At 46.6% G+C, this 66,274-nt stretch overlaps 1 protein-coding gene and 2 pseudogenes across 1 annotated transcript; 1 reads left to right on the top strand and 2 right to left on the bottom strand.

Moving 5' to 3' along the window:
* Nucleotides 1-5,814: 5,814 nt before the first annotated feature.
* On the top strand, nucleotides 5,815-27,911 carry LOC140688587 (endothelial lipase-like). The gene is given in 11 exon segments (XM_072948229.1): nucleotides 5,815-6,427; nucleotides 9,287-9,468; nucleotides 11,109-11,288; nucleotides 12,417-12,528; nucleotides 17,907-18,038; nucleotides 18,041-18,127; nucleotides 20,026-20,268; nucleotides 20,967-21,087; nucleotides 22,001-22,219; nucleotides 24,950-25,054; nucleotides 27,279-27,911. Coding segments are annotated over 11 exon segments (1,500 nt in total). The 5' UTR covers nucleotides 5,815-6,330; the 3' UTR covers nucleotides 27,301-27,911.
* A 2,597-nt stretch (nucleotides 27,912-30,508) lies between these two features.
* Nucleotides 30,509-33,015, bottom strand: LOC140688572 (mediator of RNA polymerase II transcription subunit 25 pseudogene; annotated as a pseudogene).
* Nucleotides 33,016-58,839: 25,824 nt separating this feature from the next.
* LOC140688571 (transcription initiation factor TFIID subunit 9-like) lies at nucleotides 58,840-59,570 on the bottom strand (annotated as a pseudogene).
* Between the last annotated feature and the right edge of the window lie 6,704 nt (nucleotides 59,571-66,274).

Here is a 66,274-nt window from a genome sequence, read left to right as displayed (position 1 = left end):
CTGTGTGTCTTTTCTTTAGCTCATATGTGGCTTCGGCTCACCTGTGGCCCAACACGACCCCTCTGCCATTCTGGGCATCTCTTTGGCTTCCCTTTTAGGCTCCTACTCCATCCTTTAGTATTTCCTAGGTCAGATGCTGAAAGGAGAGAAATTTGGCCAAGTTTGTTCCTAGCTGGGCATAGTTTGGGGTTCTAGGCAACCACAGCTGCCAGTCCACAAAAGGGCTTTGTCTGGCTCAGATCCACCTGTGAAGGTGGGATCAGGGCACCGAGGAAGCCTCTCCTGCCTGCTCTCCCAGGCGTCTTGACAGAAGAGCATCTGTTTCCTCTCCCATTGCCTCTCCTCCTGTTCTCTGCTCACTGTGCCCCCTGTAAGGTTCTATTTCCATAACTGTTGAAACCCTCCATGGCTACTGTCCTCCAAGCCCAAGGCCTTTTTCCATCCTCAACATTTATTTTCTTTGGCTTTACTTCCATCTATTTAGTCTTGAATAGACAATGAATTTGTGGGATTCAAATGCAAAAGTTTCAAAAAAGTTATGTAGAGTTAAAAAAAAAACAAACCCAAATTATCTCCACCCCTTTCTTCAGCCACTCAAATATCCTTCCCAGAGGAAATTAGTGTTTCTAGTTTCTTCTAAATCCTTCCAGAAATGTTCTATGAATATATAAACATTCATATAGTCTCTTTGGTGTTTTTAATTTTTTTTTGAGGGGTAAAGTAATTAGGTTTATTTATTGATTTTAATGGAGGTGCTGGAGATTGAACCCAGAACCTCATGTGTGCTAAGCAGGTGCTCTGCCACTGAGCTCTATACCCTCCGCTCAGTACTCTTAACTAATGCACAGTCTCTATTTCAATTTTACCATTTTAAAAAACTTTATGTTGGACTCATTTTAGTCTTACAGAGAAGCCATAATTTTTCTTAAAGTTTTTATGCTTTCTACTACTTGTGTGCTTCCAACGGGTAAAAGAACACAAAGAAGTAACAAAGGAGTAGTAATGGAAAAACTTGGAACTGGCCGATGATCTTTGACAGCTGGTTTTTCACCTGTATTTGCAATCGTGTTCTCACTGTATGTTTGCAGTGTGTAAACGTAATGAAACTGACATTTTCAAGCAACACACTTCAGCTAAATAAACAGTTTTCTGTGAGATCATAGTTTATGGGAACGAACGAAATATTTTAACATTTAATGGTCTTCAGAAACAAGCATTGTGACCTTCAAGTGCTTTCTAGTCTGAACAAGTCTGAACAAGTCTGAACACTAAGGCGCTCTATGCCATCCATCTGTTTAGAGATGCAAGACACCGTAGGGGTGGTTGTTGATTTTCTTGGGGCGAGAATCAAGCTTTGGGCTTTCTGGACCAGACTCTTTCAACTAGTTATTGCTGAGACCATGGTGGACCTCAGGCCTCTGTTACTATTATGTACTGGAATAAATGTTTTGTGTCTTACTGGAATCACTCCTCCACCCCTAGTACTTAGCTCCTCTCTCGAATAGCGATTTAATTGATTTATATTTGTGTACTTTAATTGTTCATTTTTTAAAAATGTATGCCCATGGTGAAAAATTCAAGCTGTAACGAAAAGCATAAAACAAAGAGTTAAGGTCTTCCTCTGTGCCTTCCAACCAGTCTAGACCACTGGTTCTCTGAGGAGATTGCCATCTCCTGGGGGCATTTTGGAAAAGTCTAGGACTGTTTATGATGGTTCCAATGATTAGAGGGTATTACTGGAATTTCGGGAGGGACCAAGAATGCCTATAATTCTGTAGAAAAAAAATTTAGTTGTATCCAACACAAACTTTTAATCCTGGTGGCTGTTCATATGAGTGAATGATACTATTTACAATGATCTAAATCTGGACTATAGATGCTGTCAGTGCTTGTGTGGGTTGTATACTGTTCAGCCTAGTGGCTGCTATTCACGTGGTAGAAATCATAGATTTCAATATTCATTATGCCATTTTTCTGACAGATGACCGTCAAGTGTCTCATCCTAACATAATTAGCATGGTGTGATAGTTTTGCCCAAAAGTGGAGATAAAGTATCTTGAGGAAGGAAATCTTTTTTCTAATTTGCATAAAGGTGACAGATTGAATTATCTTTTTTTTCAGTAAAAATTTATTGAAAATTAAGAAAGCGAGTTCTTGGATGTAACAAACATTTTGTAACTCAGTTTTAAGTTTTATTTTGAATTGTTTAAAGTCTTTTTTATTGTGGGAAAGTTTTAAAAACTTTTTGTGTGGCCAAGATTATTATTCTTTCATTTTTGCCTCTGTGTTTATATTTTGCTTAAAGAACCTTCCGCCCCCCAAAAAAAACCCTTCCCTATAATACTCGAAAAGTAGAGATTTCTGTATATTTATTATGTAATCACCCTTGTTATTGGATTATCTTATTTCTAATTTTTTCAAACGTCTATTGAAATAATTTGTTTTTCGTCCACCTTTGATGTATGAAAGTGGTGATCATTCAACAAATATTATGAGCCTTCTATATACAGGCTTTATGCTGTACTGTGGGAGAAGAATGGTAAACAGAAATAAATCCAGGTGCTGCTTTTAGAGCTTAAATTCTAACAGGGAGAGGGACATTAATCAAATAGTCAAACAAATAATGTCTAATTAGAGACCGAGGTAAGTTCTATAAAAGAAAGGAACATTCTTAAAGGAAACCTAGGCCAGGGGTCAGGGCAAGTTTCTCTGAAGAAGAGACACAAGCAGGTATCTGAAGTTTGATGAGAGTTAGCATTAACTAGGTGAAAGGGCAAATCATAATACTTTAGAATGTTCAATAGAAATACAATGTTAACTAGTACATAATTAAACCATTATAAAAAGCCATTAAAACCATTCTCCAGCAACCATTATAAAAAGTAAAAAGGTGAAATTAATTTTAGAACTATGTTTTACCAAACTCAGTGTATCCCAAATATTTTCAACATTTAATCAACATAAAAATTATGAATGCAATATTTTTACTATCTTGTTTGTTCGAAGTCTTTGCAATCGGCGTGTATTTGATACTCAGCACATCTCAATTCAGACTTGCCATGTTTCAAGTGGCACTTTGATCCCCCCGAGTTATGTATTGCCCACAAAGTTTGGAAAGGGAGTGCCAAACCTCCATCAAGGGAGCAGCATTCTTCGGCTTACTTGGCTCTTAGTTCTGGCTCATTTATGCAGAAGAGCAACTCATATTAGGTAGCAATCAGTGTATCTGCAGGGCGGAGGGGAGGGTAGAGCTCAAGTGGTAGAGCACATGCTTAGCATACACAAGGTCTAGGTTCAGTCCCCAGTACCTCCTCTAAAAATAAATAAATAAGTAAGCCTAATTACCTCCCCCCAAAATTAAAATAAATAAATAAAGGTTGAAAAAAAAAAAAAGACTATCTGTAGGGCAAAAGAACCATGCTTGGAAGTATACTCAGGAAGACTGCATTGCTCAAGTCTCACTGTAGATTGGTCTGGGGGATGACACCACTGTTGCCCACCAAAACCAGAGCTGGCTGCCACTGCTGTTCCACTGGCAGAGTGGCATGGCTACGTTCTCCAGACTCACTCGCTTTCACCTCAGGGTTTGATTGGCTGAGTTTAAACCAGGAACTCTAGCTGCAAGGGAGGCTGGAAAGATGTGTGTTTACTTTTCAGCTTCTGAAGTGGAAAGTGGACTTCTCTCATGAGAGGGGGACTCATTCCTCTAACATAGAAAGGTGCCTCAGATGATGGGCTACCTAAAAGAATGACCAGAGTCCTTTGCTAGAATAACCTGAGACCCTGAAATTTTGACTGTGACACAAACAGAAGTTTCTGCTGAAGCTCCCCAAGCAGGGACTTCCTCCACACAGGAGGCTCCCCAGATATCCTCGTGGTTCTACTGGAAAGTATAAAGAGTAACAAACAGTTGATGTTATACATTAATGCTCTGATTATAATTTCATTATATCCTGTGGAAGTTCTCACATGATGTTTTAATATAGGGACACAGGAGGGCACTCTAACCAACCAGCAATAAAGAGTAAATGGTTTCATAGCCTAGGCAGTTTAAGAGAAAAAAAAGGATATTAATCTTGTTGAATATATATATATATATTTTTCCAGGTAGTATAACCAACTTTGCAGGAGTACCAAGCTCTCTGTGGGGATCCACTTGTGACAAAGGCCCCCAAAACACACCCTCAACACTGTCCAGTTAAGGTTCTGAAGACTATGATTTGAGCATCTCAGAACAGAGAAGGGGATTTTTGACCCCCAGGTTTCCCACTGCCTCGACCACTGAAGAGATGGAGACATGGTTCCCAAGGGCTCATATTTAGAGGTCAATTGGCTAAATCAAACTGAGGGAAGAGAGAGAGAGAGATCTGGTTGTCAAGACTAGCTTCAGAACTGTAGCCTGTCCCATAACTCAGTTTTCCCATCTGTAAAATGGAGATGATACCCAACTTAGTCTGCATAGTTTACCAATGGAGGAGAGCGGTAGAGGATGGAAGCAACGTTTCTGGCGGTGCTGTTTACCACGCTCGTAAAATGCACTGAGTTTTACACTTAAAAAAATAAAGCGAGCCCGCCTTTTTTTTTTTTTTTTTCCGCGCACAGGAGGGACAAAGCGTGCTCCGCTGGCAGCTGGAGTAACAAAAGTAACAAGGATAGGTCGGAACACGACCAGCTCCTCCAGGCTGGTTTCCCCACACAGATCTTCCAGGCTGGGGCCCCGACACCAAGGAGGTAGGGGCGCGGTGCTGTTCGGGCGATTTTCCTCTCCAGGTACGAGCGGGACCAGTTCCTGGCTCCGGCGGGGTTACTCGCGGTCCAAGGTGCAGTCTTGCACAGCCAGCTCAGGCTAGAACCAGGCGGGATGGCGGGGCGCAGGCCTGCCGGGACGCTTTCTACCTCTCAGATTCCCAAGGGCTGTTGTGGCGCAGCCGCCCCCTAGCTGTCCCGGCCGCCGCCCGGGGAGTGCCCGGGGCTCATTCCCGGCCCCTCGCGCCAGACTTGGACTCCTGGCCAAGGTCGGAGCGCTCGCCTCCACGTCCCGGGGTGCGGCAGGCTGAGCACCCGTGGGAGGAGCAGGGACGCGCGGGTCAATAAAGGGAAGGAGAGGAGGGAAAAAAGAGAAGGGAGAGGAAGAAAATGCTTAATTCCACGGAATAGGTAGTTGTGCACGTTGGCGGAAACTTGGCGCTGATTACGCGTGAGACACCCCCCCAAAGCTTGGCTCACTGTTCCCTTTGGGGAGTGTTGCCTGGCATCCCTCTTGTCCATCCCCCGGTGCCATAGTGCCTACCACGTGGCAGGCGCCACACTAAGCGCTGTGTCTTTTAAATTCCCCAACATCCCTAAGCGGCAGGAACGGTTACCACTCTCGTACTGGGGACGAAGTAACGGCCTTGGAGAAGTTGGATGACTTGCCCTGGGTTTTGCAGCTAGCGGCGGAGCAAGACTCCAAGAGGGTTCTGAGCGATCCTAAAGCCCAGGCCACAGCCCGGAGCCCCTCAGCTCTGCGAGTTATTGTCCCATCACGCCGTTTGCACCTGTCGCGGGCCTCGCTGGGCAGGAAAGCAAGCGGAAAGGGAGAAAAGAAGGACCACAGGTTGACCAGGTGGCTCTCCTTCATCTGGCCACTTGGCGCGGGGCGAGGAGAGATTATTTCGGGCACGGGGGGTTTGCTTTGGAGAGGATAGCCTTCCTTCTCCAGGGTTCGCATCCGCAGCGGGAGTAGGGGTTTGGGGCAATGTTCCCCCTGGGGTGTCAGGGGCGAGTGGATTATCTAGGGTCCGGGAGGAGGCACTTGGAAAAAGTGGGGTGGCTGCAGCGCGGCTGTCTGCGGAGCCGGCTGGGGAGGAAGCGAGGCAGCGCGTGCGGAGCGTCCACGCGGTGGGTGTGCGGCGCTTTCATTCAAACTTTGGGGAGTCTTTGGTTCGGGCGTCAGCGAAGGTGTGACCAATCAGAGTCCGGGGAAGGGAATAAATTATGCAAATCGCCATCTGGCGATGGGTCAGATGACTTCAATACTTTAAAAAACTACCTCGCTCGCGGTGTGACAGTGGCGAGCCCTGGCTTCCCGCGCGGGCGGCACGCGTGAGGGCAGATCTGGTTCTGGTTCAAGCCCCTTCATAACCCACTCCCTCCACCGCGCGGCTTAGTTTGGCCAAGTTTTCATTTTCCACCTTCTCCACCTTCGGCTGTCTGAGGCCACTCTCTGGTTGAGAGGGGGCTGCCCACTTCGACTCTTACAGGCTCAGACTGCTGGAAACTCCGAGAGGTGTTTTTGTTTATTGTCCTTTTAAAAGCCCTCTTTGGGGGAAGCGGGTGTGAAGGGGAAGGATGAGAAACTCCGTTCTTCTGCTCTGCCTCTGGAGAGCCTGTTGTTGCTTTGCCGCGGGAGGCCCCACACCCCTTGGTCCAGAGGGATGGCCGCAAGGTAACGTGCATTTAATTTTATTACCACCCCCACAACTTCTTTTCCGTGCCAGGTCCCCTCTGTCTTGCCCGCCCTTCTTCAATCTTCCTCAGTCCTGCGACATCCTCCTTCCTTTCTCCCTGCGCTGTCCATTTGCTCCTCCTAATCAGCCTTGCAGTCCACTTGTTCCTCGGCGCTTCTGACGAGGGCATCCCCGGCCAGGCACCCAAGAAGCCGCAGGCTGGCGGCTGCGCTGGCCTGCGCTCGCTCTCGCCCCACCTCCTTGCCGTTATGTGGTTCCCTTATCTGTGATGTCCAGTCAGCAAAGTTGGCTGCCAGCAGCTCTGTAACCTTGTCTTCCTCGTTGAACCTGGAGTTTTCGAGGCAAGAAGGTTGTTAGAAAAAGCTCTGTCGCCTGGTGCCCCCTTTTTAAATCATGGAGTAGGTGTTATAAAAGTTAAGGTATCAGGGCATCTGGCTTTGTTTTGATGAGTGCTAGCCATGATCATTTGATGAGTAACTTCAGAGAAGTGGCTGGGCTTATTCCCCAGGTTGCCAGCCATCTCTTCTCCAATACTCTTTCCAGCCCTGGCTCTTCCTCTTCCTACCTCTCCTCCTCCTCCTCCTAGCTGCTAGCTTTTCTTCTGAGTTCTGCATGGCAGTCTCTTCTATTGGAGGAAGCCTACCTTGGAGGAGAGAGGGTAGGGTCACCCAGCAGGAGCATCAAGCCAATTAGTTAGGCAGAGGAGGGAGAGGAACCCCTGAGTTACACCCCATTGTTTCATCTTCTGCTATTCTGCTGGGGTTGGGGTCAAGTGATGTTGGTCCCTGTCAGCTTATGCGTATGTGGAAGGGTTAATTTGAATCAATGGGAAAACCTTGCTTTACTTAACATGTTCCCAACTCTAGTGCAGTTGAATGGGGGTAGGTTACATCTCTAGTTCATTTCCTGGAAAGTGCTACCAACTTCCTTCCAACTTCTACTTTCTGTGATTCTGAGTATTTGGGGATCATTTCATTCATTTGAAAAAGTATTTGTTGTGTAGTGCCTTCTTCCAGAGGAGGGGGTTACAGCAGTGAACAAAACAGGTGAAAACCCCTGCCCCCAAGATCTTACACTTCAGAGATGGGAAGACAAATGGCCAAGTAATTAAGATATATAAATAGTGCTCAGTATTCTGGAGGAAAGTAAAGCAGAAGAGGAAGGTACAGAGGGCTGGTGGGAGAAGGTGGCGTGGTTTTAATCGTGGCCTGGCTTCCTTTACTGAGAAGCTGACTGCTGAGCTTCTGAACTTTAAGGAGGTGACAACGCGCCCTGAGGACATCTGGATGAAGAACTAACATGAACTCCCAGAGGTTGAAGTGATTCGAGCCAAAAGTAGTAGGAATGAGGCTAGAGAACTCTGGGGTCAGAGAGTCAGGTGCTCAGGTGAACGTTTTGTGTCAGTATGGGGGTTTATCCACAGGTCGGTGCCAGGAAACCAGCAGACTCCCTTTCCTTTTCCCCTAGACTTCCTAGCTAGTCTCTCTGCGTAGTTATCTGGGTAGAAATTGGGAGATGTTGAACTAGTTATGTCCATGTTTCAAATTTCTGCCAGTTGGGGCTTTTGTTCTGCTTGTGCATGTTTAGTTGCATTTTCTGAACCTTATCCTTTTTACGTCTGGTGCATTGTTGTCCTCCCCCTTGTCCCCTTCACCACCACCTCCCCACCACTCTGATCTCTCCCTGACTCCATTTGCTTCCTAACTCTGGTATTCGTTGAGCTCCTGGGATGGTCATTTGTTATCTTTTCCCCTGATTTCTGGGTGACAGGAGAGTTTGATTTCTAATTTCCTAGCTGGTTATTAAGCTGGTTTCCAGGATGGTTGGAAGAGTGCTCGATGGGGTTCATTTGTGACCTTCTGAAATAGTGTGGTGGCAGTACCTAGTGTTAAAAGGCCGTAGGCACCATCAGTGACATTGGCTGTGTTTTGGGACTAGGGCCATCTGCTATACGGCACTGTGTGGGTGCAGAGGATCTGAAAGGAGAGATTTTGCTGCTCCTACGAGCTTCCCCATGGCTTCAATAATTTATTTAGCAGGCTTAAAGAATGCCAGGCACACGTCTGGTACTGCCAGGAGCGCTGAGGATGCACGAGGTCTTTGAGGTAAGTGTTGGAGTCGAGACCAGAGCACTACGGGAAGCCCAGTGCATAACAGGTCAACAGCTTCTTGCCTCCAATTCCAACATCCAGATCTTTCAAAATTGAAACATGTGTTCGGTAACTAGTTTGGCAGCAAGATCTGGCCTTACCTGACCTGAACTCTTACTTATTTGGCAGCAAAAACTGACCTGAACTGACAGGAGGATATTTGTAAATTTTTTTTTTTTGCCCTTGAGTGTGAGTAGTCATGTATTTCCCTGCAGAAATATTATTGATGTGTTAGATTCATGTGAAGTGCCCCCATACCCCATGGGGGGTGTTATATAATAGATGTTATATATACCATAATGTCTTTCTAAAATCTGAACATTTCTGAATTCTGAACCTCGATGGGTCTCCAGTATTTCAAGAAAAGAATTGAGGACCCATACTCTGAAAGTAGTAATTTGAGAGAAGGAAGGAGAACTCGTTTGGATAGGGCAGAGAAAGAAAAAAAAGAGAGACTTATTTTTTTCAGATTCACAGTAATTGATACTAGTGACTAATTAATACTCTTAAATATTGATAAGATGTCCCTTTTATGACATCTTTGCAACATTTCTGGGAGGGGAGGAGGTAACATTCTGAAACCCGGAGAGGTTAAGTCACTTGCTCAAGTGTGGACTAGAACTAGACCCCAGATCTCTCACCGCCACAGCCTGCTCGTTATACCCATGCTCTGGTCTTTCTCCCCAGATGAGCTCCACAAATCCAGTGATGTACTGGCTGCTGCCAACCCCACTGTGAGATTTAACCTCCGCACCTCTGAGGACCCAGACCACGAAGGATGCCACCTCTCTCTCGGCCACAAGCAGCCCTTAGAAGACTGTGGCTTCAATGTGACAGCCAAAACTTTTTTCATCATTCATGGATGGACGGTGAGCCCAGGGGAGGTATCTCTATGGCTTTACATGAGATTTGGTTTCCTTTGTTTTGGTCAATTAAAAAGAATACTGGTGCTTCCAGATTCCACTCTCCCCCTCTTTTCTTGTGGGCTGCTTGTATTTCAGACAGCTGTGAATAATGTAATGGGCACTTCGCTGAGGGGGCAATCTGGACTCCAGCAGGGTGGTATTTAACACTGGCACACAGCGGGCTTTCAGAAAGTGGCTGTCCTGAGGGCAGCAGCCTAGCTCCACTGGCTTTTAAGGGACCCTCTAATTACACTTAATTACATTGGTCAACCACCGCCTCGCAGGGGCCATCCCTCCATAGGAGCTGAGCTACACTGAAGCAGCTTGACTGGCTCAGAGAGACTGCGAGTAGCCAGCTGGCCTGGATGGCTGGCATGGTGCCCTGGTGTTTGTATAGAGATGGCTCCGTTTAAAGGCATTGGGGTCTTTATGTGCCCTAGCTGAGCAATTCACGTTGAAAGGCCCATGACAAACTTCAACAAAAAAAGGACTTTAGCGCTCAGCCTCGGAAGCTTTTGACCACTGAGGGATTTGTTCACTTATATAATGGCAGTCTGGAGGAAAATGGTGCTATTAAGTGAGAGGTTTCTGCCTGGGCTAATTGGGAGGGGACATTCCTCCTCTGAATGATGAGAAATTCATATCCGTTACATGCTTTCTGGTTCTTTAGGTCTATCACCAATGGCTGGGTCAGGCCTGGCGGAGAGGGTAGGAGGCGCCTACCTATGTACCGTAATTGAAGAGATGATTAAGGGCCTGTCCAGCCATCCTCACCCTATAGCCTATGATTAGAATCATGCATTCGAACCTTTTTAAAGGCCCGCTGTCAAAATGCAAATACAAACTGCCTGCCACTTATAAATGGCTTGCATTCCAGAAATTTCTTTTGTAATCTGCTTGGAACTTGGAACAGCAGTTTCCCATAGAAGTAGGATTGTAAATAGCGTTTGGGTTCCCAGGAGAGGCACAGAAAATCTCTTTATCTAATAATGTACTTGTGGATAGGTTTACAACTGGACGTGGTCACCATTTATACTTTGTTTCTGTGGGAAAATGTGTTCTGAGTTCTAATTTGGGATTCCAGAGACCGGTCTTCCTTCCTCTGGGGTCAAGATGGATGGCAGAAATGGGTTGTGGGAAGGGGTCATTAGTTAACTCTGCATTTGCCTAAGAGACAGCATCTCCCTGCATCTCTGAGAGAGAAACTAACTCTCCGGGGCAACACTTCTCAGCTGCTTTTGAATGATGGACCAGGCTACTTACTTGCCTGACTGTGACCAAGACTCAGGCTAACCTAAGGCCAGCATCGCCACCAATTTGTATCTCATATAGTGGTCTTATCGGTCAGTGGGGCAGCAGCAGAGGACACCTGCTCTGAAAGTTTTGATGGGAAAAACTGAGATGTAAAGAGCAATGGAAAACAAACACCCATGTAGCAATCCTGTCTGTGGCTGGCCCTGCTCATGTGCAAGTGTTTGGTGCCTGGGTAGCCAAGGTGAAAGTCCTGGAAGTGGCTTGAGGTTCATGGAGCTGAATTCCATATTCATGAGGATTTCTGAAACCCAGAAGAAGAATATTTGTTAAACGTCCCCTTTTCTCTGCAGATGAGTGGCATGTTTGAAAGTTGGCTCCACAAACTCATGTCAGCCCTGCAGACAAGAGAGAAAGGAGCCAACATCGTGGTGGTGGACTGGCTTCCTCTGGCTCACCAGCTTTACAGAGATGTGGTCAATAACACAAGGGAGGTGGGACACAGCATTGCAAAGATGCTCAACTGGCTGCAGGTAATGGGACCAAAGGGAGTCCATCTTTCATGAGTGGGACCTTGAACCCGAATCCTCTTAAGAAATAGATCAGGCTGTTACAGTGAACTTCAGAGGTCTGAGAGTAACTTTGAGATTCAAATTTTTACTGAATGAAGTATTGCTTGAAATACTTGGAAGCTGGGACTTTAAGAAAGCTTTCTCATTATTGATGCATTTCTGGGTTTTTCTTGTTACTTTAACTTGTGTGGAGAAAATTTGCCTTATGGATCGTTACTTGCTGATGCCCTCAGGTTGGGAATGGTCAGGAGCTTGGACCAGCTGGTAATCTTAGATACCTACTGAAGTCTGCTCTTGCGTCTGAAGGGTGGCTGAACTGAGGGTGGAAAGTGTTGGTTCAAATAAATGCAGCCTAATGCCTTGCATAAAATATGTGTGGAAAACAGATCTTGAGGTCCTATAAAACTTCCTTTTTATAGGTTAATGATGTGTCTGCGGTCAGTGGGCTTAACAGGAGACTGGCAAAGTGACCCAATTATCTGGGCAATGACCTTCCTTAGAAAAGTCCAGGGAATCTGATGATTTCTGGCAGAGCTCTGGTCAGGATTCTTGAACAGTACCTCAGTCCTCTGCTTAGGTAGTTTTGCTGAGCTTGGTTGCTGAGCTGCGGGTCAAATCCCCGCCTCCTCGTGCCCCCAGCTGAGTGCCCTATCTGGGTACCTGTCTGAGTGCCCATGACTCTAGGGTCCCTGGTGGGCTTGCGGTGAGGAGATTGGCAGCTCCTGGGCCTAAGAGGGCAGGCAGGGAGTACCCTGCGGTGGGCTGGGGGTGGCACTTAGTTTCCAGTGAGTCTGGTGGCTTTGACCTCCACACTGCCACTCCTCCCATCCCCACTCCCCCCTTAGATACTGCCAGAAAAAACAGAAACACGTAGGGGAAAGTTCAGGTATGCAGCTCCTAGTCACAACCTCCACCCTGTCCCCAGCGCTTGGCATTTGAAGTGCCACCAAGTCCTTTTCACTTCCCCTTACCTGGCTGTATCCCATCTGTGTTGCACCATCAGCAGTGCCAGCCATGCCCCGGCTCCCATGTCTCTTTCCCGGCGTGATTGACATTGAATTGAATTGGTACTCCTGTGACTTTCTGCAGGGGCAGGATGACTTTTCTCTCGGGAATGTTCACTTGATTGGCTACAGCCTTGGCGCTCACGTGGCTGGATACGCGGGCAACTTCGTGAAAGGCACTGTGGGCAGAATCACAGGTAAGCTCTGCTTCCTCTGCTGACAGCTGATGCCAGAGCTCCCTCGGCCGCTGCGCCCACCTGGCTTTTCTGAACCAGAGTGCACCCGGAGAGGCAGCTGGAGTGAGCTGTAAAGGGTTAGCTTTGGGAGACACCTAGAGAACATCTAATCCAGGGCTTTTCAAATGTTCTTTTTAGTCAAGAGCCCTCTTTGCAGATTGAACTTGGGCAGGACCCCAGTCTATGAAGCACATAGAGGAGGTGTTTTGGGCGAAGCTGGTCATTTGTGGGCAGTGTTAGCCTTGTTACTTGGGCCTCTCCCTTCTCCGGAGGGGTCTCAGGGTCTCAGAGCATCGGGGAGCACAGTTTGAAAACCACTGTTCTAGTCCAGCAGGTGAGGTAACACCCAGGGGCAAATATAAGACTCAAGGGCAGAGCTGGGGCCGAGCCTGGCCTGTGAACTGGTGCTCTCTTCCAGCCTCTGCCCATCGTACCCCAGGACCTCAAGGGAGAGGAATGAGTGGTGGACTGTGGTTGAATTCTTGTTCTTATTCCACCCGCCAACGTCCTCTTTCCAATGTTTGGCTGGCATTCTTATCAGGGATAACTACCTGTTTAGGAACGGTGGTTAAACTATGTCATTAAAGAGACATTTCTGATATTGGTACCCAGGTTGTCAATAGAATATCGGATTTTCCATCTTGGTGGTCTTTTGATGTGAGAGTCTGATTTAAATCATTAAATCATTTAATGATTACAAAAACTGGGAAGGATTTTCTTTCCCAGTTTGGGGCCCCCTCAAACACACACACGCAATATGGCTTCTGCGAGGTGAAAATTAAGGGCAAATTTGTTGCCCTGAACTTTTATCCCCCTTCTGGGATTCTTTTATTTGTCTGCTCTCCCAGTTTCTCCCTCACCTCCCACATATTAAAGGTGCAACCTAAAGGGAAGAGTTAATTTCTTTCCCGGCAATGTTTTCATTTTGAAACAGGACTCAGGTAGAAGGAAGTTCTTAGCTAAAGAATGATTTAGTAAAGGTAGAATTTCAGGTTTCAGCAACAAGCTGGTAAGGTACATTTAAAAATATATACATTTGTGAATATATATATTTTTTATTTGTGGAAAAAAGGAAAAGTAAAGAAAAAAGAAAAAAGAAAGAAAAAAATATATATATTTGTGAGGTTTTAGTGACCTTCCTCCAACCATTGTCCCCGGGGTTAGGTCTAATGAGTACACACACACACACTCCTCTAAATCCGACTCTGTGATTCAGCATAGCTTGAGAGCGTTTTTTGGTTTTTTTTTTTGATTATCAAGACATGGATTTTTTTAAAATTGTCAATTGGCCTGAACTGTCTAACGGGCAGTGATTGTGCGGCCACACGTGACTGCTCATTAACCCGTTGCCGGAGCAAACACTTCGGTTCGGCCTCAGCCCCTGTGGGTTCCGCTGTCTGGGTGCCCCTCCCAGCCCCCAGGGAGAGGCGTGGCATTGCAGAGCCAGGCCAGCTGTGCTGGGACTGCAGCACACACGAGGTCCCCACCAGAACGCCAGATCCCCACCAGAGCGCCGGAGCCGGAGTGCCCTTGGCAACAAGGACAAGCTGCAGCTCCTCCCTCTCCCTGTTTCTAAATCTGAAATGTGATGGGGCTGGTGGGAGTGTTCCAGTTCTTCCCCCGGCCTGTCTGGGTGGGAACTGCTGAGATGCGGGCTTTGCGGACAGAATGCTAATCAGCTGTCTGCAAGGAGCGTCAGGCCGCCGTGTCCTGCGCACAGCCTTTCCCTCTGGCCTTTCTCTGTTGAGTGGGGGCCCCGGGGTGAGCATGACAGGAGGGGGCAACCTCTGTCCAGTTGCCAGGCAGCACCTCAGAGGGTATTTGGCTGACCTGACGCACACTGCTGCTCATGTCTGATGGGGGAGGCCTGTGCCCTCTCCCCAGACTTCCCAGGGTCTGGGAACCAGGTGGTCCTGACTGGTAAGAGGAGCAGAGACGGCAGCTTGCGTGGGGTCCTGAGGCCAGTGATGCTGCTATCCAGAGGCCCGCAGAGGTCCTTCACCTGGGCCTGAGGGGGGTACCTGAACCCTAGCCTTGCTCGGATTGGAGAGCTGTGGACTGGGGTTTGCTGGAGTTTTACCCTCTTAGGCTTCTGAGGGAATTCCGTGATACACTGAGGAAGAGGTCATATATTTCTAATTAAACTTGTGTCTTGTGAGCTATAAATAAATAAGCAAGCAGATTCATCTATACATTCAAGAAACATGAGTTACATGTCCACCCTGCAGGCTCTGGGCTAGATACGACCAACTGTCAAGTACCCAGCGAGTGGTACTTCACACCATCTCTGAGCCGCACAGCATCTGGGCGAAAGGATCTTTTGGGCTTCATTTTACAGATGGGGAGACTAGGACTCAGTGCTTAAGTAACGGGCCCCATATCTTGCATGCCGAGGAGCAGGACTGGGATTCGAACCCAGGCCGTTGGATTCCAGAGCGTGCAACTCACCCCTACGCCACCCTGCTGCTGTTCCGCTGGGAGAGATGAGGTCGCTGTTGTGCAGCAGGCTCTGCCCTGCTCTTTCCCTGTGTGTGTTCATGTGCATACAAGAGTGTATGCGTGTGCATGCATGTATGTGTTCCATTTACTGGACAGGACACCTTTGGAGGAATCTGACTAAAAGGAAGCGGTGATTCTCCAACTTCTCTTTTTGGAGGGGATACGTTCACCCTCCCATTCTTAGTTAACAAGTGAATTGTGCAACTTGTCCCCAGAGTCCGATGGGTCCTGGCTGTGTGTCAGGTTGGGTCAGCCTGCCTGCCAGCCGGTCTTTCGAGAAGACCCATCAGCCGCCTGCATTCCTCCAGCCCAGCTTGGTTTCCATGGCACTGACCGTCTGGTGGAGACTTTTGTTCACCAATACAAGAGCCCCTCTCTCACTAGCTGCAAAGCAGAGTGTTCCCCTTTTCTTTCTTTCTTCCTTTCTTTCTTTCTTTCTTTCTTTCTTTCTTTCTTTCTTTCTTTCCTTCCTTCCTTCCTTCTTTCTTTCTTTTCTTTCTTTCTTTCTTTCTTTCTTTCTTTCTTTCTTTCTTTCTTTCTTTCTTTCTTTCTTTCTTTCTTTCTTTCTTTCTTTCTTTCTTTCTTTCCTTTCTTTCTTTCCTTCCTTTCTTTTCTTTCTTTCTTTCTTTCTTTCTTTCTTTCTTTCTTTCTTTCTTTCTTTCTTTCCTTCCTTCCTTCCTTTCTTTCTTTCTTTCTTTCTTTCTTTCTTTCTTTCTTTCTTCTTTCTTTCTTTCCTTTCTTTCCTTCCTTTCTTTTCTTTCTTTCTTTCTTTCTTTCTTTCTTTCTTTCTTTCTTTCTTTCTTTCTTTCTTTCTTTCTTTCTTTCTTTCTTTTCTTTCTTTCTCCTTTCTATCTTCCTTCCTTCCTTCCTTCCTTCCTTCCTTCCTTCCTTCCTTCCTTCCTTCCTTCCTTCTTTCTTTTATCCCAGGGGATATGGTGAAAGGCTGCCTGTGTCAGTATCGTGGTCCTTGCAGCCACTGAGAAGTCATCCTGGGCTACTCTGGGAGGCCCCCCCATTTGTGCCATCTTTCTTTTGGGTCCTGGGCCAGAGATGAGCCCCCAGGCAGCCTGGGCTCCCTTTCTGCCTCCGTCATTCATACGTTTTCCTAAACTTCTCTGGAAACGATTTCGCATTTCAGTCTCTACCAGTTCTCATGACGAGTGAGTTCTACAAGTTTCCTGTCTACTCTGGACAACAGCCCTGCCTTTTGTTTATCCTAAAATTACCCCATCTCTAGTTTGACAGTGTGTTTCCTGGTTTCATCGCGCTGGGGTCTGGGGAACACAGTTCTGTTTCCCGTCTCCTGCTTTCACAACTCTGTTCTTGGTCATACCTCCTCTCTCCCTTGGTGTTTCCATATCTGGGCTTCTCAACCTTGGCACTATTTGCATTTGGGACCAGATAATGGTTGTGTGGGAACTGACCTGTGCCTTGTAAGATCTACATCCCTGGCCTCTATGTGTTAGATGTTAGCAGTTTCTTCTCTCCCTCACCCTCAACCGTAACAACCGAAAATGTCTCCAGACATTGCCAAATATTGCAAAATCCCTCCCAGTTGAGAACTGTGGTTCTAGACTAACCAAATCCCCTTCCTCTGCTGCACGTAATCTTTTCTTAACTTTCTCCAGGTCCTCTCTCTGTGTCTGTAGGGCAAACAAAGAGCCTTCTAGGTTGGGATGAATCCAGCTCCCATGGTTACTTAAGCTTCGTGATAGTAGGAAGTATTTACACTGACAAGCACTTTGTCTCTTAACAGCTCACACGATCTGTGTGAATTGAGACATTCAGTTTCCATTCTATAGATGGTACTCAAGCATGGAGCTGTTTTTCAAAATTAGGTCCACAGACCAGCTATTTTTAGGATCACCTGGGGATTAAACCCATATTTCTGGGCTTCGCACCAGATCTACCAATCAGAATCTCTCAGGGGTCGGGGAATCTGCATTTTATGCTTTGCAAATTCTTTTTATTTTTGGAATGGTTTTACATTCATGTGGCTTCAAGACTGAAAGACAGTGAAAGTATCTCTTCTTGTCACTGTCTTCCCAGTTCCTGCCCTGCCCTCCTCCCTATCACACGTACACACAGGTAACAGATAATACAGGAGTTTGTGCGTCCTTCTCGAGTTTTTCATAGCTCCACAGTGGAATCTGAACTGGTAAGAAGCTCCCCAGAGATATTTGTGCTGTATCAAATGTGAGAACCTGTGTTCTCTGCAGTGTTGCTTGCCTGTCAATGCAGAACATTTGCAAGCAAAAAGGTTTTTTTTTTTTTTTTTTTTTTTTTTTTTTGCGGCTGCAAAAGCGAGGCATTCTGGAGGCGTGGAATGTGGATGCTCAGTGTGGCTGGGGTACCCTCTCTCTTACCATCTACCCCAGGCCTGATTCAGAACTAAAGGAAGGGAAAGAGTTAAGTCCAAATACAACGAGCTCAGTTTGGGGAGACAGTCTTCCCTCCACAAGGGTAGGTAGCTCAGTTATTCTGTCAAACTTATGCTAAAATTAAGGCTGTGAAGGCTCTCAGTGGCAGAATAAATGGCAGGAGTGGCTTAGTCTCAGCCGGCCCGCGTTCTTTCTAGAACTGCTCCAGTTCTGGCAGGGCACGGTTCCTCAGAGCCAGGTGTCCGCTGAATATTGTGGCCAGTTTACTGAGTCAGCGATTTGTCAGGATAGGTGAAGGCTGCAGAAGAAAGCATAAATTCCTCTCCAGCGGGCACCACACTGTTCACGATTCACAGAGCAGGGATGTCTTCATCTTGACTCGCCGGCTGAGCTTTCCATCAGGACTTGTTGCCTCAGTGCCCCTGACAGAGCGGGTCTTGGCCCCTCCTTTTACTGCAGGTCTGGATCCTGTTGGGCCCATGTTTGAAGGAGTGGACATCCACAAGGGGCTGTCCCCTGACGATGCGGACTTCGTGGATGTCCTGCACACCTACACGCGTTCCTTTGGCTTGAGTATTGGGATTCAGATGCCTGTGGTCACATTGACATCTACCCCAATGGGGGTGACTTCCAGCCGGGCTGTGGACTCAATGATGTCTTGGGGTCAATTGCATATGGAAGTGAGTTCCTTCTCATTTGTTTTGACTCTCTTATCACATCTCCTCCTAAATCAGCCAGAGCTGTTAGTGCTCCCTACAACATCCATTTCACTATTTCCACTTCCCCACCACAGTGGCCATCCAGCACTGTTCATCCTACAGTTCATCACCCTGAAAGCGTATTGACAGCCTTCCCATGGTCCTTGCTCTGCCTTCTTACGCTTTAAGGTCACAGTTATTATTGATCAATTTTGTTTTATAACAAAAGAAATACATGTTCCTTGGGGGAGAAACCAAGCATTGTAGAATTGCACAGAGCAAAATGTAAAAATACCCCTCACCTCCCACTCCTGCTTTCACTCTCCACAGGTAGCCAATATAAGCAATTGTGTGTGTATCTTTCCAGTCTTTTTGTTTTGCATATTTGTGTGTGTGTGTGATATTTTTAAAAGTCACATTATTCTGCAACTTTGCTTTTTCAGCCCTAATATAGACTATGGATATTCTTAGACATCAGAGCACACAGATCTACTTACCTTATTCTTTTTATTGTTCTTTTTTTGGGGGGTAATTAGTTTTATTTATTTATTTTAATGGAGGTACTGGGGATTGAACCCACGACCTCACGCATGCTAAGCACGCAATCTACCACTGAACTCTACCCTCCCCCTTATTCTTTTTAAAGGCTGTATAATATTCTTTAGCATGGATGCACTATAATTAAATTTTTTATGACATTTTAAAGAAGTATAATCAAGATACTTTCTCCATTCAATTATCATTTATCTTCCTGAATGCCTAAGCCTTTTCCCAGCTGACTTGGGCCGAACTGCATTTTTGCTGCTGAAACTGATGAGCTGGGTTTCTCCTTTGCTCACTGCCTTGCATCTGACAGCATCTCTAAGTCTTGGCCCTGGCTGGCTGTCTCCACTCTGATGCTCTGCTCTTTGGATGTCCCACTCTGTCACTCAGTCTTAAGTTGCCCTTTCCCAATATGATAATATCCAAATAGCCCCTGCAGGGCATGGGGGTCCTTGCAAGAGGAGTTCAGCCCTGCCTTAGGGGGATCAGATGATGGCATTTCTTAAGGTTGGTAGTGTGAGTGGGAAAGGGGTACAGGTGGCTTTGACAAATTTTCCTTAAGGTGCCAGGATTTACTGAAACTATTGGCTTTAGCCTCTGGTTATAAGGAATAATGATGTACTATGGACCAGAAAAATCCAAATTATAGCCCTAACTTTGCAAACAACTGACTGCATGACCCTGAGCAAATTACTTCACCTCTAAGGGCATTAGGGTCATAATCTATAATTGAAAGAATTAGACTAGAATGAGGTTGGCAAACATTTTCTTAGAAGGACAGCTAGTAAATAATTTTAGGCTTTGAAGGCCATATGGCCTCTGTTTCAACACCTCCACTCTGTTGCCATAATGTGGAGGCAGCCAGAGACAATAGGTAAACGAAAGAGCGTGGCTATGGTCTCATAAAACTTTACGACAAGGGGTCCAGCCTGCAAGCCCTAGTTTGCTGAGCCCTGGATGAGATGATGTTTAGCATCTGATCCATTTCCAGCATTTTGTGACCACACAACTCTATCAGGGCACAGTGACTCCCGCTGCACAACTGGTCTCCATCACCCTGTTTAAGTGCTTGTCCTGTGTTCGTTCTTGCTCTTTATTGCTTTGTATGAATCAGAGCTGTCTTCATACCTAGAGGGCAAGCAGTTGAGTGGCAGGACTGGCCTTCAGTCCTACTGAGAGCACATCACTGGGCAAGGGTTAAGAATTGCATAAACAAGTGTACGAACAGCGACATGCAATGCAGTTCTCACTGACGAGGTGTTCAGTACTTACTGACCGAGGGGGCCAATCCCACAGGAGCAGCTCGTGCTGACGGTCTCCGTCTCTCCCTCCCCCAGCAATCGCAGAGGGGGTGAAGTGTGAGCACGAGCAGGCCGTGCACCTCTTTGTCGACTCCCTGGTGAACCAGGACAAGCCGAGCTTCGCATTCCAGTGCACGGACTCCAATTGCTTCAAAAAGGGCATCTGTCTCAGTTGCCGGAAGAACCATTGTAATAGCATTGGCTACAACGCCAAGAAAACGAGGAACAAGAGGAACAGCAAAATGTACCTAAAAACCCGGGCGGGCATGCCTTTCAGAGGTAACCTTGGTCCCCGTCCGCGTCGCCCTGGGGGAGGAGCTTTATCTTTTTTCCTCCTTCTAAATACCATGTTGTAGAACAGGACACATTCCAGCAGTTAATTTAAGTCATTGCAAATCAGGTTATGTTGTGCATGCCCTAGTAAAGTTAATCTTTAACAAATTAACGATGGGGACTCCTTTTGTGGTGGGAAGCATCACTCTAGGATCACGAATATCAATATCTTAAATTTCTATCTTGCATTTAGCTTTTCAAAGCTGTTCTATATTTGTTTTCTCACTTGATTGTCAACATAGTCTGAGGTAGGACCAACAAGAGATCAAAATTATGCCTTGCATTTTTATAACATGTTATAAAACCATAAGGTTTTGTGGGTATTGTGGGTGTTATTTTACACATGAGGAGGTTGGGGCTCAAGAGGTTAATACCTTGGTTTTTAATTCAAAGTCACACAGCTGGAAAGTATCTAGGTCAGAATCCCCCAAAGGTTTCCCTAAACCCCAAGTTCAGGGCTCCTTCTTCTGCAGTGACCTCTCAGGCCATCAAGCAGAGTGAGATCAGAGGGAGGTAGAGGCTGGGCTAGACCCAAAGGATGTCAGTCCCTAAAAACTCACTGTGCTGGGTGACTCAGTTTGGGTCAGGGTGCCCTACGATGACAAACCAGGCTCACACATGTCTTTATTCTGCTGTCTCTGCAGTTTATCATTATCAGATGAAAATCCACGTCTTCAGCTATAAGAACGTGGGAGAAATCGAACCCACCTTTTATGTCACCCTTTACGGCACCAGTGCAGACTCCCAGAGTCTGCCTTTGGAAATGTAAGCCATGTGTTTCCTTTGCTGGGTCCAGGACAGAGCACAAGTTGGTTTGAGAAGGAGAGAGAGTGCAGTCGCAGGAGGACAAGTGCAGGAGAGTGTAGTCTGGGAGGAGATGCGTGGTTCCTCTCTTCTTCTTTATATCCTCTGCTGAGCCCTTGATTCAGAATGTTTCTGGGAGGGAGCGCCTGGGATGAGTCAGAAGCATGAGAATTTGCTGTTTCATCTCAGACAATGCCTGATTCCTGAGGCTTTAGGAAATTTGGAACTTAATAAATGTCATCCCTGGCCCGTTTGTAGTTCTCTGTGGGAGGGGCACATAGCAATGTGTACACAGCCACTGAGCACTTACAAGGTGCAAAGCACCACGCTGAGTAATGCTGAGATTGCAAAGTAACATCATCAGAGGACTCGCTTTCAGGGCTCAGGGCCGAGTGGGGGGACCAGGCTTGTATGCCCACATAGTTGTGCACACAAATGGGGTGAGGCAGCCTCCCCCAAGTGCCAAGTGAAAGGGATAGGCAGGAGGGACTGGGAGCTCTGAGGGAGAAGGATGCCTGTGGGCTGAGAGCAAGAGGACATTCTTGAGTGAAAACGTGTCTTCTTTGTGCTTTCTCATGTCTGTCCTTTCCTGGTCCTATTCCCTCCTAGGAAGTAGCCTAAATGGGGAGATGCTCCTGTCCCCCCCAGGAAGGGTTTTGATAAGAAGCTGAGGTGCCATGGGCAAGGTCTGCATGAAGCAGAGCTGCGCTCCTACCTGGTCCTGCTGGTGGGACGTGGCAGGCGTTGGGGAAAGGGACCTCTTGCTCATTTCTCTCACCTGCTGGGGGCAAGTGCTGCTATCGTGTCACCCCAAGTGGTGCTGCAGTTTTCCAGGTGGCAGGGGACTGACACCAGCTTCTTCCTCCCTTTACAGAGTGGAGCAGATCGGGCTGAATGCCACCAACACCTTCCTTGTCTACACTGAGGAGGACCTGGGAGACCTCCTGAAGATCAAACTCACTTGGGAGGGGACATCTCAGTCCTGGTACAGCCTGTGGAAGGAGCTTCGCAGCTACCTGACTCAATCCCGCAACTCCGAGCGGGAGCTGAATATCAGGCGCATCCGGGTCAAGTCTGGGGAAACCCAGCGGAAGTAAGTGCCCCACAACCCTTTTCCTGTCCTGTGTCAATGGTCAGCAGAAGGCGTGTGCTCGGCAGCGTCCTTTCCTTTGCTGAGCACGCACCTTCCAGCCTTCTGTATCTACAGCATTTGGCAAAACCTCAAACCCCGTGCAGAGAAAAGTGATTTCCAGATCAAGGCCTCTTGTCAACTGTTGTGCAGCTTGTGCCCGATCACAGGCCCTCAGCTGAAAGGGGTGGGCCAGCGAGGGCTCTAATCCAGCCCTTGTCCCATTTGCCAAGCCCTGTGTCAGCCTGGAGGAGTGGAGCTTCTGGACAGCGCTCTTTAGGAGTGCTGCTTGTTAATCTGCTTGCTCTGGGGTCCATGCAACCAAAAGTCTTTGCTTGCTCCCTTTCAGAACAAACCAGGCTATCAAGTCTAGGAAGCCTGCACGGATGAGGTCTGCAGGGGGACCTGGTTTCCCTTGCATCCAATTTTCGGAGCATTAAACCTGTCCTTGGGAGGCTTGGACTCAAGGACATGGGTGGGGTCCTAACGTCGTGTAACTGAGATTCCTCAGTGCCATGCCAGCTGGCATCTTCCCCATGTCTGCTAACTAAGCCTAGCACAAAAAGCCACACCTTTGTTTATCAGCCCCTAAAACCGTGCCTTGGCTCTCTGAGCAGTTTCTGTCTACGTGGAAGCCAGGGAAACCTGGGAGACCTCTGTCTAGCAAGGAGGTTTTCTTGGCCAAGTCCTTCCGCAGACCTCTGGGAGGTCACTGCCATGTTGGGACGGCGGGAAGCAGCCTCCATCCCCTGTGCATGTCCTCCGGTGTTTTCTCCATGGCAGGTCTTCACGTGTCCCGTGTCCATCCACCACCTATGGTGCAGCTTGGCCAAGAGGGGAGTGGAGGCCTGGGTCCCTTGTTTGAGTGACTCTGGTCTAGAAACCTGTGAACTGGGGCAGGGAGCAGGGTTGCAGGGGGTGGTGTGCCAGCTGTGGGGGAGCTGTTAGCACCCAGGCTGTGGTCTGGATAGTTGTGTGTCTTCTCCCTTCTCTTGGCACTTGTAAATGCAGCCTGAACCTATGTGTGGTAGCAGAAAGATGATCTTTTTTTTCTTTGTTTTAGAAAGATGATCATTTTTATAAAACATTTCAAATTTTATAAACCACTGAGACTTAATATATGTAAACCATTTTTCATATTGGTTTCAGATACGAGATTTTAAAAAGGAAAACATTACAGAGAGAGTTGAAGCCCCTTTGTGCCCCTCCCCCATCTGACTCCTCCCCCTCCAAACCAAATGCACTAATCTTCCGACATTAACTATTGTTGGTGTGTTTCCCTCCTTCATGGAATTTATGCCTTCATTTCTTCTGTTTATATCTATAAACAACCTATAGAATTGTTTTGGTTGCTTCTGAAATTTACATGAGTGGACCTATCCCTTTAAAAGTTGCTTTTCTCCATTCGACACTGTTTGTAAGGTTTATCCAATACGTACAGATCTTGTCTGTTCTCCTTTAACTCCTACATGTAAACTGCCATCATGCAAGCAATAGTTTCGCCATTGTTCTGCAGAACTTTTGAGTCGTTGCTGCTTTTTTGCAGTCACAAATAGTGCTGAGATGAACAGCCTGGGACATCTGACCTGTGTGCGTGTGTGAGGGCTTCTCTGGGGTGTGTTGAATAACTGGGCTATAGTATGTGTATTCTCCAGCTGGACCGGGTATTACTAAATCCCTCCCCAAAGTGGTTGGACCAATTTTCAGTCTCAGCCACAGAGTAAGAGCTCCCTTTCCCCTTCCTCCTCACCTACATTTGGTGCACACTCTGGCCATTCATTGGGTCTGAATTGGTCCCCTACTGTTCTCATTTGTATTTCCTGATTATGAGTGTGGTGGGTGTTTATGGGCTGTCTGGGCTCCTGATAAAGCTTCTGAAAGCTGTTCTGCATGTGGCTTTTGTCCTGCTGGTAAGCATCAGGGTCAGGCATCCCACACATCTACCGGTCACAGGATCATGCTGACCACACACCACCGAAGCTGGGGCCGCGCGCAGGGTTTGGCTCTAAGTTATAGTTGAAGTGGTTATCGGCCCACTGATTCTTCCTGTGATCTTGGTTGTCTGTTTCTTGAATCTTTGGTGTTGACTCACAGCTGAGTTCCAGTGACACTTGTCAGTGAATATTTCTGAACACTGTGCTGGAAGCACCTGGAGTTCCTCCATTCAAGGAGCTTACAGTCCACCATAGGTGACGGGAATCCACACGCTATTCAGGGCGGGATATAATGTGTTGGAATAGGACACAACCTTCATAATGAACTCTATGCCGTAAGAAGTGATGGAAATGACAAAAGCAACGTTTATAGGGATGCGCCTATTTATTAAATTGGGAGATCAAGGGAGTGTTAGATTAGGAAGGTCTCGGACAATCGGGACAACCTCCAGAGAGGTTGTGCCTTGAAAGCAGCCAACCTTTTGGGTAGACAGAGGGGAGAAGGGGGAGGGGTGGGATTAAAGGCTGTATGAGCTGAATCTTGGGAGACGGCAAAGTGAGACACAGTTTAGAGTGCTTGTAGCAGCAGCGGAGAGTTCGGAAGGTTCTTGAGTCAGGATTGGCACGATGAAAACTTCCCTTTTCTCCTTGCTCCATCCACCCCAAATCCTGAAGGCACCATCTGGCTGATGCAGGGTGCAGCCATGTGCACCCCGCCCCTGGACTTTTGGCTTCACTGGTGGTTTCTTTTTCCTCCTAGATTGACTTTTTGTGTAGAAGATCTCGAGAACACCCGCATAGCCCCTGGCCAAGAGCTGTGGTTTCACAAGTGTCGGGATGGCTGGGGAATGAAAAACGAAACCAGGTAACCGGGACCTTCTCAGAGGTTCAAGCAGTGCATGTTGATGGGTCCCCTAGCGTACACTGGACATGAGTCTGGGCACTCGGGACATAGTGGTGAACAAAACAGACCAAAGTCCCTTCCTTTATGAAGCTGATCTTCTGCTGGAAGGAGAAAGACAAATCAGTGGGATAGACAGGGTGTTGGAGGGTGTGAGTGTCCCTTTGCCTCTTGTTCTACCTCACCCTGTAAGGGTCACAGCCACGGTCCTGCTGGAATGAGGTCTTTCTAGGACTAAGTCCCCAGAGTTGGCACCCACATCCCCAATTTGGATTGAACTTCTGTGTAGTGGCCAGGGCTGAGGGAAGTTCCTGGGGCTTCCTTCTGGGCTCTAGGCTGGACTGGAGAGTTGGGTGGGAGGTAAGGGAGAAGCACAGATGAAGTCCTCTTTTAAGGTTTTCTGGAACCCAGGCTGGTGTAGGTGAATATTAGTGGGCAATTCTCCCCCTTTTTTGAGAAGCAGGAGTGCTTGTGTGTGTGGCTCTGTATGCCACCAAGGGGTCATCTCGCTTCAGTGTCCCCATTGCCCCATGCTGGGGTCTCACTGTTTCAGAATTGGGAAGGCTGATCTCACGGTATAAGGCAGTGGGTACATCCAAAAGGGGAATCTGTCACATACCCTCTGAGCCTAAATGCCTCCTGAGGAGGAGGGAGATGGCCCCCCACAAGCCCCTACCCTTTGCCCCGTCCGAGGTACTAGATAATAACGCTGCTGCCGTGCACCAAGCATGCAGTGTGCACCCACTGGCATTCAGTGCCCCCCACACATCATCTCATTTGCTTTTATCATCAAGCCCAAAATGCTGGTATCATTAAGTTTGTGAACAGTTAGGGAACCCCAGGCTCAGGGAGGTTGACTCACTTTTTCCCAGTCCCGCAATGGGTGATGGCAGAGTGAGGATTTGAAGCAGGTTGGTTTACCCTGAAGCCCATGCTCTTTCTTGAGCATGGAGGTCCCAGTTGCTCAGAGAAGTCACATCTCCTTCATGTGGGTATCAATTATCAAGCAGCTGCACCCATGCTGGGGTCCCCTGTGATTAACTGTCTGCCAACCCTGAGGACCAGGCTACATCCCAGCTGCTCTGTCTCAGGAACATCAATGTGACCACAAACTCCGTGATCACAGGACTTGTGGGATTCTGAAAACTGCCCATCTAATTAAGTGACTCAGTCTAGTGTAGGCTTATATGATTTTCTACTATGATAATAATTTTAATTCTTTACGTTTGTATTCAAATGTATACCTTTCCAAATGCTTCCATATGTATTAATTTCATTGATCCTCAGAACAGCCATGAAGATTGCAAGAAGGGTTGCTATTCTTATCCTTATTCTTTTTTTTAAACATTTTTTATTGAGTTATAGTCAGTTTACAATGTTGTGTCAAATTCCAGAGTAGAGCACAATTTTTCAGTTATACATAAACATGCATATATTCATTGTCACTTTTTTTCACTGTGAGCTACCACAAGCTCTTGTGTATATGTCCCTGTGCTTATCCTTATTCTTATATATTTCCTTTCTGCTCCAGAACTTCTTAACAGTTGAGAATGCTGTAACTGCCTCATAATACCTCTTTGAGAAAACAAGTTATCCTTTCCTTTACCCTTAAAGGAGCAGAAAATAATGGGAACCCAAGTCATAAATTAACACCTAGTCACATGTTAGCCCTTAAGTACTCTCTCTGCTGACATGGATACTGTTCACCTGTTCACTGAGAAGGAGACTGAGGTTCTGAGAGGTCCCATGGCACATCAGTGTAGCTGAGACTAGAATCAAGATCTCTTGACTCTGCCTTGCCCTCTTCCTGCCACACTGCAGGGTCTCTTGTATTTCAGATCAAAGCAGCGAGGCATTGATAGTTCTCTCTGCAGTTGTGTCTGTGCATGTGCCTGTGTGTGCGTGTGCCTGCTGTGGGTCAGTGTTGTGCAAAATCTGCAAATGCCAGCATTGAGGTATATGGAACTAGGAACCCCGAGTGGGCTCCAGAGTGGTGTTTCTCAAAGTGAATCTGTGGCTTGATGGGGAAGCGGGAGGAAGGAACACTCAGGACCTTCTCCATTTGTTCTGAAAGGGAAGCAATAAAAGAGTGTGATGAGGTATGTGAGAAAGCTTGGTCTTGAGGTAAACAGAGCTGCGTGTTTGCTATGCCAGCTAATGAATCACACTTCCACGTGGTTCCTTTCAGTCCAACCGTGGAGCATTCCTGAGGGTGCCAGCAAGGGCCCCCGCCTTCCAAACACATGGAGGAACGTTACTGCTGAGGACCCACCTGCTGGAAGGACCCCTCTTGACGCTGGAGCCCTGGGAAGAGCCTGCTTGCTGGGCCCAGCACCTGGCCTCCTGTGATGGCTGGGACTTCTCGCCGGAGCGGACCACGCACTGCTGTTCCTGCTGCTGCTCTAGAATAGCGTTAACTCCAGATCTGTGTGCAAACAGCTGAATGCCAGGCCTCTGTGCACCTCGGGCTGGTTTCTCAGTGACCAGAGGAGCCTGTGCTTCACCTGACAAGGAACCCTGGCCCTGGAGTGGCTCTGTATGGGAGGCTGTCGGCTGTCTGACCTGACTTGAGTTGTCGTGAGGGGTCTTTCTGCTGGAAGCTGACTTGTGTCAGGATGGCAGACCTGGGACCTTATTCACCCGGGAGGGGAGAGTAGGTCTGGGGAGGCCCTTGCTGTTGTTGGGGTTCAATTGGGTAACCGGCTAAATGTACTGTTTACCTTTTAGACATTCCGTCCTGTTCCCCAACTCACTCTCTGAAGCACACATCATTGGGTGTCTTATTTTCCCATTGCTCCCTTTTTAATTGGACAGATGTTTATTAAGCACTTAAACTTATTTAGCACATGGCCGTAGACACATTAGTAAGTCGCTGCAGACCACTTCCTCATTTGAAACCCAAGGAGGTTAAGATGTCTAAACTCCCTTCGAGTTGAGATGATCCATGAATATGCACGTGATGAAAGGCAGGTGGGGCACTGGGAAGGCTACAGGATGTAAGAGTTGAAGACCCTGAGGGTTAAGTGATTTCGACCTATTTCTTCTTAGTTAACGTGCATCCCCTTTAAGCGTGACATCTTTGATCACCAGCAGAGTGGTAAGCAGAGTATCAGATGTGCTGGGGCCAGAATGGTGACCAATGGCCAAATGCGACTGCTTCAGAGCAAAACCTCTTCCATGTAGGAAGTTGGAAGGTATTACATAGGTTATACATATCTGTTTATACAGAAACCAGCACCTGTCACACACAGCTGGTGCCAAGATTTAATTAATGCAGTGTTTTTTTCCCTCCTTGGAATACCTTGCTCTCATATGAGTGCCTTTTCTGAGTTGAGCATTGTCAAAAAGCCTCCAATTCTAGATCTCGATTTGAATTAATATATATGATAGCTGAGGAACCCTTTTATAATTTTCTAAAGACTTGAACATGCATCACTTAATTAGAGACTCACAACAGGGGGTGAGAAGGGCAGTTACTATTATCTCTGCTTTACAAAAACCCAGGCTTAGTGAGGTTTGGCCACATGCCTGGAACTATATACCAAGTTGGTGGTGGAGCCAGGTAAGGACCCAGACCTCCTGGAGGCAATGCCCATGGTATGGTTATCTCTGCGACTCCATCAAGACTTCTACATCGTTTCCCACCAATATGCCCCAGATATGACAAACCAGGACTCTTTTTCAGAGCCATCCAGAAAACCCTAAACCCTTTTATTGATAAATAGCTGGGAGAACGAGAGTGCCAAGTGGTTTGGATTTTTATGGATGAGGTTAATTTGGAAGGAGATGTGATGCCAGGTGGTGGTGGTGAAGCGTGATTTTCTCTGTGCTTAGGTTTTTAAAGGGCATTGTTTTAATCTGTATTGTGCCAAAGTTGTATCTTTGTTCAGTGCCAAACCTCTGAAGACATGACCAGTCAAGTACCTTAATTCAAGGTATTTTTTATCAATCCAACGGGGTGCTTTTTCTGTTACTTCTGTGATTTCTAGCCAAAGTAGAGTTTGTTATTGACTGTGCACCCTGGTTACTTTCTGCTTCTGCTTTTAGTAACAGAAGCCTTGGGAATCAAATCCCCAGTGGGTCCTGTATTTATACATTTGGCTTGAAGCCTTATTTGTACATAATGATGCTTTTTTTTTAATGCTTACAATACTATTTATTTCTCAAGTGTATATAATGTATAAAAACAAATATATGGTTAGTTTTTACTTTATGATTAACCCATTTCAAGATTAAAAATTGTTAATAGTGAAATAATAAAAATCTACAAAATTCTTAGTGGTCTGGCAACTCAATTCTTTCTGGGGGGGGTAATTAGGTTCACTTATTATTTATATACCTTTAGAGGTGGTGCTGGGGATTGAACCCAGGACCTTAAGTATGCTAAGCATGTGCTCTACTACTTGAGCTATACCCTCCCCTCCCAACTCAGTTCTTAAAATTTGAAAGAATTATGACTGCCTGGGGTTTAACAAAGTTAAATTAATGTAGGATGTATTCTCTACTTGATACTAATTGTTGGTAGGAAGTGGACAACAACTCTTTTCACTAAAGAACAAGAGAAAAATTATTTGGGTTGCAGTGGAAATGCTAAAGGTGGATGTTAGGAAGAAATGGGATGGTGGCTGGACATTGGTGGGTGCTGGTGAGGATATATGTTTGGTCTCATGGGATCTAGGTAACAGTGACTTAAACCAGCTAGAAGGTGAATTCTCTATTGTGTTGAAGTCCCAGTTGGTATTGAGGTTCTGTTCCATAAAGCCAAGAGGGGTTCAGGCTCTTACTTTGCTGTGCCATTCATAGGATGTCCCCCTTACCCCCACAGTCGAAAGTGTCCCCATCAGGGCCTCTTTCAGCTTGCGGAAAGGGAAAGGAGAACATGTCCTCTTTTAAGAGAATGATTGAGAAGTTGCCCACATACTACTGGCCAGAAATCAGTCAGATGATCATGCCAGAGGCTGGAAAATACTGTTTTTACTAGGGGTGCCCAGGGGCCCAGCTAAAAATGCAATTACTACTTATAAAAAGTGAAATTGGATAATGCCATCTGTCCATCAGGAATTCACTTTTTATTCCCTTTAAGTCATCCTTTAAATCATTCCATCTTGTAGTCAGATTTTAGTAATCTTAAACTGATCTACCACTATGAAGTTTGATGAATTACATAAATTTGGCTTTCTTTCTAGTCTTAAATGTTAAAATGTTTTAAAATGAGAAGAAATCTCTCTGCAAGGGGCCTTCATGATGGTGGAAAGTGGCTGCTCTTCCTTTCCACCCAAGACATTCTGAAATATCAGGCTTAATCATGGGAGTAGGGGAGGGGCTGTGTTAGAGAGTAAGAAATACGTTGTGTGTGTGTGTGTGTGTGTGTGTGTGTGTGTGTGTGTGTTAAAAGGAACTTTACTGGGTGTTGGGGGTTCAGACGAGGTCCATGAGGATGTTGTCCACCATGATGCTGGGCTGCAGGCCCTGCTAGGGGACCCGGCCTGGGGACCGCCCCCCTCAGCAGCATCTGACCTGGCAGTGGAGCCCTCAGGGGGAGCTGGGCAGGCCAGCCAGGGCTGGGCGGGTGGCGGGTGCAGGAGGGGAGGCCCCAGCTGAGAATGCCCCAGGCCCTGGTGTGGTGGTGGCAGAAGTGCAGGGGCCTCTGATGGCTGGAGGTGGTGGAGGGAGGCCTCAGGGGACACCCCAGTCTGGGACGGTGGTGGTTTAAGGAGGAAGCTCCACAGCTGGGTTTTGTGGCCGAAGGATGAGTCTGGGAGGGGGTTGCCCAGAGGCCACTCCAGGAGGGCTTTGTGGGGCACCTGGAGTGGGGGAGCCTGGGAGGCACCCTGGGGCTGGGGCTGCCCCACGGCCGCTGAGGCCCCTGTGGTATCTTTAGGCCAGGGCTGCGGCGGTGACAGCAGTTCTGTGAGGGTCTTGCCTGGACCTCTAGAATGAGGCCCAGCCCAGGGGGCGCATGCTGTGCCCCTAACCTGCGCTGCTGCTGGACTTGCTTGTGGTGGGTGATGACCGGCCGGATGCCGTTGACGAAGCTGCGCTGGTCGTAGGGGATGAGGCCCCTGAAGATCTTCTTGGACGAGGTCAGGAGCATGAGCACGCGCGCCTCGCAGGGGGCCGTGCGGTGGAAGTGCACGCAGCCCGCGGAGCCGATGCCCAAGAGGCGGTAGAGGCCTTTGAGGGAGTCCAGGTCCTTGGTGAAGGGGAGCTGGACCATCCCTGATTTCTGGAACAAAGGGCCCAGGGTGGTCCATAGCTGGGGGATGAGCCGCACGATCAGCGCCTGGGGCCACTGCCCGGTTTTCAGGTTCTCGCGATACTTCACGTAGACCGCCCCCACACAAGGCAGGGACACGTCAGCTTGGTGTCGGCGTCCACGGTGGCAGGTTTGGGCTTCTCTTGCCACCTGAGGAACCCGCTCCAGGCCGGGAGTGCTTTGGAGACTGACTAATGACCGCCGAGAGCCTGGGCCCGGAGCTGGGCCGGAGAAGGGCCGCTCACGCCGCCTGGGGCCATGGTGCCCGCCAAGGACGTGCCCCAGGCTGCGCAGGGGGCGCCAGGCCCGGGCCAGCGGCCACAGTGGAGACCAGGCTGGGCTGGGAAGCGGGAGGCGGCCTGGGGCGCCAGGGACCCTTGGGGGCAGCGGGGAGCCTGGGCCAGGCTGTAGGGGGCCCACTCCTGGAGCGGCCTGCTGAAGAGGGTTGATGGGCGAGAAGCGAGGGCTCAGCCCAGCCTTCTGGTTCTTGGCAGCCTCTGTTGCGTTCTGGGCTGCCGCCTGAGCTGCACTTAGGTTCCCAGGGACCTGGTACTACTGCTGAGGAACTGGTAGGGCGAGGCAGAGGCTGCTGGGGGGCTGCCGAGAGTGTAGCCCCCGAGGGTGGAGCTGGAGGCAAGGCACAGGCTACTCTGGCTGGAGGGGGTCTGGGGCCGAGCCACCCACAACGGACAGCACAAGGCCCCGCACCAGCACCATGTGCATCGGGTCCTGGCTCACATCTGCTGGCGGCTGGAGTGGCTCCAGCATGGCCTGGCCGGAGGAAGCGCCTTCTCCAACAGAAGCTGCAGGGCAGGCAGCTTCTGGGGACACATGATGGAGAAGTAGATCCCTGGCTCCCTAGTCTTCTGCACAAGGCTCTCGGACGTGCACCCAGAGTACGTGGTACTCTCGACAGTAGGCAGCAGGTCCGGCGCCAGTTACAAGATAAGGAGGCCGACTCAGTGTGTTTGGCCGTTCTGCTCGCGCGTCTTCTTGAAACTGCCTGCAAGGCCCTGCTGAGACCTTCGGCGTGAAGCTGCAGCCTTCGCCACCCCACCCATGAACTTCATGCCATCCAGCCAGGTGACAAACTCAGGCTCTACTGGTGGGAGCATGACATTGGACGTGGGACTGTGGAGTGCTGTCCACCGTGTTGAACACCACGAGGCTGTACTGGGCCCCACATAGTCTCCCCTGAAGCCCATCTCGGCAGGAGGATCACCATTAAAATACTCGACCACCGGAAGCAGGTAGTGCTTGTGGAGGCCCTCGAAGCAGGTCCCCAGGTTGGCCTTGCCCTTTATCACAAACACCACGTCAGCTGCGAGGTCCCCGGCGCAGGCCTGCCCTCGGACCTGGGGACAATGATTCACGCTGCAGATGCTGCAGCCGCGGGCAGAAATACATTCTTAAGCTAATTCAGGTGACAGAGGAAAGGACTGAAACCTTCTCTCTGGCAGACTAAAGGAACTTTTGAAATTGCCCAGAGGTAGAGGTGTAGTCTTGGTGCCTCCATTGTGTCTTATCTGACTTGAGGATTCAGTTGCTGTTCCTCCCTCCACTAATTAGAGTCGGAGAACTTCCATGGAACCTCCTTTGACCCTGCAAACGACCTGAAGCACTGAACTCCTTGGAAGGATGGATGCCAGGTAGGTACCAGAACAACCATTGTTACCAAAGGTGATTTTCTTAGTTTTCACCTCTGTGTTCAGAGCTACCCCGGGCCCTCAGCCATGTTAGTTCTAGGAGGGCTGAGATTTTTATCTGGCTTATTTGCTGTTGCAGCCCTAGGATGTAGACTAGTGTCTGGAATATATTTTGGTGTTCAATAAATATGTAAATAAAAGAATAAAATTAGGTACAAGAAATCAGTTGCTTCAACAGGCAATAGGGGAATTGAGAAAAGAGAAACTAGTTTGGAGTCAGAAGTCCTGGTATGTCACTCAGTATTATGTGGGTTTTAGGCTAAATGCAATCTTTCCAAACTTCTCATCTGAGAAACACAGACAATAACTTTCAGGGTTGTCATGAGTATTAAATATATAGAGTAAAAATATATAGTGTTTTGTAAACATTTGAATTGGGAAAGAGCAAAGATAAAATAAGATACATTCTGTGGCAATGTGGACATTTATATAAAATAAAAGGGGCTCTGTTAATCACTGGGCAAGGAATGGGTGGTTAGATAGATGATGCTTGGGAAACTGGGCTCATTAAAGGATAAACCTACGACTAGATCCCTATTTCATATGATTTACAAAGATTAATTCCATTTAAATGAAAGATATAAATGTAAAAGAAAGGTATAAAGCTGATAGATGTTAGAAGTATGAATTTGAAATCTGTGTAAAACCTGAGGAAATATGAAATGTCACAATCAGGACAATAAGAAATAGAAAACCTGAATAGATCAACAAATATTAAGGAAATTAAAAAGCTAATAAAAGATTCCCTTTTACCTCATACATTCAAAAAACTCCCTAGTCTTAGAGGTTTTCTTTGCTTCTTTTAAATGGTTCAGATGATTAGATTAGTCCCACACTGGATGGCCACCCTTTTGAGTAACTCAAAGTCTACTGATTAATAACTTAATCACAGGAATGACATGCCATCACTTCAAAGGTTCTTGCCACACTTCGGAGGAAGGATTACACAGGGTGTGTGTAAATCAGAGGGTGTGAATCTTAGGGACCATTTAATTTTCTGACGGGGAGGTAATTAGATTTCTTCATTGATTTCTTCTTGGAGGAGGTACTGGGGATTGAACCTGGGAGCTCCTGGGTGCTGATCATGTACTATACCACTTGAGCTATACCCTTCCCCCAGGAACTATTTTATTTTATTTATTATTATTATTTTTTAATGGAGGTACTGGGGATTGAACCCAGGACCTCGAGCATGCTAAGCATGCGCTTTATCACTGAGCTATGTCCTCCCCCCCATTTTAGAATCTGCCTTTCCTAGTGTCCTTCCCTAGGGGTGTGGGCAAGTAAGTGTGGTGGATGCAGTCTAGGGAATACAGCACAACATGGACTAGAAGTGCTGGGCCTGATTCAACTTGGATAGACCTTGAAAACTGTCAAATGGAAAAGTAAGCAATAATAGGATTTTATAGGACAAAAAATGTTATATAAATGAAAATGCATATACTCAAATAACACTATACATTTTGTAAGAATATGTATCAAATGTGTTAAGAATAGGTGCCCAGGGTGGGAGGGAGGAAATGAAAGTTAAGATTAAGTGAAGGGTGGGGAAAAAAATAAAACGAGAGATTTGATGATGAGAGAATGCCGTGAACTGAGGCGAATGGATAATTCAACTCCCTGAAGCTGGGATACAAAAGGAAATAAATTGAAATACTTAAAATAGAAACTAAATTCTTTGACACAGCTCTCTTCCTTGCTTGTTTTCCTCTGCCAATGACTTAGAATGATTTTAGGCATAAACAGAGCATTTCCTATGTGCTGTACAAACTATTTCAGTGGCTTCTTTTCTCAAGCAGGTTTCTTAGAAAGGCTGTTGGATTTGTAGGGCAGGTCACACAGAGGCTGAACACAAGTGCCATTGTTGCTCGAGGGGAATGGGACCTGCCCTGTTGGGGTGGTGAGGCAAGCAACTCTGCCTTGTCTGAAAGAATAGAGTCCTTATTAAAGTAACAATATAAATTAGCAAAATGTTATAATAATTATAGGCAGTCTCCAATTTGTGAACATACGTTCATTTTTAAATTGAATTTTGAGAACGTTCAAGCTTTCCTCTATAGGAACAATGCTATAAATCATGGTTATATACCCAATATTTGCTAGACCACACACACCACATAGCTGAAACAGGATAGGGGTGGAGCTCACTTGGGTTCTGAGTCTTGGGAATCAGGAGAAGGAAAAGAAGGAAGACTTCCAAGGCTGACTATAATTAAAATATTGAACTAAATGAAGTTCACATTTGTCAGTCTCTGATGTTTCTTTCTTATGTCTCTTGCTTTCTTCTCTGTACAATATAATGGGAGTATTTTTCTTGTTGCAATAAAGCTTATGATTATTTTTAAATGGCTGCAGAAATTTCCATACAATGGGTAGATGATCATCCTTTGCTTAGTGGTTTCTCTGTTGCTGATGATCCGGTCCACACTCCTTTTCTGCCAACTTTATTCCCCCTGGGTACCTCCTTTCCTGGCCCCTGTTACACATTCTCTAGTTGCTCTGAACACTTCCCCTCCCAGACCCCTAAAGCACTCCATTTTCCAAACTTACTTGACTTTCTGCTCTCTCAGCCCAAGCTCTTGTTTATTCAGTGCAGCTGACTTCTGCAAAGATTTGTTGGAAGCTTTGAACTGAACTCAGTCATGCTCATGTATCAATGGCTAGTAGACCTCTAACCAGTCCAGAGTTATTCACATTGTTAAAAGAGGATGCTCGTTAATCCAAATTAATCTTTGTATTGAGCCAGCTGAGAAAATCAAAAGGAAAGTTTCCTGTTAGGGTAGAAAAAGATTGGATCAGGGTGATCACCTTACAAATAGGCTAATCCTGCTTGGGAATCTTTCCTCTAACCAAGTCCCCTAAGATATTGCTGGGTTTGCACAGTTGATTTCATTCCTTTAGTCTTTTTTTTTTTTTACATTTTTTTGAGTTATAGTCATTTTACAATGTTGTGTCAAATTCCAGTGTACAGCACAATTTTTCAGTTATACATGAACATATATATATTCATTGTCACATTTTTTTTACTGTGAGCTACCACAAGATCTTGCATATATTTCCCTGTGCTATACAGTGTAATCTTGTTTATCTATTCTGCATATGCCTGTCAGTATCTACAAATTTTGAAATCCCAGTCTGTCCCTTCCCACGCTCCTCCCTCTTGGCAACCACAAGTTTGTAGTCTATGTCTATGAGTCTGTTTCTGTTTTGTATTTATGTTCTTTTTTTTTTTTTTTTAGATTCCACATATTAGCGGTCTCATATGGTATTTTTCTTTCTCTTTCTGGCTTACTTCACTTAGAATGACATTCTCCAGGGACATCCATGTTGCTGCAAATGGCATTATGTTGTCATTTTATGGCTGAGTAGTATTCCATTGTATAAAATATACCACATCTTCTTTATCCAGTCATCTGTTGATGGACATTTAGGCTGTTTCTGTGCCTTGGCTATTGTAAATACTGCTGCTATGAACATTGGGGTGCAGGTGCCTTTTTGAAGTAGGGTTCCTTCTGGATACATGCCCAGGAGTGGGATTACTGGGTCACATGGTAAGCCTATGCATTCCTTTACTCTTGATCCTGTGGATCCTCTGAGCAGCAGTTTTTGTTTTTCCCTCCCCTCCTCTTTAATGGTTTCCATGTGGCATTGGTTGCCATTGAGAAGGGGAGAGAGGTGTCAAAGCTGTCTTTTGTTTTTTTCCTCTTTTTTTGGTGGGGAGGGGTTGTGGTAATCAAGTTTATTATTTTTTTTATTTAATGGAGGTACTGGAGATTGAACCCAGGACCTTGTGCATGCTAAGCACGTGCTGTACCGTTCGGCTATATCCTCCCCAACGTCTTTGCTAACTGAGGGTTTAATTGGTAAGTTGGGAATGGTCTCTCCTAAAAAAAGCTTAATAAGCAAATAAAAAGAATAAGAGTAAAGCAAATTCAAAGTAGAGTTCAAGTCATTTGTTTTCCTAAATGTCTGCAGTTGGCAATACGGTGTAACCTAGACTTTCCTTATATCATTTCAGTGCATGTGTGTGTTGTAGTGGGAAAGGGCTGCTGGAAGCTAGGACAGGTCTAAGCAGGCAAGGGCTTAGATCCAGAGGTCAGCAACGAGCAGATTTATCTGGACCAGTGCTAATTATCTCAGCCCAAAGGAATCCACATTCAAATCTGTTTATACTTTCATAGGAGAGGGATGATCATCATCAGATGCCACAAAAACTTGAAAGCGTTGAGGCCAGGAAGAGAGGCTGGGAATATCTCCGTAGAATGGAGATGCTAAGAGCACAGATCTTTGCTTCTGCTCTGGTCATTATCCCAAGACAGCTTCGGTGGGATTATTGCAAAGCCAGAGCCTCACTGAGTCACCAGCAAGGCGTGTACTCCATCTGACTCATTTCAGTCCACTCATTTTCTTTATTCTGTCAGAGATCTCAGTCCTACTGTGGTCCTGTGCCCTTTTTTAGGACAAACACATCTTTCTTCTTTCTGACTTGGTTGCTCCAAACTCTCTCCACAGGTTTCTTTATTGTCTCATCAAAAAGAAACCCTCAGAAATGTGGTTTCATAAACCTGCAGCTCATTTCTGCTGTGACCCAACCACATTGCTGCCACCTCTCCCTCCTCCAAGGCAGACCTCTTCATCCATACATCTCCTTCTCCTCCTTGCCTTCCTCGCCCTCCTCCTCTTCTTCATTAAACGGTTTTACACACTGAGATTTAATGGACACACAATACACAGCACCTATGTAAATCATGTAATTTGATGTTTTGGTATGTGAAGTCATCATGAAACTGTGACCTTGTCACCACAGTTAAGATAGTGAACGTGATGATCACCTCCAAAGATTTCCTTATACCCTTTGATAATCTTTCCCACTGCCCTCTCTTCAGCCAATCACTAATCTGCTTCCTGTCACTGCGGGTTAGTTTTATAAGTGGAATGAATGTAGAGTATGCTGTCTTCTGTTTGCCTTCCTTCACACGGCATAATTATTTTGAGATTCATCCATGTTTCTGCATGCATACTGGTCTTTGTAAGGACGTGGCTTTTTTTCTTGGATTCATGTCTAGGAGTGAAATGGCTGCATCATGTGGTGGATGCATGTTCAGCTTTTTAAGAAACTGGCAAATTGTTTTCCAAGGAAGTTGTAACATTGTTGTATTCTTAGCAGCAATGTGTGAGAATTCCAGTTGTTCCACATCCTTGTCAACACTTGTTATGGGTCAGTCTTTTGTTTTTCAGTCATTCTAACAGGTATGAGATGGTATCTCATAGTGTTTTAATTTGCATTGACTTAATGACTAATGATGTTGAGCATCTTTTCATGTGGTTGTTTGCCATTCATATGTCTTCTTTGAGGAGATATCTGTTCAAATCTTTTCTCCATTTGGGGAGAGGTTGTTTGTTTTCTTCTTACCAGGTTTTGGGGATTATGTATTCTGGATAGAAGTTATCAGGCATATGATCTGCAAATATTTTCTCCCAGTCTGTGGTTTGTCTTTTCATTCTCCTGTCTTTTGAAGAGCAGATGTTTACAATTTTGATGAAATACAATTTATCAATTTATTTTTAATGGATGTTGCTTTTAGTATCATCTGTAAGAAATATTTACCTAACCCAAAGTTACAAAGATTTTCTCTTATGTATTCTCTGAAAGTTTTATAATTTTAGGTTTTATATTTAAGTCTATGGATGTTTTAAATTAATTTTTTTGTACATAGTGTGAGGTATTGAGAGTTTTTTTTTTTTAACACAGATATTTAGTTGTTCAGGCAGTATTTGTTGAAAAGACTAGTCTTTCTCCACAGAATTGCCTTAGCATCTTTGTCAAAAATCAATTTTTTTACAATATATTTGTGGCTTTCTTTCTAGACTCTGTTTTATTGATCTATTTTGATGTCAGTAACACTCTTCTCATGATTACTGTAGCTTTATGTCAAGTCTTGAAATTGAGCACTGATAGTTTTCCAATTTTGATTCATTTTAAAATTGTCTTAGCTATCTAGGTCATTTGCATTTTCATATGAATGTCAATTTATACAAAAAGTCTGCTGAGATTTCTGTAGGGATTGTATTATATTTATAGAGCTGTTTGAGGATAATTGATTTCTTACATCAGGCTTTTCAACCCACCTAAATCAGTTCTTCATTTGAATTATAGTGCTTTTTACGTTAAGTTGGGTATTTTATAGCTTAGTTTTCTACAGACAAAATGATTTCTTCAGGGAGCTATGGCTTACTCTTTTCGAATATGTAAAACTTATTTTTGGATGAAACAATTTTAAGCAAACACACAATTACTTATTTACAATGACATTTTTATTTTTAAAGTTAAAAATTTGAACATTAAAAAATGCTAAAAGGCGGGAGGTGGTAGAGCGCATATTTAGCATACACGTCCCGGGTTCAATCCCCCATACTGCCTCTAAAAATAAATAAATAAATAAGTAAATAAACCTACTTACATCACCCCCAAAAACTAATAAAAATTTTTTTTAAAAAAATGCCAGGATACCACTTCCGATGGTCTGTCGGATGTGTGGAGGGCCTCTCAGACGCCCCCTTCGGATCCGAGGCCCTCATCCTCTGGCTGCTGGGAATATTGGTGGTTGACAGCGCTCATCGAGCCTCTCTGGGGATTGCCCTCAGCCGACCAAGGGACTCAAGGTCACAGCCCTTCCCTAGAGGCAGTACACATCCAATGACTAGTCCATAAGGCCTGACCTCCTTGCCTAAAGACAGAACCACTCTGAAGGGCTGTAGAAGCCGCACAGCTCCCGGTGGGATCAGCCGAGGCCTCTGTGATGTCGAAGTTCAACCCCTCCCCCACCCAGTAGACATCCTGCCCTCTAATCTCCATCTCAGACAGTCTGTCTCCCAGGGAATCCAAGTAAAGACAGAAGATAATTTCCTAATCAGCTCACAGTTTATGCAAGGGCTTAAAGGAATGGAGATAGTGACCCAGGGCCAGCCCACAGGGCCCAGAGATGAGATGTGGCAAAAACTGGAAGCCAAATATTTTGACTGTTGGCTTGTGGTCAAAGTCACATCCTTCACTTAGAAGGACTTTTCCCTTTGTCATGTCACCTTTTGAAACCACCTTGACTTTGGGAGGAGTGGAAAGCCCCTGGCAGGCTTCTGCGTCCTTGGTGGGGCAGGGACACGGAGGGCACACGGCAGAGAGAGAGAGAAAGAGGGACTTTCCGTACAGGCTAATTGACGCTGGCTGGAGAAGCTCGCCCTCTGGGCACAGGGCATCACAGTTGGAGGGGCCGACGGTAGGGGAGGGCTCACTTTATTAACTGTTCTCAACTCCTGTTTGATGGGCCCAGGAGTGTGAGCCGGGAAGCAGGAGGAAATAGTACCAAAAACCACTGTAAAATTAAAAGTTGTGATCCTCAAACACGGTTTTAGTCACCTATTGATGCTAATAAAACCTAGAGTGATCAGAACTGACAGGTGGCAACCAGGATCCTCAAGGAGGCATTTCTCCATGGCTCTTCTCTGAGACCGGAGCCAGCATTCTGCCTTCCGTTTTGACATAAATCCTTCCCTACTGTGATTCCTCTTGGAATCACCCCACATTAAAAAAAAAAAAGTTAGAATAGGGCCTTTAAAAACAGCCTTAGGGTGGTGGGTAGGTATGGCTCAGTAGTAGAGTGTGTGCTTAGCATGCTATGAGGTCCAGGGTTCAATCCCAGCACCTCCATTAGAAAAAAAAGTCAAAAAACCTTGGGTCAGCCCATGTAAATGAGTTTCACTTTATACAGCAGATATATTTATGTAAATTTAGTTATATAATCATGACTAATAAATAATTGTATTGTAAATTCATTTCACCAGTTTTTCCTTCCTCGTTTGACATTTACAACAGTCTATGGCAGAGGAGGAAACTGAAGTTGAAAGAGGTCACTGGCTGGTACTGGGCCTCTTAGTGAGTGGATGAACTTGAACTTAAACTTGGGTCCACAGACACTAACACCGGTGTTATTTCCTTCGCTTAAAAGCACTAGAAGAATTTACCTTCCAGAAGATTCCTCCATAAGTCTGTATCAACCTGGGTGTTCATCTGTTCTGAGGTGGGGCCAGCTGCTCTCTTTGAAGGAACACAAATTTCAAGACTTTCTCATAAGAAAATGAACAATGAAGGAACCATCACTGTGGTGCCCTAGGTGGGTGGGAGATTGGCAGGCACCAGGTTTCCACACTTGCCTAGCTGGCTTGCTGTGGGATACCAGCATGACGCAGATTCCTAATGAAAGTCCTGGAGATGTTTTGCCAGCAAAACTACCTTGGCGGTGGGCGGGGAGGCTCCCTGAGGAGGGGTTGGGGAGACGGGACAGGAGGTGCTGTGGAAGAGGAGCTGCAAGCGAGGCCTGGATGCGCTCCAGCTGCCACTCGGTGAGGCAGGCCCAGAGGGCTCTGGAAGGAACAGAGGACCCAGTGTGAAACCAGGCCCTTCCCAGCCCCACTTCATTTAATCCTCACTCCGCTGCAGTGAGTTTTCCTTTCTTTTATTTCAAGTGTGGAAACAGATTTTTAAGAGGCTGAATTATCAAAGGTCAGAACAATTAGTGGGATGTGAGCCCAGGTCCCTCTGATTGCAAATCTGTTGTGTTTAACCACTCGGTTATATTGAGTATAGAGGTAGGCAGCATAGTGAACTGCTTTGCATACCTTCAGGCTCGTATTTAAAATATTTCTTCAACATTTACCTAGTGGAAAGGTTCAGGCTGAGAGGGGGAGGTTGACAAGTGGGGGCAGCATCCAGCGTGGATACATCACCTCCTCCCTCCATGTGAGGCAGACGGGGCAGCTCTGGGTTCACCTGAGCCCAGTGTTGGGAGGGATGTCTTCCCCACCCTAAGCAGCCCATCAGAGTATCCCTTACAAGGACGAGCAGTTCGGCCCCTGAGAGGCAGCCTTGTAAATAACGCTGCCAGGGAGATGGCGGTGCTGAAGGCCGGATCCCTGCGCACTACCCTGTTTCCCCACGTGGTCAGACCACAGACCACAGACCACATCCGTGGACACTCTGGAGAAGTCTCACATTCTATCTGTTGGCTTCATTCATCATGGCCTGTGTCTATGCTCTGTTCAGGGCTGGCAGCCTGCCTGGAAATGCTGGCCCCACAGGCCAGATGGCTCCACCTGGCCCTCCTCCATCTGGCTGTATTGCTCCTGTTCTGCAGCAGGGGTACAAGCACCCCTTTCTCAGCCAGGAGAACAGGAGTCAGGGGACCTGGTGACTGTTACCTGCTTGGGTGGCTTCCTCCCAAGAGACATCGCCTGCTTCCCCTTAGATTGCCAGCTGCCCCAGGAAATCACGAGGACATCCTGCATCCATCCACCTTAATCTGAAGGAAGTTTGGATTACAGGAAGACCATCCTCGAGGAAGTGTGCCCCAGGATTTGCACAAGATGATAAATAACCAAAAGCCTACTGCTTGCATTTTATTTGCTGTCTGTAAATCATCTACATATTTGATTGAGGCTGCACTTCATGCATAGGTGAATGGGAAGTGAACTGAATATTTTTTAAAACTAACTTTATACAGTAATTCAGACATTTTTCCATCAAGGGATTAGTAATCTACCAAGATTTCAGTCCACGATGTGGGACAAATCTTATGTGCCCAAGCCAATTTCAACATTTGGAAAAGATAAGGTGAGAATTTGTGCACAAGTGAGTATGGGTGTGTGGGGATAAAAGGAGAGAAAGGAGCAAAGATGACCAGAGGTGACTGGCAGGGAAGGAAGACCCAAGAAAAGCCTGCACCCGCTATGATGTGCTCATCGGAATGCTAATTATTAGAGGAAAGGAGACACGGAAGATGAATGTCCTGTCCCCTTTGGTGAGACGTAAGTCAGCTAGACGTGCCAGGGAGGCCTGTCCTAGTCTGTGCAAAGCAGGAAGGGCTATTGCCTGGTATTTACAAGATTCATCTATGCTCTAAAGATGTGCAGATTATTCCATGAGTGAGAGACTCTGGAAGAATGCTCAGCTGATGCTGGCAGAGATTGAATTTCCTGGAGGAAGATGGATCATCCTAGCCTGAAGATGTATACATGATTTCCCAATGCCTACTGGTGAGTTTGAACAAATTCTATGAAGACAAATCAGTGAACACTATTAAGGAGTATCATGAAGTCTAGGGGAAGATACTGGTGCAGTGGATCTGGCCACCACAGGGGCAGGTAGGAAGGTCTGGAACATCTGGCTGTGAATGTAACATCTGAATGATACGGTGTTATTCATCATGGTGTCAATTTTCCTTTCTTTTGTTCTGGAATAAGTCTCTCTTGCATAACAAGTTGATACCCTAATAAGGATTTAATTAATGGTTTCCCAAGTCCTTTGAGAAAGAGAAATTAAATTAATTAAAGCAGGAAAGTGGACAGAAAAAGCAAGTAGCTTAGCCAAGATCTCATAGCTCAGTGGCACCTAACTTGAGGTTTTTGACTCTAGTAAACGATCCAAGGGAATGTTACTGCTGCCTTCTCTCCTTGTATCAGTTTCTTTCCACCCAAAATGTTGGGGTGACCAGCAGGATTCTTGTTTTTTTCTGGTCCTTTCAGAAGGCAAGAGGCCATTTTTTTTGTACACAAATGTTCATAGTAGCATTATTTGTAATAGCCAAAAAAGGAAACAATCTAAATGTGCATCAACTGAAGGATGGTTAAACAAAATATGGGGTGTCCATGCAATGGTGTATCATTCAGTCATAAAAAGGAATCAAGTTCTGATACATGCTACAATGTGGATGCACTTTGAAAACATTATGCCAAGATAAAGTCAGTCCCCAAAGACCACATGTTGTTATGATTCCATCTATCTGGAATAGAATCTATTTGGAAATGTCCAAAATAGGCAAATCTATAGAAACAGAAAGTTGTTTGTTGGCTGCCTTGGGCTGAGGAGCTTGGGGGTGGGGGGGTGGTACAAGGTTTCTTTTTGAGATGATGAAAATGTTCAAAAATTGTGTGAGTGGTTGTAAAACTCTGTGAATATACAAAAAAACCATTACATTGTACACTTTCAATGAGTGAATTGTATATTAATTACATCTCAGTCAAATGGTTCAAAACAAGTAACGAGAGACCGTTAGTAAGATGTGGGGTGTTGTGCTAGAATTTTTTGTTTTGTTTTGTTTTGTTTTAGGTTGGTGGACCTTCTGGTTGCTTCTTAATTGATGTCAGTTAGACCAGTGCATCTCCAATTTGAATGTACAGGTAAACCACCTGATACTCTCATTAAACTTGACTCTAATTCAGTATGTCTGGTTGGGGCTCTCGTGAGATTCTGCGTTTCTAACAAGCACCCATGGGCTGCTAATGTGGCCAGTGGGGACCGCCTTTTGAGTAGAGGGGCTGGATGACCACCACCCTCCATTCAGCAGCACTAATACATGCAGGAAGGCGATGAATTCCTCTTTCTTAGAGTCCCCTTGACAGCAGCAACTGTGTCATGGTCACTCCATTTTCTTTTTTTTTTTTTTCTGCAGTGTTACCTTATTCATCATTTCCTTCTTCAAGGTCCTTATGGAATCATACTAGGAAAAAATTCGTAAAACTTTATTAATCATTACATGTGTGTATCCGATTGGTACAGTAATCATAGGTTACATGCATTATGATCTAAAAAAATTGTACAGTAAGATGTAAATGACATAGTTTCTGTGAATGGTCGCTCCATTTTCATCTTGGTTTCTACCTCTCCTCACTTTAGCACTGTGCTTGGCATAAAGAAGGCACTTTTTTTTTTTGCCTGAAGAATTCATTTTTATCTTTTATTGAAGTATAGTCAGTTTACAATGTTGTGTTAATTTCTGGGGTACAGCATAGTGATTCAGTAATACACACACACACACGTATATATATGTTCCTTTTCATATCCTTTTTCAGTATAGGCTATTACAAGGCATTGAATATAGTTCCCTGTGCTATACAGTAGGACCTTGTTGTTTATCTGTTTTACATATAGTAGTTTGTATCTGCAAATCTCAAACCCCAGTTTATTCCTCTACCCTTTTCCCCCCTGATAACCATAAGTTTGTTTTCTATGTCTGTGGGACTGTTTCTGTTTTCTAAATAAGTTCATTTGTTTAGATTCCACATATAGGTGATATCATATGGTCTTACTTTTAATGTTGGACTATGAGCAGTCAGCCCTGAAGGTGATCAGATAAAGTCATGAACTCTGAGAGTTCATGATACCTCTGTTCCTGCTTGGCCACATGGTGTAAACTGGTGCTTTTCACCCCCACTGCAGATTAGGGGAATTTAAGAAATAACCAATGCCCGGGTACACCCCAGTGCTCTGATTTAATTGAACTGTTCTGGGGCCTTTGTATGGATGGATGATTTTAGAAGCCTTCCAGGGACTTATAACTCAACAATAAAAAGACAAACCAACCAACTGAAAAATGGACAAAAGATTTGGACAGAAATTCCTCCAAAGAAGATGTACAAGTGGCCAATAAGTACATGAAGAGCTGTGCCAACTCATTAGTCATTAGGGAAAGGAAAATCAAGGCCACAGTGAGATAACACTTTATACCTAATAAGATGGTTAAAATAAGAAAAAAGACAGGAAGTGCTGGTGAGGACATGGAGGAATCAGAACCCGGATACCCTGCTGGTGGAAATGTCAAATGGTGCAGCTGCTTTGGAAAATAGTTTGGCAGTTCCTCAAAAAGTTAAATATGGAATTGCCACATGAACCAGAAATTTCATTCCTGGTTAGTTAGTACCCCAGAGAATTGAAGACATATGTTCTCACAAAAAATTGGACATGAATGTTCATAGCAGCAGCATTCATAAGAGCCCAAAAGTGGAAGCAACCCAAATGTCCATCAACTGATGAAGAGATAAATAAAATGTAGTATATATAATGGAATATTATTTAGCCATAAAAAGGAATGAAGTGCTGATACACATATGGATCAACCTCAAAAACATTGTGCTAAATGAAAGAAGCTAAAGGCCACACATTGTATGGTATGGGTAGTGGGTACTCCTGAGGATTTACAAGCTCTTCAGCCCAGGATGGTGGCAGAAGGAAGGGTCAGCTCAGAACTGGGCAGCTGGGCAACATTGGTTGGGGTGGGGGTTCATTTGTGAACCAGGCCTCCTGTTCCCTGTGTTTCCTCTACTGCTCAGGGCACCTGCCTTCCCAGCCCCCAATCCCCACCCCTTGGGAAAACTGTATACCCATCCATTTACACGAAGGTGTTGGGAACTTAAAGTGCTACTTCTTCCAGGCTCATTTGCATTTAAGCAGTGGCTTTAAGGAGAAAGTGGTCTTTCTAAAGTGCAGTTTTAAGCTCTAGGGTGCCTGGGTTGGAAGCCACCTGGTCTTCAAATCACATCTCCTCAGAGACAGCCTATGGGGCACAGGAATTCAGCTGTGTCTCCAGCTTCCACTGCTGAAGGCTGGCGGGCCCTCCCTAGGTGCAGCTGGGCTGCTGGAGCTGAGGAATTCCCCATCTGCTCACAGCCCCGTCCTCTGTGGGAGAGAGGCAGCAATTAGCATCCCTGGAACAGATCCTCTTTGTTTACGTTCCAGACTGTGGGATTCAGGCCTCCCCCAGAGACATACTGATTTTGTGGAAGGGACCCTGGGTGCCTATTGGCATCAGATCCCGGCTCAAATGTTGCTGCTGCTGGCAATAAGCCAGGTGTAGGTGAAACCCTGTCCAGGCTTGTGCATTGATTGTAACCCGCTTCTCATCCAGGAAGCCCCCCTGCTGCTCCAGCCCCTGGAGCTCTCTCTGTATCTTCCTCCTCCAAAATTTCTATAGCTCCCATGGTCAGGAAAACATGCTTGCTCTCCTCATGAGTATCTTCCATCATCTCACCCACGATTGCCTTTCCTTCCTATCTAGATTGCGGTTCCTTCACAGGGGACCTTGTTTTATACTTAAAGAATCTACCAACCAATCAATCAATGTTTATTAAAGAATCCTTTTTTGCCAAGCACCACGCAAAGATCAACAGGGCACTGTCAGCTGAGGGAGGCTGAAGAGGGATTTGAGGAGGTGAGCTGCTCCAACTGGAAGAAGGCACAAGGAGCCGACCTGGAGCAAAACAGCACAGTATAAGGGGGTGGTGTGTGTGGCACGGCGGCGGTGCTGGCTCTCAGTACTTTCTTCTAGTTTAACAAGGTGGTGCTGGCTGTGGCACACTTGTCCTGCTTTTATCTATTTTGCCCGCACATGGGCGTTGTTCATTTCTTTGTCCATACTACTTACATTACGCTGCTAGCGCATGCATACCTTTACTTTCCTTTGTTCATAAGGCTTACATAACTGGCACATGCGTATTTTTCATAATGGTTACTCAGCTACCAGCACGTGCATACGTTTGCCTCTTACCAGGTGCAAGCTATTGTGAACTTTTGTTCTGGGCTTCCCTGGTCTATTCACTTAAGGCTGGGTCCCATGGCCTACTCACTAAAGGCTGCCAACAGGCACCATCTGCAATGAGTCGTGTGCAGCTTAGTTGGGGGTCGGGGGATATACAGCTGAGTGAACAGTTACATACCAGTGGCTAATAGAGGAATGCATTGATTACTCTGGGAAGGTTGAGGAGGGGGTCCAGAAATGTGCCTGGGAAGAAGGGAAGGGAGGAATGGCAGAGGGCTTCCTGGAGGAGGTGACATCTGGACATGATTAAGGATGAGTAGAGTTTACCTTACCAGTGTTACAGACAGCTGGAAAAGCATGTACAAAGTCACATGGTGGGAAAGAGTTTTGGGCTTTCCTGGGACTGTGGGAAGCTGAGGTGATTGGGTTGTGGACCACCTGTGAGAGGGACAGAGGCAAAGTGGAGAGGCAGGTGGCTGAGTCCTAAAAGGTATTACCTTCCAAGCTAAAGAGTTTGCAGGTTGACTTGAGGTCCTGGGCAACCAGTGAAGGATTTTAATGAGGACGGTATGGGCAGAGTTGCTTCTCAGAGAGAGAGAGGACAGTGTGGAGGATGAGATTGGGGTTATGAAATGAAAGGGGGGGACCAGGAAGGTGCTAGGACTGCTGAGGACTGAGACCCAGGCAGGAAGAGTGGGGCAAGGAAGGAGGCGGTGAGGGAGAGGGGAGACCAGATAGCACAGGGGAGTTAATGAGATCAAAGTGTGGACACATTGGATTGTCCGTCATGAGGTTACTGGTGATTTTAGAGCAATTTCAGGGGAGTGGCGATGAGTGGATAATACTTTCAAAAAACTTTGCTTTGAAGGGTGGGAGATGATAGAATGAAGTCCAAGTGGAGCAGGTGTAGGAAAAACTTCCTTCTAAGACAGATTTTGAGCATATCTCTATCCTTTCTCTTTCCCTATTTTACTGAAATCATCTGAGCAGGTGGATGGATGCCTGCCTCCCTGACCACCCCAGCATTGCTGTGCATCCCAGTCTGGATCAGGGGCTGCTCTTCTCCCAGTGCCTCAGCCTCATGAAGAGCTGTGGCAAAGCACACAGGTGGTGAACCAGGTTGTCGCTTCCTTATGTGTCTTACTCATAGACCGTGAGGGGCACAGGAACTACGCTTATGTAGCTTGGATTTCCCATCCCCCATCCTGGTGCTTGGCATGAAGTCGGTGCTCAGTAAATTGCCTTGAACCAGCTTGTGTGAGCAAAGTGGTGGCTGAGGGCTCTTGTTTCCAGACACTGCCTACCTGGGGAGACCCAGGTGGAGTGAACTGTGGTTATCCTAGCATTGGAGCCACAAAGCATCTGTTGACTCTTGTGTGACCAAGAAAAATGACAAAAGAGCTGAAATTTCTCTGCCTCTCAATCCAGGGCCAACACCTTGGGAATAAATGTTTAAGTGCAAGTTCAAGCACATCCACATCAGGTATGTGAACCCAGAGTGGCTCACTCGTGTTCCCGGAACTGGTGTTTGTGGCTGCCAAGGGTGTGCTAAGTCTTGTCCCTCCTAGGTCATGAAAAATCTTAAAGGAAGTGCAGTCATCCGTGTTGATTTCCTAAGTGGAGGCTGTGAGTGAAAGGCTCTGCCCACTCACCGATACGGTTCCCTCCTCACTGATGCCTGGAATTGTCCTGGTCTCTGTGAGTGTGCATTACCCCTTAAGTACTGCCATAACCTGGCTCTCCTCACCTGGAGAGTCAAGGAGTCATTTCAGCTCCACTTCACTCAGATTCTGCTTAATTTTTAGATCCTTTCTTGAGATAAGGTTTTGATAGGGAGAGCCTTGGAAGGATGTTATTTATGTACCTGAGAGGGAAGAAGGGCTTCTGCGGAGGGTGAAGAGCTGAGAAATGGGAGGCTATGGCTCTGGGAAACCAATTGCCTATGCCCCTGCCTGCATATCACCTCCCATGCAAATGAGGAGTCAGGATGACCCTGACCGTGAGAAACCCAAGCAATCGAAGCAAGTTCTTGGTGATCATGTGAAGTCATATCCGTGGGCTCCCATGGGAAGCGGCAGTTTGGACCAGACCAGTTCAGACCTGCCCTGAAAGTAACTCAAAGGCCCCTGAAGTGGTCTCAGAACTCCTGGGACTGCTCTTCCTGGGACCTGCTCACTGGATTTGCTCTGGCCTGGACAGCCTCTAGGCCTGCCCTGTGCTGTGACTAAGCCCTCACGGTGATTCAGGCCCAGAGCACACCCAGCCTGCAGGGAGGTAAGGCAAGCTCCCTGTTCTACAACAAAAGCATTGAAGGCACCTCTATCTGCCCTTGACGCCGTGAAGATGCTGCCCCGAGAAGGCCTGGTTCTGGGTCTCCATTGGTGGATAGAGCAGAGATTCTGAGAGAGCTTTCTTCACTTTCTGGTTCTGAGTAGGCAGTGAGAGTGCATGCTGTGACTTGGTCAGAGTTTGGTCTGGGCAGTGGTTCTCACATCGTGAAGTTGAGGAGACCCTTCCTGATGTGTTGTGGCCAACTAGACGTGAGAGGATGAGGAACATAGAGCATCTTCAGAGTCTGTTTTTAACTCTTAGTGCAATGACCACTCTCTGAAAAGGGGAGGCAGTACACTTTCCCAGGAAAAACCTGAACTGGGAGCCAGGACGCCTGACTGGTTCTACCACTCAAGATCCAAGTGCACTTTACTACCTGGGTCTGTTTCCTCATCTCTACAGTGGGGATGACAATACTTGTCCTGGGCCCTCTAGTTTTGAGAATCAAATGAGATAAAAATATGAAAGGGCCTTGAAACTGCCACATGCTGTCCTGAGATAGGAGATGGTTCTTTTGTTGTTTGTTTGGTTTTTTTGGGGGAGGGGGGTAATAAGGCTTATTTATTTATTTATTTTTAGAGGAGGTACTGGAGATACTTGAACCCAGGACCTTGTGTATGCTAAGCATGTGCTCTATCACTTGAGCTATATCCTCTCCCAGGAGACGATTCTTTTGGTTACAGACCAACTGGACTCTCCCTCCTCCAGATCTTTGCTACATTAGACCACACGGGCCTGCAGGGGTAGGCGTACGTGTGGCAGTGGGGCTCTTTCAGCCCAATTTGGGGCCTTCCAGCTGGCAGCACAGTTTGCTGCCTTGTGTCTCTTGTCCGTCTGTCCCACAGCAGAGCCAGTGGGGGCCTCGAGGCAGGAACTGTTTTCACGGTTTCTGGCATGAGCAAAGCAAGCTTTCCCTAGTCTGTGCTCCAAGCCCCCGGTTGTTGGAGAGGATCGGAGACTTGCTTTTATCTCTGGAACAGTTACAGCTTTTATGGTCGGTCAGGCGTTTTATTGTTTCCGTAGTGATGCCATGGTTGGAATTTGGTTCGTTTCTTTGTAGTGCTCCCCGCTGTTGAATTAATAAGGGAGAAGTCAAGGGAGTTGTGCGCTGGACAGTGAAAGCTGTGGGCTTGGGATTTTACAAACTCACGGCAGTTCTCTTTCAGTTGGGAGGCTGCTGAGCTAGGAAGGGTTGGAGATCTGGAATTCTCCTTTCTCATCTGGCTCCTGGGAGTGGGGCCGGGATGGCTTACAAATCTCTGGGCATTGTCTTATTAAAATTCTCTTGTGGGAAGCAGGCCAGTGCCAGAGGAGGGGCTTTCTGGGGACCATCTCTGAGCAGTGACAGAGCAAAAATGTCAGCATCAGGTCTGTGAAATTTAGCCCTAAAATGATCAGTTTCATGCAAAGAGCAATGTCAAACAGGGAAACAAGATTCAACCACTTAGGATTCTGGCTCTTTGGAACCTACAGGAAAGGAAATTGAACATAGGCACACGTGGTTAGGACCCATGGTGGACTCTGATGACCGCCATTAGGGAGGTACCAACACAGTGTGATGAGGGTTTAGAGTCTTGCTATGTGTCCCCCCAAGTTCATGTGTTGAAGCCTAATCCTCAGTGTGATGGTATTAGTAGATGGGGCCTTTGTGAGGTAGCCCCTAGTGGTCGTGAGGATGGAGCCCTCATGAACAGGATTAGTGCCCTTACAGCAGAGCCCTCAGAGAGTGCCCCAGTCCCTTCCACCATGTGAGGGTACAATGAGGAAATCAAAAAAGGGCCCTCACTGAGCAGACTGGCACCCTGCTTTGGACTTCCAGCCTTCAGAACTGTAAGAAGTAAATGTCTGTAAGTTATCCAGTCTCTGGACTTTTGTTAGAGTAGTTCACATGGACTGAGACAGGTATTGTCGGGAGACTCCCAGAAGTCTGATGGCTGATGGGTGGCTGCAGCAGCCACACCTGTGATCAGGTGTCTCCACAGAGCCCCAAGTTGTTGCCACCTGAGCTGATAGCCTGAGAGCATTGTTGCATCAGCCTGAGTTTGAGGCCAGTCTCATCAGGCAAACAAGCAGCTCTCTCACGGGCCATAACAGGTATGTGCCCAGGGTGACTTCCTGCCCAGGGATGCCAAGCCTGTCACCCTGCGATGCCTCCTCTGACTTGGACTAGCCTGTGTCCCAAAGATGAGGTCCCTCTTATTTAGACAAGAAAAGAAAACTAGAAACCATCAGAAGCAGTCCCATCCCCAGTTCCTCATCCCCAAACGTTCCTCTATTTGTTTGCACCCTGTGACTCCTCCCTGTGTCGCAATGAAAGTGTGTCTGTAAAATCCTCCCATCCAACTCACCCCCACCACCTGTGGCCCCGGATTTCACAACCTACTGATCCCCTGAAATGTCTCCTCTCTCCATGTCTTCAGCCCCCTCCCCTGGGCTAGTTTATTTTCCATCTGCATTTAACACATTCAAGTCTCATTCACAAAAATAAAAGCCTCCCTCCTTGCCCTCATATGCCCTGCCATTCTGTTTCCTGCACCTTCTGGAAGGCATTTCTGTCCTTGCCTTCGCCACCACTGTTTCCCCCTCATGTTCATGCTTGAACTCACCGCTCTCTGGCTTGTCCATCTGCCCTGTGGTACCAAAGGCCCGTCTCTAGCGCCAATGTCCATTTTCTTGGCAAGTTTGATTCTTTTGGCCTCTCCTTCCTGGCGAAAGAAAAAGCCCCCTCCTCCCTTAAATTCTTTGACACCACACATGTTCCTGGTTCTCCTCTGTCTGCAACTTCTCCTGCTCAGTCTCCCCTTCCCAGCTTCTGTTCTTGTGTTCTGAACTTTCTCTCTCTCTCTCCTTGACACTCACCCTCAGCTATTTGATCCATTTACATAACATAAAAACTCACCGCCTACCTCTGATTCCAGCCTACACAGCTCTCCTGAGCTCTGACACCTGCCATGAGCATGTGAGGTGGGCTCCCCTCCCTCTTGTGTGCACCAGCAAATGGCATGGTTGGTAACTCTATCACTCAAGTCAGGAACCTGACTTTGTGAATAAAGTGTGGGATGCCTGGTGAGTACATGAAAACTTCCCTTGAGCTCACATTTTCTCCCACCACTCTGGGGAAGTAGGTTCTGGAAGGACAGAGAGAGAGGAGGTGGGGACAGAGAGGTAGGAGGAGAAGGAGAGAGAGACATAGACAGAGGTGTGAAATAGAACCTGAGTCCTCTTTTTTAAGGATGAACTTCTGTGACATGTTTTATCCATGTTTGCAGCATTTGAGTAGTGAAGAGTTGTCAAGGCAGGATTCTGGCGGATTCCTCATCAGAGGGCATTTCAGAGAATGGCCTTAAGGATGAACCCAAACAGGAAGATTGTCCTGATGTTTTCTTGAGTTTAGATCTGGGTCAGCATTGATCAAAAGCTGAAGTCCCCAACAAGAACTGGTGCCTGGGGGAGGGCTGGGAAGGAGGGAGGACAGGCTGCACGTGTAGATGGCGCCAGCATCGTGGCGCTACCACCAGCGAGGGGCTCTCTGAGCACTGGTGGGCAGCTCTTCCTCCCTTCCCTGAAGTGGCTAAGGTTCAGGCAAACAGACTCTGGAGGCCTAGAAGGGCCGTGGTGGGAGGGAGGCTCCAAAGATGATACAGCCCAATTCTTCTCACTTTTGATGGGGAGACCAGAAGCCGAGGTGCGCATGAGCCTTCGTCCCCTTTGGCACAACCACCCTGATTTTGGTGGATCGGTTCTTGTACCTCCTCATGGGTTCTGTGCAAAAAACTCAACAACTCTTTTCTGTTTCTGGTTTTGAACAGGCAGCATAGTTCCGTGGAAGGTTGCCTCATGGTCTCTACTCTTCCAGTTCACTCTGTCTCCTGCCCTTCCCTTGACGTTCCTCTTCTTCTGACACCCATCTCCATTCCCTAGTCTAACCAGATAATTCATCTACTCCAGTTCTAACCTGGATTGGGTGCCCTAATCTCTCAAGATATAGACATCTGTTGTAAGGTTTGGCTTTAAGGAGGTTTTCTTCAACCCTTTTCTCTTTTACAACATTCCTGTGACAGCAGGATTCTTGTAAGAACTGTTTCATCACATCACTCCACAGGCCAAAAGTGTGTGGAAGCTCTCCCAAGTCCGGTGGACTCATTCTGAACTTCACACCAAGTGTCTGACTCTCCACAATCACCTACCCTGCCTTTCCACCTTGTCTGCAGCCCATAATTACCCTGCTCCAGCTGCTCACCTTTCCACCATCTTTGACACACACACACACACACACACACACACACACACTCTCTTACTCACACACTCTTCTGTTCTGGAATGATTTCCTTGGGATCTCATGCCAACTTTCCATTGTCAGGTTGTGCTGCCTGGGGCAGGTGCCTTCCCCTCTCAGAACCTCAGCTTCCCCATCAGGAAAACAGAGGGATTGGACTAGGTGAGCTTCATTGGGGCCCCTTTCAACGCCGAGATTCTTTAGCTTGGTGATGAGTTGGAAAGCCACTGGAGGACAGGGACTCTGTCTCGTATACACCTTTGTGCTCACCGCAGAAGCCACATAGAAACTGCCGTCTAGGTCAGTGCTGATTTTGTTATTGTGACAGTCTGCCCCACCGTGGGGACAAAAGGTCTCCTTGCTGGTGTGGTTGTGTGTTTGTGTGGCTGTTTTTGTTTCTTGGACTGTGTATTCGTCAATAAGATGTGTGCATACCTAGAGAGAGTTATTTGGAAGAATTGGCTCATGGAATTGTGAAAATTGGCAAGTCCAAAGTCTTCAGGGACCGTCAGCAGCCTGGAGACCCAGGGAGGAGCTGCAGTTCAAGTCCAAAGGCTGTCTGCTAGCAGAACTCTCTACCCACCTTAGACGTTGTTTCCATAATCCCCAATTTTACAACATTTTCTACCGATTTCCATCAGTTCTCAGGCCCAATTGTGTGGGTGAGTGCGAGTGCTTCTATCGTATTACCTCCCTGGCCAAAATGTAATTCATTTGGTTCAGGAATTCCTTTTCTCTCTGACTCAGACCCAGAACAGCTCTTCAGTGAGACATCACTGGTAAATTGCAAGGTTCAGCACCAGGCATTTGGAAGCAATGCTCTTTCTTCTGCAGCCTTACACTTACCTTAGGTAGGGGAAAAAACAAAAGAAAAGAAACTCTCTCATCTGCCCAGGCAGGTTTTGCCCTGGTGTATGGGTCTAAGCCTGCCTTTCCAAATCACTTTGCCGTGGAAGGAAGAACACCAGTCCAGGCGAACAGAAGCTCCAGAGAAAATAAGAAAGTAAGATGAGCTCCATGACCCTGGGTTCATCTTGAACAAGCCAGTGGGAGATGGGGTTCCACCTTACCTTTGGCAGGTGAGGTTGGTTGGCAAACATCTTAAGCAGGAAGAAGCACAGTATTCAAGTTTCCATCGTCAAATATCTATGAGTTGATTTTGTGAAAATAGACAAGAAAATGTTAGAAAAGAGGTTCTGTGGATTAATGGAAGTTGACCAATCCCAGGCGATCACCTGCAGAGGCCGAGTGTACCAGTAAGATGCTCAAGCTGCGTGGTGCTTCTCTGGGAGTAGATCTGGCTTGCCCATCCCATGTTCTGGACCTAGGACCTGTCTTCGAAGGGTTGCCTGTGGCCTTGAACAAAAGCATCATCAGTTTCCAAGGAATCACACTTGAATCCAGCAACTCGAAACTCAGGGAGGGGAATGCAGCATGAGAATCCCAGGGCAGCTTGTTGGACGCACACATACCCAAATATCCCCACCCCACATGGTTCTGACTTGATAGGATGGCAGAGGGGCCCAAGAATATGCAGGCTCACTGGTCTTGCCAGGTGATTCTGCTGCCCAGCCAGGTAGGGGAACCACGGTCCTAACCCAGTGTGGAGTGATTGGGGATGGACCACTGGCTTCCATATTAGCTCCCTTTCTATTCCCTCTGTTTTGGGGCCTCAGCTTTACACCACGAACTTCTGCATGCTCTCAGCAGTGTGTGTTACCAGAGGCCCTAGGTGTTTGACCTGCCCTCCCCACAATGAAAGAGATTCTCACACCCCTCCTTCCCCAGTTTTGAGAATTTATTAAATTCCGTGTGTCTGGCTAGAGGGGGAGAGGAAGTTCCCCTGCACACACACACCTGGGCATTTGAACTCTTCTCCTTTATTGCCTGCCCTTCCTCACATGGTCCTGGGGGATGCCGGGGAGCAGAAGGAGGAAATACGCCTGGTGGTGGAGCTTTCTGTGAGCTGGACACCTGCCCGGTGACTAACAGTTTTGATGTCAGCAGGTGCTCTTACAGTGGCTGTGTAAAAGTCCTCTTGAAAGACAGGGGCCAAGTTAGCTGAGAGCTGTGACCTCAAGTGCCAGCCCCCAACCCCTGCCACCTCCTTTGCGTCTGCTGCCTTCCCTGGGAAAGGCATGAGTAATAAGAGGAATGGAATCGGCAAACTCTGCTCACACTCACTGATGATATCAAGCCAGAGTGGAAGGACTGGAGGAGGGAAAACCTCATGTGTGCTCCCTGGGGAGCCCCAGAATGACTCCTCAACACCTGGGCTTACCACCGCCGCCCACTCTTGGTCTGCTTGCCTGTAGGTTGGATGTTGCTGCCCACCCTTCCCACACATTCTTATCACCAAGCCCCTCCTCTGCCCCAGAAGACAAGCACAAGGTGTCTTTTTGTTAGAGGTTCTCGCTGCCCTCGCCACAGCAAAGGACAGAGGAGCGGGATCGCACACAGGGGAGTTGCAGAGTGTACAGGGCACACATAGGCTGCTCCGTGCTTGGCCCCCAGTTCCTGACTTCCTTCTGAGATGGTAACAGGGAGCCCCATGGACACAGCTCATGTGTCCATGTGACACACCTCCCACCCCAACCCCTGGGCCCTCTGTGTAAAAAGAGGTTAACAACTCACACTTCACTTGTCTTTCCAGATCTCCTTTCTTGCCTGTCTAGTTTTCCGTTCTGCTGGCTCTTTGGAGTCTCCCTCTCTGTCTCCTCTTCAGATCCGTAGCGCATGCATGGAAGCTGCCTTGTGTTCTGATGTGGCTGAGACGTTGCCTCTCAGATTAACCACCCCCCCGCTGAGTCAATTGCCCATCCTCCACCCCACCCCCCAATCTTGTCCCCTATTCTGGCCCCATCCTTTGGCTCTTGCTGACCTGGTTGGAGGAGCAGACATGGACAGATGGCATCTCACTGGGGAAGAGAGAATAGGGGGTGCTCTATGACGCCTCCTTGGACACCCAGCCTCCTCCCTGCCTCCACATGACAGCCCTGTTTTATACCTCCTTCACATGCTCTCTGATTAGGACAGCTTCACCCAGCTTCTCTTAGCCCTTACGTATGTCTGCACGATGATGGGCATTAACAGGAAACCAAGCTTCACATGGGCACAGTCTACCACCCCAGTTAGATCAAAGAGGGCAGGAAATATGCCCCCAGCACTCATAGTGTCCTGCACACTGGTGGAAGTCCAGCTGCACTGGCAGCTGGCTCCTCCTGGTGAAAGTTTCCTGCTTTCCGTAGGCTCCAGGAGGTACTGGAAGCAAACTTTCCACCAGCGGCTTTGTTGTGACGAAAGCCAGTGGAAAGAAGAGCTTTCTTGCTGGGAAGAATTCTGAATTCTGGGTGTGTAAAGAAAACATTTCTCTGACCAAAGCAATCCATATATTCATTCATTTGTCCTTTCATTCACTGATTCCCAGTAGCCCTACTAAGTGCCAGTTCTAGGTAATACGCAGTCCCTGGGAGCCCATCATCTTGTTGGGGAGATAAGGCTTGAAACGATTAGACAACACAAGACAAGTCAGCACGTGACTGAATGCCCCAGGTGCTTGCTTGGAATCATGAGCTGAGGAGTCAGAGAGGAAGGCCGGTAGGGTTGCCGGGGAGGGTTGAGGGCACTCTGTGGTGACGAGTGGTTTCCGGCCCTCAAAGGAAGGGCGGAATTTAGACGCACAGAGGAGATTGTGGAAGATCTTCCAGGAGGAAGACGTGAGCAAAACCATGGTGTCCTGCAGTGAGCAGCCGGTGCTCGGGCCATGGAGGAGGCAGGAGAAAATGAATATTGGCTCCATGCTGCTTCCATGGACGAGCAGGCATGTGGGCCCACACTGGCCATTCCAGGCCTTGTCTGGGAGTCGCTTCGGTAACCAAGAATGTGTTGAAGAAGCTTGTCGGGGCTGCCCTCACCTCGTCCCATGCCCTACCAGCTGGCCCAGCCAGGGCCAGGGCCCCCATCCAGACCGCTCTCGTCTCGCTTCAGGAGCAGAGGTAGCAAAGACGCTGGACAGGCCAAGATGTTTGATTTCCAAGGCCTTCGGAGCCAGCGGGGTGGAAGGCAGCCAGGGAGGCAGCAGCTGGTGACAGGCTGCCTTACTGCTTAGATAGCAGGCAGCTACTCAAGGGAACAATTGGGCAGAAAGTAGGGTGGCGGGTCAGGGAACACGGGCCAGCGGAATTCTGAACAAGGTCAAAGTCCAATTTGGTACAGTGCTTTATTACCAATTTAAATCTCGTCTTTCCTCCCAGGGCGGCTGCCACCCCTGCAGAAGAGGCTAGGGCTGCCACAAGGGAAATTTGCATTTCAAGACTCCAAGTGCCAGGCACCCTGGCAGGGCTGCAGCCAGGCCTGCAGGGCCTATATGTTCATCTCAATGTCTAGAGGTCATATGCTAAATACTCACACGCTGAAAACGCTCCTGTTTTGCCCATATTTGGGTGTCTGCTTACTTGGGAGGAGGAAAAAGATCCTAAACTCTTCTTACTTCTTCCAATTTGGGAGAGGATCCTGGAGTATGCAGAGTGGGAGGTGGTGGGGTCTGGAAGCTAGTGATCATCTTTTTCTTTCTTTTTTTTTAATGAATTACAACTTTATTTTTTTACTCTTAAAGGCTGATTAAAAACCCTTAGTAATCCTATTAAAGAAAATCCAACACAACATCTCAATTGAAAAATATGGTAACTGTATTTACTCATGTACTAAAATAAGTTCTACTTTTCTAAAACACAACTTGGAAACATCTAGCATGCATGTTTAATCTCAGTATAACGGTTTCAAAACCAAGCAAACATGTTACATGCATCAAGGCTAGATTACAGATTACTGAAGTCATCATCATCATCGTCACATTTCCTTTTCAATGCTTTTGGTGATTCATTGGCATTATTTGTGATGGTGCCGTGTTAGTGGTAGCAAGGATATTTTTGGACCCAATTAATGATGGATTAATTAGAACATTCTGAACTGTTGATGTTACAGGAACTGATGCTTTCACAGCTGGGGATTGTGAAGTGGGTGTCTGCACTGTAAACCTTTGCCCTGTGAAGGACACAGGAGTCCCTAGTTTAGTTGAAACAGACATGGTTTGTGGGGTTGATGTGCCGAGTGTGGGAGTGCTTGGCCTGCTAGTAACTGAAGGGACTCTTCTCTGTGGAACTGTTACTCTTCCCGCAGAAGTACGTGCCTTTCTTTGTAGACTTAAGTCTATAATTTGGAGCAGTCAAGCAATGTCTATCAGGTGGCAATCTAGGGCCTGAATATGGCTTTATCAATGGCAAAGGAGTTTGATTTCTTTGCCTTACAATATCCAATTAAAAAAAATCTCTTGGAGGAGGAGAAGTAAAAGACTGATCAGCACAGCACTGGATTGCTGACCTGAATTCATTTTTGCGTCATCTAGGGTTGTGGTCACGTATCAGAAGGCAAACTCCAACATCTGATTTATAACTCTCGGTTCATATTCTGTAATCTCCATATCCTTCAGGATTTGTGCCATCATCCGTGCATCTTTTGGCATGCTCTTGGGAGAAACCATCTTGCCAGACTCCACGATATCTAGTGATCAGACTTCGTGGGCTAAATCACCCACCTTAACATATTTCAGTGCTGATCTTTTTTTCTTTTTCCCTTGGAGGAGGCACTGGGGATTGAATCCAGGACCTTGTGCATGTTAAGCATGCGCTCTACCACTTGGGCCATACCCTCCCCACCCCCGGTCCTGATCTTGATGCAAGTTCTTTGCCTAGCGTGGTTTTTCGAACCCCTGGTGTATCAGTAAGCTGAATGTTCAGAAGCAACATGGTTCTCACAGTGTTCGGTCAGGATGCCAATCATATGTTTTTCTTGCCTGGGGCTGGAAGAAAGTCCTAAGGGAACGGCAGTCAATAGGTAGCAGGGATATTTAAGGGGCTAAACTGGAATATGGGTCAGGGGAGAGATGTGGAATGTGGCCGATAGAAGCAGGCAAGAATCTGGGTTACAAAGAGGGTCCAGCAAGTGGATTCTGTAGCAGTGGTGGGTTGATTTATCCCAGGCCCATAATTCAATTTGAAAGAAGGCTCCGCTTCATGCCTCTCTCCTTGGGACCGTTGGTTCTCAGTCTTCTTCATCTGGGGAGCTTTAGGAAATATGAATGCATGATTACAAATGCCCCAGAGATTCTGATGTAGCAAATCCATGATGTTTCTCCTTCCCCATCAGTCCCACCACCTCTGCTGACATTACCCTGAGGGAAAGGGATGGTAAAGCCCCCCTCACTTCTGTGCGTTCATCTTTTCATGACTCCTTTACTGTTAAATCAACACACACTTATGCATCTCTACCTGTTGGTGAAAACTTAGCCACACAGCTTAAAGTCTAGGTGCCTTGGTGTTTGCTTTCAGGACAGAACTGTCTGTGAGAAGAGGAAGCACATGGTGCAATGTGTTCTTGACATCAGGGTTCGCAGAGACAGTGACCTTCTCAGAATGAGACTCGGTTGTTGGTACCCTCAAAGGCAGAGCCTGTCGCAATCGTTTGGCTGGGACATTAGGTGCCGGTTACCCAACAGCCTGTGCCTGGAAGCCCCTCATGTACTCCTTTACACACACACACACACACCCCTCCCTGAGGCACCTGAATGTACATTCTGTGTATCCTGCAGCCGTGCTGATGGCCAAGCAGGCCTGGCTGGCCTAGACTCCATCTGAGCACTCCTGGGACCCGGGGGTGCCCAAGATTGCACTGTGGACCTTGGGGCTTCCTCATCCTCGCTTTTCAGCTGGCAAAGCTGGCAATGGGGAGCAGAGGTCGATGTGCCAGGGACTCCCTGCTTTCTGAGTGGCAGGAACAAGGAAGGCTGGAACTCAGCTGTGCAAGAGCACACGGGCCCCTTAGGCCTCCCCATCATGCTTGGGAAGCTGAGGGCTCCCGTGGGCTCTGGTGAATCTCCATAGCTGACAGGCACTCTGGGAGGGAAGTTACTCGGGGATGGGCACTAGATAAGTGGGCCACATACAATCTTTGCTAGGACACATTCCTCACATTAAAAAGCCCAGCCACACCGGCCCCATCGACCGCTCACTTTGGAAGTGGCAGGAGTTTGGTGGGCACGTTAGGGCCCCCTAGATCAAAAGTCCTCTGCAGCTCTGGGTTCCCACAGCCCAAAGTACCATGCAGGACACTTTATCATCCACCTCCAGTTGTCCCATCCAGCCTCATCTGCCTCTCTGTTCTCTCTTGGTTCTTCGTAGACTGACCCACTCTCTGCCCACCTCCAGCTCACCTGGATGTTCCACAGGCCATCAGTCCCAGGTGCCAATCAAGCCACAGCTATGGAACAACTGCTTCCTCCCTCAATACCTATCAAATCCTACCAGCCCATCTAGGACCAGTTCTGGGAGACCTTCCTCGACTGAAGATCATTTCTCTGCACTTCCTGAGGTTGGTGCTGTGTCCCTGATGCTTAGCTCAGTACGAGGAAGGAGTTCAATGAGGTTTAGTTGAGTAAACAAGTATGTGGATGATCTATGTCATAACTTGGTACTCGGCCTTGACTGTGTTTTTTTCATGGACATACATCATCAAGCTAACTTATGAGCTCATGGAAGGCACAGACCCTGCATTTCACTCCTTTCTGCACCTCACAGCACACAGCCCATAACCTTGTACGTGGAGGTGTTCAGAGACAGATGCGTTTTGATAATGAGGAGGAGAGACATTAAAAGTGGGATCCTTTGTGTTCCATAATTTGTACCATATGGTCCAGCCAAGCCCGTTTCATCACTATCCCTGCCATCTGAGCTGTCACATATTCTCTTCTTTAGTCCCTTCCTTTGTCCCCACCCCACCCCGATCCCTACTTGCTGTTCTCAAGGTGAAATTGAACCCCACTTCATCCATAAGACCCACCTCTAGATCTCATATAACTGGGAAGCTTCTCAGTTCACCAACTCAGGTATGCAGGTAATAGAATAGTTCTTTATTTTCTATGAAACATCTTGCAATGGTTAATTTTATGTGTCAGCTTGACTGACCTAAGGGATGCTCAGATAGCTGGTAAAATATTATTTCTGGGTGTGTCTGTGAGGGTGGCTCTAGAAGACATTAGCATTTAAATCAACAGATTGAGAAAAGAAGATCACCCTCATCAGTGCAGGTGGGCATCATACAATCCACCGAGGGCGTGGCTAGAGCAAAAGGTGGAGAAAGAACAAATTCACTCTCTTCTTAAGCTGAGACACCCATCTTCTCCTGTCCTTGGACAGTGATACTGCTTGTTCTTTGGCTTTCGGGTTTGAACTGAATTATACAACCAACTTTGGTGGTTCTCCAGCTTACAGACACAGCAGATCCTGGGCTTCTTGGACGCCATAATTGTGTGAGCCAACTCTTATAACAAATCAATCTGTCTGTCTGTCTGTCTGTCTATCTATCTATCTATCTATCTATCTATCTATCTATCTATCTATCATCTCCTATTGGTTCTATTTTTCTGGGGAACCCTACCAATACACAGTTTAATGTCAACTTCACATCCCCATCCCACTGTGATGTCGGGAAATTCAACCCAAATCTTTCTTTGGTCCCTACCTGATACCCCACTGGGTTGGGTAAAGGCTTCAGGCCCCTCTTGCTGCGAGTCTATGTTAATCACAGGGGAGATGCCCCCTGCCCCAGGTGTGATCCCTGCAGTCTCCTGCTTTGCACCTTGTGGATCACCTTTGGGTCACGGGCTCCTGTGGTGAGCCCCAAGCCCAGGATGCCCCAGACCAGTGTTCCTTCTGAGGGTCTCCCAGTTTGAGGTGCCTTCAAGGAGCAGGTTGCAAGTTCCTATTGATCTTGTGACCCATAGACCCCACCCCACCCCTGATTTTAGTCTAGGAAATACTCCTCTTCTCAAACCCTATTCTCTTCAATTGAGCTTTGATCTTGGAAAGCCAGGAAGCCCCTGCAAAATTCTCCCAGGCAAGGAAACTATAGACTGTGACCTGTGAGAGCTGGGTAAAGCAAAGAGGAAACAAGAGGGGAGCATTATTATTTCAAAAAATGCCTTTGTCTCCTGTCCCTTCTCTTAGCTCCATTTATATCATATGACACTTTTTTAGTGTTCTTCACTTTTTAAGTGCAATACTCTTGTCTCTCTAATGAAATTGTAAATTCCATGAGGCCCATTTCCTGCTTTATAATGTGTATTTCCTCCTTAGCAACTTGCGCAGAGCTAAGCGTGCAAATGGTAAGTGATAGAACATGTTGACTGATTCTTCGCTTTCCAAAGTTCATCCGAGAATGTCTCTGCTCCCTCTTCTCAGAAAGCTGGAAAGGCTAGTCTCTTGCCTGGGTGGCCCTTGATGCTTTCTGTCCCCAAGAAAATGTCAGTTCTGTTCACATAGGCTGCTTCCATCCCCCAAGCTCTTCCTGCTGTGTGGTCCCCTCCCACAGCCCCCACTCTGCTTGCCTTGGTCTGCAGCTGGGGAAGGCAGCCCACAGCAAAGGGACACACTCCCTTTTTCCTGGCTGGGATCTGACTAGAGCAGAGCAGAGCCATGCCACTCCCAGTCCCTTGTGTGATAGGGAGGCTGTGGGTCTTTTGGAGAGAGTTTTGAAATTTCCTTTCCCTTTCTCTCCTGGTGGGACTGAGAAATTGGTAAGGAGTCTGGAGGAGAGAGAATCCAGCAAAGGAGAGGTCTGCAGTCGAAGCCAGTCTTGCGCTAGTTCTTGCCTTGAGCCCTTCCACCCCTTCCCCTACTCCCTGCACCCCCCTCCTCCCTTCCTTTCCTTTCCTTTCCTTTTTCCTTCCCTTCCCTTCCCTTTCCTTCCTTCCTTCCTTCCTTCCTTCCTTCCTTCCTTCCTTCCTTCCTTCCTTCCACTCACCTCTTTCCTCATCTCTAACCAGTCAACTCAAGTAATCAGTGTTAATAGACTAGTGTCTCTCCTTCCACAACTTTCTCTATATGCATACAATCATATGTACTCTTCTGTAGGTTAACTTATGATTATTTTTTAAAAATAGGACCAATCTATATATACTTTTCTGCATCATGCTGTTCTTATTTAACAATATAGTATGAAAATTCTTCCAAGTTAACTGGCATAAATATAATGCATTTTTAAATGGCTAAATACTGTTTCTTGGAATGGCTCTCCCACCATTTATTCAACAGATTCTTATCGATGAGGCATCAGACTATTTTTTGTTTTATGTAATATAAACAGACTTCTGTCCTGGTGCTTTTTTGGTTTTGTTTGTTTTTTGTTTTGTGAGGGGTAGGGAATTGGGTTTATTAATTTATTCCTATTGGGAGGAGGTACTGGGGATTGAATCCAGGACCTCGTGCATGCTGAGCCATGCGCTCTACCACTTAAGCTAAATGCCTCCTCCTCTATCCTGGTGCTTTTTAATTCCATGGAATAGGTTCCTAGACCTGAGATTTCTGAGTTGAAGGAAATGTGTAAAGTTATGATTTAGATACAGGAACATCTACCCATTTTAGTGTAGAGTTCTGCAAATTTGGATAAATGCAGACAGTTGTCTAACCAGCACCACAGTCAAGATAAAGAACAGCGCAATAGCCCCCAGCAAATTCCCTCATGCATTTTTTGTAGTCAGCTTCTCCATCAGTTTCTATGCTTGCAGTCACTGACCTCTTCTCTGTTTCTATCATTTTGCCTTTTCCAGATTGTCATTTAAATGGAACCACAAGAGTAGCCTTCACTGCATCTGGCTTCTTTCACTTAGCTTTTGAGATTCAGCCATGTTGTTGTGCATATCAGTAGTTTGTTCCTTTTTATGTTTGAGTGGTATTCTCTTAAATGGAATTATTTATCCATCCCCCAGCTGAGAGACATTTGGGTTGTTTTCATTTTTTTGGAAATTATGATTAAAGATACGATAAACATTCATGTCGAGGTATTTATGTGGGTATATGTTTTCATTTCTCTTGGCTAAATTTCCAGAAGCAGGATTGTAGGTTATATGGCTTGTATATTTAACCTTCTGTATTTTGCAAATATTTTCTCCCATTCTGTAGTCTGTCTTTTCATTCTGTTGAGTGTTTTCTGAAGGATAGACATTTTAAAATGTTATAAGGTATAATTTATCAATTTTTTATTTTATGGGTCATGATTTTGGTATAGTATCTAAGAAATCTTTGCTAACCCAAAGTCACAAAGGTTTTCTCCCTATGTCTTCTTCTATCTTTTATAATTTTGGTTTACAGTTTCAAGATTTATGTTTAGGTCTATGACTCACTTTTTAAGTTAATTTTTGAATAAGGTGAGAGGTAGGGGTTGGGTTTAATTTTTCTGCATAGTATGTTCAAGTTAAAGGATTATTTATCCTTTCTCATTGACATGCCTTTGCATCCTTGTCAAAAATCAACCAACCATATCAGTCTGGGTCTATTTCTGGACTTTCTATTTTATTCGATTGATCTATATATTCTCCCTTTCTCCAATAATAGGTAGGCATATTTTTAATTTTAATAAATGTATTTTTTGTATTTTATAAATATATTGTTAGATTACTTTCCAAACAGGCTGTCCAGTTTATTTTTTCAACAGCAGTGTATCCTGCAGTGTTTCCTGCATATTTACTAGCAAATGGTATTATCCTACTTTATTTTTTGTTGGTCTCCTAGGTTATAAGTGATTTCTCAGCATTACTTCAATTCTAATTATTTTCTCTTGATTAGTTCTCTGTACTATACTGGGGAAGGGATGGGTAGGAGAGGGCAAAAGTGGAAATGAGCTCACTAACGTAAGCTATGATTCAGAATTTCAGGTAGGTTTTTTTTTGTATGTTAAAAAATTAGTATTTTATTGTGGTAAAACATATACATGTTTATATGTACATTATATGTGTGTGTGTGTGTGTATGTATGTGTATGTGTGTGTATATATATATATATATATATGTATATATAAAAGGAGTTCTTCCCTTGAGCTGGGAAGATGTGTGGGTCACGTCCAGGCTGGTTGGCTAGTGGCCTGGATTTAGTCTGGCTAATCTGGGTTTGCTTTTTCTTCCCTGGAGATATGTCCCCCCCTTTATTTCCCCAAGACCCTGAACCAGGGGACACCCAGGAACAAGCAAGGAGAAGCAAGCCTCAGATACCAAGACTGTGGACAGGATGACCGAGTGAACTGAGGCAGCCTCCCTTTAACCAGTTGCTTGCTCACGTGGTTGGTGAGGGCCAGACCCCCTGGCGGGTTTCGTTTGGCTATGGTTCCGTCATTCACATTGCCCTCTGTGTCTGGGCTGGAGCTGTG

This window comes from Vicugna pacos, chromosome 23, assembly GCF_048564905.1.
Source record: "Vicugna pacos chromosome 23, VicPac4, whole genome shotgun sequence".
Taxonomy (NCBI): Eukaryota; Metazoa; Chordata; class Mammalia; order Artiodactyla; family Camelidae; genus Vicugna; species Vicugna pacos.
Note: the sequence above shows the minus strand (reverse complement) of the source record. Positions and strands in the feature narration are given on the sequence as shown.